Below are 72,089 nucleotides of genomic sequence, written 5' to 3' on the forward strand. Positions count from 1 at the left end.
AGATCGTATTGTGCAATATTTTTCCATCAAGAAACTCTAGTTGCTAAATAATTTAAGTATTTAAAAATTCAATTTTCAACTAGTTGTACAGCACGATCCCAACTGTAATGTATTATATTTGAAATATTACTTAAATTAATCTCCATGATTAGTCAATAAAATAAAGATTTAATAAATATGGCTAATAATATTATATGATGTGGCTGGCAGAGATGTAATTCGATCATCTCGGATATCATACCAAATGAAACTATAATTTTCAAACTAATAGTATTGAATAATGTCAACATCATATTGGATGATTGATAGAGATAATTTTCATTCATCCTAAAGACCAACTCTTATGAATAATAGATAATTGAACTAATGATATCAAATGGTCATCCAGTCTTATTGTGCAATCATAACACAAAAATTGAACTAGGGGTGTCAATTCGTGTCAACGGGTCGTGTTCGGGTAAAACCCAATTTTTGACCCAGCTGTTTCTGACCTGACCCAAACTTGAACCGATTTAGGTTTCAGGGCAGTTTTCCTAATCCAAACCTGACCCAAATCGAGTTTAAGTTAACTGACCTAGATCAGGTTCGACTCAACATGACCCGACCTGTAAACTATTAAATGCATAAAAAAATATGAAATTTGGAAAACTAATTTGCAATTAAATACATGGAATTTTACAAGGTAATGCATACAAAAAACTATTATTTAAAATGTTTTCAATTGTTTAGAAATTACAATGTTACATATTACATTGATTACAAAGTACATAATTTACAGATAAACTCAAATTACACTTCTTATATGGCTACACTTCAACTTGAAGAATGAAGATATCTTTAAACCTCTTACTGTCCTATACGTCAACTTAAATTAACTGCAAAAAAAAAAGATGGTTAAACACTTAAAGCTTAAAATTCATAAACAAATAAAAATCATAAAATTTTAAATAATGAGATTGTATAACTAGTAAACTTTATCGAATAGCTTAGGTAAACCCTCCAAGTCTCCAACACATTTAGCAACTATTGAGAAGTAACTCATGTAGTAAATAATATATATTTGATTTTTCTAATTCTCTATTACCATCCAAGGCTCTAGTTTGCATTAAACTTAATGACTAAATATTGTATCTATGAATTAATGAATTATCTGCTCTTGATTTAAGCCAACACAAATGCCACTCAGTTGCAATAGCATTTAAGCTAACATAAAAGCCACATGATCATGCATGTAGCACCTAGGGATTTAGTTTTAGAAGCTCAAAAATGAAAAAACCTAATGAAAACTCATAATAAAGATAAAAAATCTTGACATGCAATCATCCTATCACCACATTATCTCCAAATGCAAAAAAGGCTACTAGCTGTTGATATATGCCATCAAAATCTAAAGCTTGTAAGGAAATATCTAACTACGGGGGTAGAAGGAGACTTAAATTCATCACATGTGATTATTGAGAAACCAAACCTACAATAACCATTCAATTATGAAGAATGCAAATAGAAATTAGGGCAAGGGCAAGGAAAAGAGAAACAGAGAAGAGGAAAGGAGAAATAAAAAACTGAAAGACACAAGTCAAAACACATGAACTAATCAAGTAACCTAACCCCTGGCCCCAGACTTAAGTCAAACCTGCATAATATTAATGAATATAATGGGTTAAATTTGGGTCAAAATGGGTGTTTGGGTTAAACCAAACATGACCTGAAACTCAAGTCAGGTCAAATATTCAAACTTGAGCCCGACCTGTTTGCTAAGCAAGTCGACCCAAATTAGGATTTGTTTAGGGCGGGTCTGGGTCGGATTTTATGTCATGTCAAAAATTGACACCCCTAAATTATATAATTTGTCTGAACAACTATTTCATTATACTAGATGAATCCCTATTTTGAACTAATCGTACTATATATAATCCTAGATCATACTATACAAAAAGTTATGGCTTAATTTAAGAATTAGGGTTTTTTGAAACCTTATACTTAAGCAATTCTAATTGGTCTATAAGTAGATTTTTTGTTGTTGAAAAAACTCTTAGGAAGAATTCTTGAGAGAGTTCTTTGGCTTTAGAGAAGGAGAAGATGAGGTTGTGCATGAGGGAGAAGGAGTATAAGAAGATTCCACATAGTTTCTCCAAGCAAGCTTGCACCTTATTTTTCCTAGTGGCCTTGGTGAGTTCTTGGAGTTCCCTGTCTTAGAAGATAAGCTTCGAGGTCAAGAGTCATGGGTTCTCTGCCTTCACCAAGAGGGTAAAAAAATATTGAAATCTCTCTTCCATCACTAGGATGGTGAGAAATATTTCAAATGTACAATGCCATCACCAGAAGGGTGATAAACGCTTTGAGGTTCCCTTCCTTCATTAGGAGGGTGGCATAGCTTTTGGTTCTCCAACACACCAAGTTTGGTGGAAGTAAATTATAAGGACTTCTCCACCTTATCTTGGGGGATAAAGGAGAGTCACTATAGTGTTAGTGCAATACATGGTGAGGAGGACTTCGGGGAGTGGATGTAGGTCAAGGTTGACCGAACCACTATAAAATTCAGGTGTGTTCTTACTGATTTTTTATGCACTTTTCTTTTTCATAATTTATTTTCTAGCATAGTTTTTATTTCATTTCAATTTGTTGTTAAATTATTAAATTTTCTTGCTTAGTTCTAATTCGTGCTAGAAAAAGAAAATCAAGATTTTTGTATTTTCTTCTGCTTGCATATTGTGACTTAGTAAGAATATTCATAAATTGTGGTATTGATTAAATCTAAAAGAAAAAGATATTTCAAAGTGTAACTTTTAAATAACCAATTCACCCCTCCTCCCCTCTTGGTGCACCTAGGGATAGTTCAACGAGGTCTTACAACCTCCGTTGAACTTTCATTCTTGTCATGAAGCAATTATATTTGCACCTTTGATAAACTCATTATTCCAAAAAAGAAATAGTAAGACATAAAAAATGATTAAAATGTCAAATAATACTCCACTATTTAGTTGTGAATTGTAATGATCAAAGGGTGGAAATTTTAACTTAAATATTAATGAATAAAGCATCCAAAGGAATTATCTTCATTAATATCAAAATTGAATTCCTCAACTATAAGTTTAAGTACAATTGTACTGATGATTTATGTTGAATGGTTTATCATTTAGGAATTAGTTGTACATTAGTTAATTTTGAAATTCATTTATAAACCTTTCTTATGTAATAACTTAGTTACACTCTCCTTTTTAAAATAAAGTATTAGAATCTTTTAAGAATTTAACATCCTCATATACCAGTTTTTAATGTTATAGTACTCATTTTTCTTAGCTTTATTCTTTTTGTTTTTTCTTTTGATCTTCTTGAATTGCATTTCTTTTCTTTTAATGCACATAAGTACTTAAATAATAAGTTTTATTATCTAATTAACTTTATTCCTTTAAGTGACCCTAAGTAAGAATTATGTAAGGATTGTACAAGTTTACTAATTCTATACTTGAGTTCCTAATGAAGTTGATAAAGTTATCTAAGTACTTTGTTTTTTGAAAATTTTCTATTTATCCTTATAATTTATAGTTAGTTCTTAGCTACTATAGGGTTGAAGTTAAAAAAATAAAGTACTAACTTATACAATATTCCTTAGTTGATTGTGGTTATTTCTAAATTAAAAAATTTTGTTCTTTGTTCATTCAATTTAGCACCCATAATTTTGTATTATTCTTAATTTTAAATAATTTTTAATTGAAAATATTTCCATTAGTCAAATGAGTTATCAATGTGTAATTAAGAGAGGACATTTCAATAGTTGAGCAAATAAAAAATTTAGTTAATGAAAATTTACATAAATAATATAAATAATCAAATAAATAAATAAACTAAAGAGTACATGCAGCAAAATAAAAAAGGCAAATACTAAACTATAACCATACTGACTTGTGCACTAATACACAACTCAACCACAATAACAATTTGACAACATCATCATCAAAAACTTTCTAAGAAAAATAAAATACAAAATAAAAAAAGAAAAAAAAAATAACATCATCATCATCATCAATCTTTGTCTCCCTCTCTCATGCATAGAAAAATAAAACAATTAGGATCAATCCAAACCCTCCTCTTCCTCATCATCATCATCATCATTTTTGTCGGTGGGTGCCACACATAAGGGTCATACGTGGGAGCTAGAATAAACTAAAGATTAACCAATTTTTCCATGAATAGACTCCTCCTAAGTATGCAAAAAAGAAATGCTTCATTAAATTACGAAGCATATGTCTCTTATGACTTCATGTGCATCCTACATAATAGAACTTTATCAAACATTAGAGCTCTAAATAATAACATATTTCAATTAAATAAGAATATATATATATCATTGCATTTTCATAATTAAAATATAAATAAACAAAATTTTGTAATTCTTTTTTTTTTTTTTTTGAAAGATCAATAAATGCATTAAAAGATAAAATCATGAACTACAAAGTTGATTCCTCCTTCAACAAACTAACAAAAGAAGGAGGAATCTTATTACAATCCAAATCTTCCCAAACAAAACTACTAACCATAGCAAGGTTAGCACACATATCTGCTAACTTGTTCCTGCCTCTCTCTATACAATTAAAGATGACAAAATTAAAATCTTTAAAAAATTCAGTCTTCCATCCCCTTGAAGTCATGAAGCCGAGCCTTATGAAGAATCTTCATCACGTTTGAATTGTCTCCTTCAATGATTACTCCCTTATATTTAAACATCCAATCTTTGTTAACTCCTTTCAAAGACTTGATAGCTAACATCTCCAATTGAGAAATGTCCCAATGCATGCATGAATCACCAAAAGCCAAAAAAAAACCTCCCTTTGTAGTCACGGATAACTCCTCCCAAACCGCCTCTATGAGAAAATCCAACTGAAGCATCTACATTGATTTTTAACCAATCGGGTGGAAGGGGATACCAAGTATTCGATAGCCTAAAAGACTGATTAGCATCCCTTAATTCTGATTTTGAGTTAACAATCAATTTAGAATTTGAAGAAAAGCTGACAACATTTGCAGCAATAGAGTTTGCACCTTCTACCACTTTATCATGTAAAAGTTTGTTCCTAGCTTTCCAAGAGAGGTATATAACATTACAAAACAAATTGAGAAGCATACCATTTTGTTTTGCCATTGAATCCATCCAAGTACAACATTCTTCAAAGTTATGAAATATTGGAATCCAAAATCCCCATTTGTTTAGCTGTGGAATAACCTCTTTCAGCTTGCTGCATTTGAGTAAAACATGTTCCACATCCTCAATACCGTCCAAACACCTTGGACAAGCTTCATTCTCTTGCAATCGTCTATGTGTTAGATACTGATAGGTTGGAATTGCATTTTTAAAAAGCCTCTAGCAAAAGACTTCCACCCGAGGAACAATTTCTTCCTTAACCATTTTGAATATCTGCATTCATGTAGATTTTGTTGCTTAGATTCAACAATCAATCCAGAAATTGTCTTTCCAGAATTCTGGTAAATCAACTCCTGTTCATCCTCCCGAAGAGATGATTTTATATTGGTTTGTAGAATCAGTTGCACCATTTCGGTCCCAAACAGTTTCAGCAATTCTGCAGCATTCCAATCCTTGTCTTCAATAAATCTGTCCAGCATTATATTCTCCTCACCTTGGGGAATAACAAATGCTGGCCATTTGTTGATACTTCTATCCAGTAGCCATTTATCTTCAAAGACAATAATAGAAGAGCCATTGGCAATATTCCATCTTAAGATAGGATTTAGAGCTTTTCCACCATCAGTAATTATCTTCCATGATGATGAAATTCTTCTTTAACAAAATTTTGTAATTCACATAATGCATAGAGCTCCATAGAATCACCAATTTTAGTAAAGATGGACAATAAATTCAACTATTGAACAACAGTTAATAATTAAAGAATTTCATCATATTACTAGCGATTGTTTAGAACACTATTTTAAAGCTTTATTTATACTAGAATTATTTTTTATGGAATCAAAATTTTTTTCAAATTGAATAAATAACACACTTTTTTAATTTAACTGGTGAATTTTTTTTTTAATAAATACTTAAATGTGTAGAATAGTTGTAGCTACAATATACAAAATGATACATGTTGAATGTTTAGTAAGTACAAAGTTATCCTAAATTTTAGGCTACACTAATTTAAATAAAAGAAATGTAATGTTTTGCTTACTTCTTTAATCTATTTTTAGCTATTACAATTTACTAATTTTGGTAATGGTTCTCTGAATATGGCTCGTGTTATGAATAGTTGCTATTATTAGATAAGCTTTATAGTGTTTTGCTCCCTGTGCACTATTGGTTATAGTACTATTATGAGTATTGATTGCAAGTTTTGTAATGTAATAATACAGTTTGCAAGAAATAGAATATCTTTCATTGTGGCTATTTGGAGTTACTTCACCTTTATTTTATATAATTATAACTGTGGTCAATTCCAACCATTTTACAAAATTTTTTGTTATTTCTATGTTATGCATTGTTGTTTTCTTTTTTGCAATCCTTATTTTTTGCAGGTTTTCTGGACTAAATTTTTTGGGGACAAGTTGAATACTTTTTGTAGGAAGAACGTGCTGAATGTCCATTTTTTTTATCTTCATTTTTTTGGTTATTGTTTACTTGTAGCCCTAGCATGCCCATAGGCTTTTATGTATTTTTTAGTATTGGGAACCATCAACTCTTAGTTTTTATTTTGAATTTTCTTGTAGCTCTATTGAGCATTAGCAAGCTAAAGGTCTCCATTAAGGATCTTGTAACCTTTATTTCATATTAACATGTAGGCAAACTTTATTTTTTAAAATTGAGATAGTAGGAATGTAATTTACCTTAATTCAAATAACTTTTAGAGTTCATATGACATCAAAAAAAGGATCGAAGTGCACAAAACCAAGTTTTCTCATTTTAAATTCCTTTCATCTCTCTCTATCTCTCTAGTGAGATGCCTTAGGAAGATAAATGACTTTTAATAAAATAAAATTGAAGTGAATTTTGATATTTTTATTAAAACAATGATTTGGAACCATGGCACTAGACCGTTCACCATTGTAGTGTCACCTAGTGCCATAACTTTAAATAATTTGACAATAATAAAGGGAGCTCAATGTCTTAGTGATGTTTAACCCAGCCCCACCTCACTCCCATGGGAAATTTTTTTATATTTTTTATTCATGTATGGAGACCCCTAGGACCTGCTTTAAAATTGATTTAGACATCCAAATGCATACAAAACACTCACATATACATGCAAAAGGTGTAAATGTAAAAAAATTCAGTAAGTTACTCTTACTAAGCCAATTCAGAAAAGGTATAACTACATACTACTTCACAAGGCATTATATTGATGTCTTGAATCAAGTGCTAACACATGATGCAACACTAAGACAAAAATCCAAAGATAAGATCATAAACCATGGTCCTACATAGAGATTTCAATCATTCATTATGCACAACTCTCCAAGAAAACAAATAAACTTTTCATCATACTCTTGAAATCATGGGCGAATAGTGTTAAAGCTAAATTTAAAGATTCTTAATAAGAAAAATATCTTCATAAATGAAGTGATTTCAAGACCACTATTTTTTTTTATTTGGCCAATATAGATGTTTATATTTAAATGTTTTTATATTATTTTATTTGTTAATTTACTTTCCCATTACCTTGGGACATATCATCAACTCATATAATAATGCTTTACTCTTAAGGATTTTTGAAGTTGTATAAACTTGGAAAAGGCTTACAAATAGGACCTTGCTATGTACTTTTGATTCCTTAAATATAATTTATTTTTTCTTGTACAATTTCATATGGAAAGGCTTGGTGTATGCTCTACTCATTGGTAAAGCTTGGTGGTTGATCCCCAAGACTTTAATCAATCCTTAGTTACGTCTTCTTATATTTAGTCCCCCTATTTTCAAAAATATTTTTCATCACCTCCACTTATCCTCAATCCTAGATTCCCTAAACCAAAAAAAAAAATCCAACCTCGCCAAAACTCTTCAACCAAAGTTCCAAAAAGTATAAAAACACCACCATTACTTTTTTAACATCAAAATCCTTTGATTTGGAGTTCCTTATTATTTTTCTTCATAGAAACTTCATCCTTTGATAGTTTAGTAGTTTCAGCTTCAAAATGTGTCCAAATATCTGAAGTTTCATTTTACCAAAATTTGTTTCTTTTATATTATCTTTATTATGATAAAATTATTTTTTAAAATTATTAGAATCTTTTTTTTTTGTTCTTTAAAATTCTTAAAACTTATGCAGTTATTATTTAAATTTTTAATGAAGCACCCCAGAACCCACCTCCCCCCCCCCCCCCTTTTGAATTGACTAAGGTTTGGAAGCTTGCATATAAATTATCACTAAAAGATTACATATTAGACATACACAATGTATTTCATGTGTCAGTGATAATGAAGTGTTTTTCTTACCTAAAGCATAGAATCCTTGAAGACGAAGTTGAAGTATGGCCCAATCATATATATAGGGAAGAACTTGAACATGGTCTATGATGTCAAATAGTTAAGAAATAAACAAATCTATATTATTAAGATCTAATGGAAGCATAGGTTAGAATTAGAAGAAACTTAGGAGAAAGAAGATAAATTGAGATGATTGTTCCCAAAAAAAAATTGAAGTGCTAGCCTATACGGAAATGTTGAGGATGAAATTTTTATAAGGAACGGAGAATGTGATTAGTGCTTCTATTTAAACAAGTCCATCCAAAATGAGTTGAACCAAACTAGTAAAAACTTCATGTTTGTCATATGCTTATGATTTGTTTATGAAAATTTAAATTCTTTTGTGTTCAAATAAGTAGAGGAGAGTCCAAAGTTGAATTAGAAAAGCAGGAAAAGTTAAGTGCAAAAAGCTTCTTTGGACCACTGCGGTGTTGTAGTGGAAATGCTACTCTCTTTATTTAGGAGAAATAGATTAAGGTAGTATTATAGCACTAATATCATTGTCTATAAGGAGGTGCTTGGGAGCACTATAATGTTGAGCTCCTAGTTGTGAGAATTTTGAATATTAAGTTGCAGCGCTATGATGCTATGAGGAGTGGCACCGTGATATTAGGCCAAATTTAATATTTTTATATAACTATCTAAAAACATTTCCACTTAAATAATTTTCATTCACCATTCACTAAAAATGTCAGAGAGAGGCTTAGAAGCTGAATAGAAGAGAGATAAAAGAAAAGCTAGATTTTAGAAGCCATGGAGTCGAATTCATCCATCAAGCTAGTTAAAGATATGTTTCAACTGGAGGTAGGCTTCCATTTCCTTACTTTAGTTTACAATTTGGACAATTTGGTCAAAAATTAAGAGATTTTATTTGATTTAAATAAGTTTAAGAAATAATTTAGTTATCTATTGAAGTCTTTTATCTCTTCAAGATATATTACCTTGATTAAATCTGTTATTTATTTGTCTCACGGAAGGCCTTTTTTTATTGGAGTATAAGCAGCTATCTATTCCTTGGTCTTTATGCACTTGGAAATTAGAAGATTTTCTTTGGAAGTGTGAGGCTGGTTGTGGGCTATTGTTGGCATCTTTTATTTTTATGGATTTTCTCTGTTGGTTGCCTATGTGATAGTTTTTTCTTTAATATGAGGGAAGATGTTTATTGAAACTATTCTAATGCTTATTTGTTGGTGTTTTGAACTTTGATATATGAGGATTTACCTTGAAGGAGCTAAGATGCCAGTGTTTTTTTCTGCTAAAGTTTTCTCTTATTTCTGGATCCATTCTTTTGTTGGAATTGTGATTTTTTTTTGTCTTATTTTTTGCATGGAATAAGATGAGTTGGATTAACTTGATCATTTCCCTTGGAATGTTAGGCTGACAACTAGTGTTATTCCTTTGGAAGGTCATTATTTAGCAACTAAGGGATTGTCACATTTAAATCAAGTTTGTTGTACATTGGATAGTGGGATTGGCTGCCTGAAGTTATTTTTGCTAGTAGTTTCTAACTCTTCAAAGGATCGAGCCCTCCTCTCAGTTTTATTTATAATGCTTCGAATAAGTTTATTACCATTTTGAGTCCCTTGTTTAGTGTTTTTATTTTTTTTCTGTATATTTTCTTGTCTGTTTTTAAGCTTGATGGTTATAGTCTATTTCAGGAATTATAAGTTTTTCTAATTTTTCTTACCCTTTTTAATGAAATCTTTCTATTATAACCATTTCATTATTTTAATGAAAATGGTTTTGATTTCCCTTTATTTTAACAAACAAAGAAATAAATCCACCCAAAATGACTTGAAACAAACCTAATAAAACTTTCGTATTTATTCTGGGTTTGTAAGAATTTAAGTTGTTTTGTATTCAAATAAGTCTAAGAGAGCCTAAAGTTAAATTAGAAGAGTGGGAAATATTAATTACAAAATTCTCCTTTAGAGCATTATAGCACTACAGTGTTTCCCTCTTTGTTTAAGAGAAAATAGGCTGAAAAAGCATTATAGTTTTATTGCTAGGAGTGTGACAGCACTAATCTCTTTGTCTACAAGGAGGCAACTGAGAGCATTGTGGCATTGGAAGTGGGTGATGTAGCATTGAGCTGTTGGTTAGGAGCATCTGAAATATTTGGGCAAAGCATTGTGGCATTATGAGGAATGGCATTATGACCTTAAGATAAATTTAAGTTTTTTATATAAATATCTAAAAGTACTTCCACTTAAATCATTTACATTCTTCATTCATAAGAAACATCGAATAGGGGTTGATGGAGAAGAAAGAGAGAAAAGAAAAGCTAGGCTTTGGAGGTTGTGGATTTGTATTTCTCCTGAGGGTTAGTTGAAGAAATCATTTATATTTAGGTAGGCTTTTGTTTCCATGCTTTAGTTTTTCAATTTGAAAATTTTGGGTAAGTATTATGGGGATTTATTTGATTTAAATGAGTTTAAGAAAATTTTTATCATGTAACTTTTACTATGTTGCAGCATGCATAATTCTGAGCATTTTGATAATTAAAACTCAAATTTTCACAATTTTTATTTAAATGTATAAATTTTCATGTGTTTTATAGTGCGTGTTGATTTTAAGAGAAAGTGTCATGGAATAATGAAAGCACTAAAATGATGCTTTAAATGTTCCGTATTATTTTTTAAATTATTGCTATTGAAAATGGGTACATGCTCTACCTCATATATATTACTAGAATTAGTATACAAGTGTCACTTCCATGAATTCATTCATTTTGTAAAATGTCATTTATATATGCTAAATATGTCAATGTTTTCATATTTATATGTTCCAATGCATATATGGCGAATGTTAAGAATGTGAGAGATGATCAAGTGTTATACTTATTAGAGCCCTAATATGTGTTTATGTTTTTTTTTTTTTTTTTTTATAAAAGGTATTTTCATTTTATCTAAAAACATGGTTACAAAGTCCTTAAAGGATCTAAAACTCACTCATGCTCAAAGAGCTACATCTTAAAATGAAAAGAAAACCTATTGAGTACATGATCCCAAACTAAATTATAATATGAAAAGAAGAAAAGAAAATAAAAGAGGCTAGCAAGAAGCCAAAACCCAAAAAATGAGGTACAACCTCTAGTACAAAATCTAATGTCCAAGACGTCCAACAACACCAAAATATTATCAACCTGCAACAAAAAATAAAAGAAAAAATAAATAAGAAAATTTAACATGAAAGCCTTGAAGCAGTGCCAACCAAAAACCCACAAGCAAGCATGAATAGCACAATTGAAGGTGCCTGTAATAAAATCTTACAAAGAAGAATTAAAATTCACCAAAAAATAGGCATTACGCCAATCATCCCTTCAACACAAAGGAGGCACCAAAACTAGGATTCAGGGAGACACGGGCTGCTCAACCAACATATGCAGGTAGATGAAATATGTCTATGTTCATGTATTCCTCCTTTTTTCTTGAGTAGGTGTGACATGATCAAGTAGATATATAAGTGAAAGTGGAGTTATAAGGGGAATTATGCATGTCTCTATCTATCTTGAATAGATGTGAGAGAAATTAAGTGGATGTACAAGTGAAAGTAGAGTTGTAAGCAGACATCGGGACATGTGCATAAATTACATACAAGTAATGTATTCAACCCTAAAGTAAAGTGAAGTTTGAAAGAAAGATCACGTTGTTGATATATACAAGTTCAAGAATTAATCAAGTTAACATAACTTACAAGTTCATGTATTGCTATTTACAAGTTAATGAAAATAAGATATCAATTTGTCATCTCTATCAAACATTAAGCATATGACTTCATATTTACTACCACATGTTATGAATAGAACTTCATATTTACTACCACATCACTCAATAAAATTGTAAAACTTATTGTTCACTATTATATTATTTATTTTAAATGAAATATATTTTTAATGCTATGATAAGGTTTCAGAATAACTACTGAGCAGTAGTTGATCACCATGTTTAATTTTGTATTTTTTTAAGGAAAAGGTAAACTTGAGGTCGAGTATATTAGAACTACAAATCAATCTAGATAAGTAGGCATCCTTAGTTATGAGTTTAACAGTTTGATACAAAGACCTAATCAAGAATAACTCTTAGGCTAGTTGATTAGATATGATTTTGAGTAACTTGAAGCCATAAAGTGTACTATAGGTTTACGCTATTAAAAAGAATGAACATGTGTGTATAAGATCATGACCAATACGTGATAAGAAAATCTTTCCCAAGTTAAAAAAATAAATAAAGATCCATTTAACAAAATTCTTAGAAGATTAACATCAATCTAGAAATTTTGTCATAAGTTTCTCTCCCACACAAGAGATAAGAGTTTATGAATCAAAATGAATTAGCTCAAATTATCACAAAATTAAATACCTCAAGAATAGACTTGATGGCTTGAATACTCACCAGCTACTATTATAATTTATGTTTAAAATATGTTTAATTTACATAAAAATTCAATCAAAATTATCCAAAATGAATTAAATGATTGAAATGAAAGGTTCCCACTCATAGAGGCTTAAATCCCAAGGAGGAGAGTTTTATAACATAAGAAGCATAACTTACAACCTTGGTAAGATTTTGAAATGGTGTGGCTCTTTTTTACTATGTTAGGGTTTCCTTCCCAACTAAGCCACCTTGACTCCCTCCCCCCTCCCTCTTCTTGGGAGGTTCCGCCAGCCCCCCTCCCCTCCCCTAATATGCCTTCACTTATGTATTTCCCTCCCCTTTCCTCTTCCACCCAACTCAAGAACTCCTCCCCTAAAATCTTTTGCACCTAGCTTTATCCCCTAAATTGAGCACTTGAATGCTTGCAAATCTTCCTTGCATGACTTTCCTGTCAACTTTGTTTCGTATCAAGACAATATCACCTACTATTTTATTGATGATGTCTCTGATTGCTCAAGAGATTGGGGATCCACTGTGGTCAGCTACTCCATTGGTACGAAGCCATATTATGAAGCTTTAAGGTCTGTCATGCTTAAATCTTGGAAACTTAAAGGTGTGCTTACCCTCATCTCTTTGAATGAGTTTTTTTCTTTCTTAGGTTTTCAATTGAGGACTTTGACATGGTTTATACATGGTCCGTGGTTTTTCTTTTGGAAACCATTTATCCTCCATAAATGGTCTCCACTTTTCTATCCGAAATGGGAAATTTTTTCTAGATTAAAATTGTGGATCTGTCTCTTGTATGCTAGAATCGAGAGGGTATATCAAAAATTATGAGTTTGGTTAGTTGTCCTATTGTAGTGGATGCTCTTACTATTCAAAACCTGTGGCTAAAATTTGATTATAGTCTCCTCTCATGGATAATATTTTAGTCTACAATGCTGGTGAAAAAATTGCCCTTAAAGTTCTTTATGACTGGAAACATGTTTCTTGTTCATGTTATGGATTGATTGTCCAGCCTCCCAATCTTTGTCCTACGTCTCCTATGCCCTAAACTGTCACTAATAACCCTCCTAGAGGCAAGTGTATGAGTAGAAAAATAAAATCAACTTGTTACCAAGTCTCTTTTCCTAAGCCAACCCCTCTTACACACACTTCCTCATCTACTGACCTGATTACTTCTAATGTTGTCGAAGCCCCTCCTACTTATGTTTTTTAGAACTTTGATGAGTTCTCGGCTATCAAAGATAATATCCCCAACCTTAATTTCCCTACTAAAACCTCTTCCTCTCCTAATAAATTAGACCAAGCACCCTCAAAACCCCAAAATATATCTTAATATCCACCCAAAAAAATTTCTATTCCTTTCAGAGTGTTAAGAATGTGCAAAATCTAGCAACCTGACAACCCTTCATAAACCTCTGGAACCTCAGACACCCCTCCCTAACCCTTAGCACCCCCAACACCCTCAGCATCTCCCCACCGAAGGACCTTCCCAAAAACTCTCCTTGTTGATCTCCCACTCTGGAAAATTAAGTAGGTCTAAAAGTGCCAAGAAGGCCTCCAACCTACCACCCAATTCCAAATGACTTCGCTAATATTGCTTCATGGAATATTGGAGGTTTCAAAAGCCCAGAAAAAGTCCTTTGTTGTAAAAACATGGTTTCCTCTTTAAATTTGGACATGATTTACATCCTTTAGGCAAAGATTCATACCTATTAGTTGAAAGACCATTTGTTCCATGCTGAGCATAGAATCTTCCAATCTAAAGATTGTTGTGACACTTTGCATTGTCTGACCCTGGGAGGATTTGGATAAAATGGAATACTTCTAATGTTTCTTGCACCCATATTTTCTCCTCGAGTCAAATGATTCATGGCTCCCTTACTATTGTCCCTTCCTCTTCCCACCTCATCTCAACGGTCTATGCTTCTAACTCTCATGGTGAAAGATTAAATTTATGGAAACATATTCTTTCCTTATCGGCTAGCATTTCCTCCTGTGGGTTTCATTCGAGGAATTCAATTGTTGTAGGTTTTTTTTATGAAATTATTGGGGTATTGATATTCCTAATAGTAAATTATTGGACATTAACAACCTGATTTATAGTATTAGGATTCAGGGCCTCTTCTCTATTGGTTACCTCTATACTTGGTACAATGAAATATGTGATTCTCCTATTCACATAAAACTAGATTGAGTTTTAGTGAATAGTCACTTGATGGAGGCTTTCCCATCTTCTTTTTATAGAGAGGAAAATCCTAGTTGTTCTAATCATTCCCCTCTTATACTTTGATACAAACCTCATACCCCTTATAAGCAAAGATTTCTCTTCAAAAAGTATTGGTGCCAAAAACAAGAATTCTCGAACATTTTCATCTCCATTATGGTTGAGACCCTACTAAAAGTACTATTTTTTATCTATATTTTAATTACATAAGTTAAAAAGATGCATCAAGTCAGAGTCATAGGTTTCTATAAATTATATTTCATTTACTTTAAATTCACTTCAAAATAAACATAATTTTCTTCATGAGTGAATTCGAGTGAATCCCCTTGATCCTCATCTTAATGAAACTTTGATGGAGGTTATCTCATGTTAATTATAACCTCTCATTGTGAACCTCCTGGATTAATTAACATTCTAAAGCTAAGCAATTATCCTATGGAGAGAATGACTTGGCATTTCTATATGCTATAATTTAGTCAAGACATAACAAGAACAAAATTAGTGCTTTAACTATAAGGATGGTGTTCTAGATGAACCCAATGGAATTGAATTTACTATCATCAATCATTTCAAGTTGTTGCTTAAATTCCGCAAGCCTCCCCATGCCAACTTCCTTCATATTCTAGCTGGAAGAACTATCCCAAACCATATGCTCTATTCTCTTGTTTCTCACATCTCTTGTGAGGAAAATAAGAAGGTTATTTTCACTACTCATGCTTCTTCTGCACCCGGGCCAAATGGATTCACTTTTGAATTCTTTAAGCAAACTTAGGATATCATGGGTCCTACTTTTGTAAGGCTATTTGTCACTTTTTCTCTACTGATCACTTGACTAAATATGTAAAAGTGTCTACTATCATGCTCATTCTCAAAGGCAACCATGCCTCTTGCATCTTTTATTATAGACCTTTTTTCTTTTTGTAATGTTTATTATAAAATTGAAGCCACAATTATTGCTAATAGGATATTAATTATTATTCATCTTATTATTCATCCAAGCGAGGTAGGATTTATTCATAAAAGAATAACGTTCTTCTGGCCTCCAAACTTCTTAGGGATTTCAATTCTACTATTAGAGAGAAATTCTTTTGTGCTAAGTTAGATATTCAAAAAACATTTGACACCATCTCTAAGGATTTTCTCCTCACAAAGCTTACTTAAAAAGGTTTTCCTAGTTTGTTAATTTCTTGGATCAAGGAGTGTATAAAGTATGTTTTCTTCCCCATTTGTCTTAATGGTGCTTTGGAAGACTTCTTTTGCTCCACCTCTGGTCTTCATTAGGGTTTCCCCTCATCTCCTTATCACTTTAATATTATCATGGATGCTTTTTCTAACTTGTTAGATGATGATTTTGGTGGTGCTCCTTTTGAAGGTTTTGCTATTGGAGATAAAAAGATCTCCAACCTCTTATATATTGATGATGCCATCCTCTTATATGTTGATGATGTCCTTGCTCTTTGTTCTGACCTATTTATCAAGCACAATATAAGCTAAGATGTATTCACTCACAAAACCTCTGTTGTTAAAATCTATTATGCTCTTCATATATCTCATGTCCCTTATCAAGTACTTTGGCTTGCTAATCTCTCCGAAAAGGCATTTCAGCTATGACTATCAACCCATTTTGAACAAAGTTCCTAATCTCCTTGTAGGTTGAAAGCTAAAATTTTATCTTCTGCAGGCCGATTGAAATACCTTAAATTTACCATCTATAACATCATCTCTTACTGGATTAGAGGGCTCCAATTCCCAAGTTTTGCTGCAAATTCATTAACAAAACCTATTCTAGATTTTTGTTTCATGGTCATGCTTCTGCGGTTAAACTCCACACCATTTCCTAGAAATTTGTGTCATCCTAAGATTTATGGTGGATTGGGGATTCCTAATATCGAAGAACTTTATTATGGCTTTTTTCTCCCTTATATGGCCTTTGTTGATTGGTCATAGTTTGTCTCTTATGGTTAAGCATAATCCATTTGGAAGCCCCTCCTCCATAGGCTAATAAATATTGGAAATTTGTGCATTACATTGCTGGAAGCATCAAAATAAAAGTCCCATTCAAAATTTCCTCATCAAACTCTCTTTCTCTTATCCGGGACCCGTGGTATAATGGAAAGACTTTATCTGAGTTACTTGATTACACTTCCTACTCGGCTTTTAAATCCCTATGTTGGGAATGTGATACAATTAGATTCATGGGCTTTTCTTGTGGGTTTTCCTTTGAATGTTGTCACGACTGTTTCTTCCATCTCCATTAATCCCTTTGTAAGTTCTTGTATTGGATGTGATGGGATCTCTTTCCCATCTTTTAGGTGTTATACTAGATTCTTTATGATGGCTTGCAAAAGGTGGACTAGTGTAATCGCATCTGGCATAAAAAATTTGCAATTCAGTTCTTTTGTTATGCTTGGATGGCCTTGCTTCGGAGGCCTAAAAAGTAGACTGGTGTAATCACATCTGGCATAAATTTGTTATTAGGCACTCTTTACTTTTTGTGGAGAGAAAGGAATAATAGAAGATTTAGTAGAAATATTAATTATCCTGTGACTGCTTGTCGTCTCATTAAGAATTCTATTCATGCCAAGGTTTTAAAGTGGAGTTCATATCATGATATCAAACATCTCATTTCTTAATTTTGCTTGGACTAGGGGGCTACGGACTTGGTTGTTTTTATGGTGGGCTCTTTTTTGCATCATGGTCTCCTTTGAGATTTCTATGGGGATTCAATTTTGTGGCCTCCTTTGCGAGTTGTATTCCCTGACAGCTCTAGTGCATTTCTCTTTACTGGCCAAACTTGGGCTGTCATGAGTGACAGACTTCTATCTAATGGACCCTTGGACGATCGTCTCGGCAGCCAGCTTATTTTTCTTGGAAGGTCATCTCAGCAACCAGCTCATTTTTCTTGAATGTCATCTCCAACAACGAAGGATCCAACCCTACTATGAGATTTTGATCTTGCTGATATTTTATGCCAGTTCTTAGTCATCCTTTTGAGCTTTATTTCCCCTTTTTTAGTCTTTTAATTTAAGTTTAGCTTTTGCTGAATCCATTTTTATTGGTTTGCAGTTTCTCTTTGGCTTAATAGAAATAGTTATAAGTATTTTTTATCAATGAAAATGAACTTTGCCTCAAATTATATATATATATACACGTGGCTCACTTTTTCCATAGCATTTTAACCTTAAAACTCCTCTCCACTCTCTACTTTAATGATATTTCAAGACTCATAGTACTATAACCTCCATTTTTTTTTTCAAATTTTTTTAGCCAAACAAATACAAACACACATGCAAATTTAAAAGCAACCATTTATTAATAATAAAAACTCTCAACTAACATATTAAAATGAACTAGATCAAAATGAGCTGCATTTATAAGCTCTAAGTTGAAATAGCTATTACAACAAGGAAAACAATGGCTAACAAGTTGGTTGCTATAAGGTGCTTATTGATCAACAAAATTAAAAGAACATTTTAATTTTTATTTTTATTTTTTTCTCTATTTTAACTTTATGTTTAGTTAAAAGAAAAAAGAAATATAAAAGAAATTTTCAAAGTTTTGAAATACCCAAAAAACTGTTTAATTACATGTGAAAATACCTAAATCAGATAATTTTTTAAAGCAACCATTTATTGATCAACTCGCACTTGCTCGCATCGCCCATTCATCCGCGTCTTGATCTAGCATCCAACTAAATAATTCTTATATTTTTAAAATAAATACATTCTAATTACTCAAATATATATATATATATATATATAAAATCAAACGAACGAGCTTCGATATCAAATGTGATACTAAGCTGGAAAAAAAAATTCTATTCTCAGGTAACAGTGAACAAAAGTGAAACATAAAAAATCTGTCAAGAAGCAGAAAAACAGAAGTTCAAGGCATGAAATTAAATACGTTGAGAAGCGAGCACCTGTCAATTTATTCAAGCCAAAAGAAGACGAAGGAAACAATTGCTTGTGCAAAAGATTCAGAACTTCATCATGAAATTGGGCACCATTATCTCTAGTAATCCCTTAGGGTTGTCCACATGAACCCAATGACCAGACTTGGGAAGAAGATGAACTGTCAGCTTTCCCTCGTCTGCTTTCCTTACCTTCGTTGATAAATAGAACAGCTTGTCAAGCACATGCTTGGGCCATCTATCACTATTCTCAGCTCGAACCATCACAATTTCCATTCCACTTGGGGGTTTCTCCAGTAAATGCCAATAGCTTGTTTCCCTAGAGAAGCCAATATTTAAGTTTCATTAACTAATGCGTGATGAATGTCCACACATGAACAATTCATTCCACAGAGAAATTTAAGAGAGAGGGAATAATAAAAGGATCTTCCACCTGTAGGAATCGAACATAGCAATCGCAGCCTGAAGATCAAAAGTCCAGGTTAATCCATCACCCGACTTCTTCAAGTTGCTCCCAATCCACTCAGAAAGGGACTTGGAAAATCCATGTTCAATCATGTGATCGACAAGCCAACTGTTTTTTTATTCAATTAAGAATGTTAGAAATGTATAGTGACGATTAACGCAACAAAACTGTTGGAGTAACTTTTGATTAAGCATCTGAAATGAGGAAAATCATTTAAGCTCTTTTATTCTTGTTTATTTCTTCTTGTTCTTTTTTTTATTTTTTAACCTTTTCTCTTTCTTCGCATAAGGCAATTAAAGTCCAGGCTAATATATTTTGATTAATAGAATCTCATAAAACAATTAAAGAGAAAACACATTTCTGTGAACAGGTTCGCAGTTTAATTTCCAATCAACATTAGGACAATCAATAGATGCTTCATGAGTCAGGTAACATGAACAGGTGCATTGGCTAAAAGAGTTCATAAGACCTTTTCGACTGTTGGGCAAACAAGTATTGGGCTTGAACCGAATTTTGCAAGATAGGTAATTGGTCAAAACCATAACAGTTTTGTAAAAACAAAATAACAAGTTTGAATTTTTAATCGATAAATTATTTGGATGAAGATTTTAATGTTAACTATTCAATGCCAGGAGGTGCATTATGTGCTGGGCGATCTACATTTAGTACAAGGCATGCCATTTTGCGGACACAAGCAATTGTCAAAATGTAGTATTAGTTATCATTCCTGATGCATGAAAACATTTTAGGCAGTACAATACCCAATTAAATTTTCAATAGCACACAAAGAAAATCAAAAACATAAAATAATGCAGCAACTGTTGTCATTCACCATGACAACTCATATAGAAAGGAGAAAAGGATGAGAGAGAGCATACTTTGGTGACGGAAGGGCTGAAGGAAGACTACTCAAAGTCTGTAAAACCTTTTCTACTTCACCATCACTTTCATCTGAACCGACCTTTCCTGGAACCGAGTCCAACACCCAAAGCTGTTCTGCATCAAGAGGAAAATCAAAAGTAATATCTACTAAAAAAAATAAAATACACAATATTATGATATGCATTGGTATAAAAAAAACAGCCAACAAACAAGAAAAATTCAGCACAAAATAAATTTTTTTATTGCTAGGAAATCAAATAATAAAAACAATATACAATAGTCCTCTTTTGAGAGGAGGACCTTCCATCCCAAATCCTAGACGCCGCTAAGACCCTGCACACAAAGAAAACTACAACACTCAAAACAAAATCTGAACCCTACTATGGACTTAAATAAACTCCTCCCAACAAAATTAGCCTCCTTCCTAATATGTTTCCCTCCTAATTTTAAAAATTATTCAATTAGGAAAGATTTCAGCGAGGAAAGAAAATCAATTAGGAAATTTTTTCCTAATTGATTTTCTCCTAATTTAATTTAAGAAACCTTCCTAAACAATTACACATGATTTAGGAAACATTCCTAAAAAATTATTGTCAAGGTGTATCCTTATGAAGCAATAGATATAAAAGATAGCAAGACTGCTCAAATTTTCTAAGTTAATGGTCAAAAGACCGAAACCATAAGGAGGGAAATAGATCGCCTTAGGAGTTCAATGGAATTAGCTCATCCAAAATAGAAGTTAGGCATAGTCTGACTAAAAATTGTAAAATTAACATTATTTGAGAGAACCTAATTGATTGTACTTGTTTATTGTTAGGGTAGATTGTGTGAATCATGTTTATGTATGTTTATGTTTGTAACTAGAAGTCCCTTTGGTTAGGTTTTTGTTTGTGTCTTATGGAAGGCGTGATATGTGTGGTGGACTTTACTTTGTGTGTAGAGCATTTTTAAAAATATCAACCTAAGCATCACAACGCTATTATAATTATGAAAAAAATTAAAATGTTAAAATAGCATCACAATGCCAAATCGAATAAATAATGTCGCATCACCAGCCAAGCTTATAGATTTTATAAACCATTCGAATGTCAAGCCACAGCGCCCGATAAATGTCATTATTAGGTAGTTGAAGCGCCATGGCGACAATCACTTCAAGGGTCGCAGCACTATCACGTGTCGAGCATCGCGGCGGTTTGACAGTCAAAAATCCTATGATAATAAGTTCCAAAGCTAGCGTTGCAGCGCTAAGTAGCTTCAGCATTGTAGCGGTTGTACTATCGTTGACCAGTTTGACCCAGCGTTATAATGTTACCAAGGGTAGCGCCAACCATTTTATAAATATCATTTAGGCTTATTCATTTCATTTTACTTGCGATTCTTTATCTCTAATGTTGATTTCGAGTTAAGTGCTCCCATTTCAATTATTTTAAATGGCCCCAAAACTCACCATCGGCCAGTAAAGATCACAATCATCTTTTCACAATGCTAGGAAATTCATGAATGCTATCACGAAAGAAAGATATAATAATTTGGTCAACAAAACTATGATCCCAAAGCACAATATTAAACTGGGGGGAGGTAGAAGCCCTGCTAGTGGAGAAAAATTGGGATTTTCCAGTATATCAACCTAAGCCTACTGTGGTTCCTATCATACGACAATTCTTCGTTAACATGAAGGAGCCTCATAATGAATCGGTGTGTGTCGGAGGGGAATGGGTCTTGTTTATCCCTGTAGCCATTAACCATGTCTTTCAAACTCCTAATTACTAGTTTGACGAGCATGAGCACCTGAATTTTTATATTTCTTCTATTAATTATGATGAAATTCTTAGGTTCTTAATCTATGGGAATACAAATGTTTAATGGAAAAAGAGAGATGATAAATTAATAAACTTTACCACATTTGTCCTAACTCATGAATCAAAAGCCTAACACTACTTTATTTTTGCACTATATTTTTGCAAAGCTCAAGCCTAGTAGAAATGTTGGTGAAGTTACTAAAGATAGGTTGGTTTTAAATTAATGCATTCAAAAGTAGTTTTGGTACACGTTTTAGATATCTTGTGTCTATTATTAGTAAAATTCAAATTGGATAGTTGAAGTGTAGGAATTTGTGGGCTCCGAAAATTCCATTTTATAGAGTGTGTGTGTGTGTGTGTGTGATCCCGGCCTCTCCGCACCATCCATTTATTTTTCTTTTAAGTGTTTGTGATACGATGACGGCAGAGAGTTTTAACGAGATTAGGTTTCGGGGGAATTTTCAGAAGGCAAATTGGCTTTTAGATAAGACACTACCCAGAGATTTCGCCCTCATTTTGTGAGAACTTTTTTGATCTGAGTTCTGGTTTCCTATAGGCGCAAGCCCCTATAGTTAATTACCCCTCCTGATAACAGGAGAGAACTTTCAATTAAGGCTAGTCATTAAAGGGGGTCGAATAGGTTATAAACCTATCGTATAATAGCAATAATTTTAGGGTTTAAATTTTGAATTTTGAAGTTTGAAATTTGGAATTTATAGTTTATCACCATAAACTTAAAACTGGTGGTGGGAGGAATGAAGACGAGCCCGATCAAGATCTCATGGTTCCGTCGTCCCGGGCTGTCATATTCCCTGGTCTACTTAGTCATAGGAGGTAGTCGACCCAACCTGACAGAAGGCACCTTGTTGGCAGTCATGGGTTGCTTCGTCCAAGAATACCTTATAGACCTTGGTTGATATTTGTCTAACGGGATATATATGAATCCACCTTAGCTAACAGAGGGCTTTTTACCTATCGAATATACCCTATGATCCATCGCTCTCAAGGGTTTGACGCCTATAGGGAACATACGAGCTTTGGCCGTGATCGTAATATAATGGTGCCATTTTGCAGCAAAACCACCCGATCAGAGGGCACATGCCACGTCCCTGTTGGCAAGAGACTGTTTGAGGATGAATCAAAGTGATACACCCGACATGCATTTGCTCTTTGTGAACTAAGGTTAATTTCAATTTTATCACCCCCGACAAACGATTGTGGGAGGTGGATGATTTTTTAGTTTTGATTTTTTTAGGTGGTTGACTTTATTTCAAGAATTTTGATTTTTGTTTGATTTGAGATTTGACCCCTCCGGTTGAGATTTTTGATCAACACGGTCATCATCGGGGTGACATTAAAGTCACTTGTATTTTTGTAAGACTTTAGGAGGCATTTTGTTATTCAAGTCGTGTCGACTCCAGTCTTTTTGAGGAGGAGGATGAAACTTAAATATTAGACCCGCACAGCATTCTCGAATCATTGGATTTGAGAATTAGATGTGACGATTGGAGCACATACGGGTTATATCATTTGACACTGCGCAGCATTCTTAGACATTTATATTTATAACTTTAAAACATTTGTCATAGCACATGCAGGATAAATTTTATTTTAAGGGATCACGTTTAATACATAAGGGCCATTTTAATATATTTAAATATGATCCATTTGGCGAGACTGATTTTGTTTTAAAAATGCCCAAAATTTCATTTAAGGGCCTACGAACGCCTTCTGTCCGCTTGTACACATGTTGCGGATCCTGTGGTGTTACTCTCGATGAATTTTTCTTCAAAAAATATGTATTTTGACGTTTCAAATAATTTTGTCTTCTTTATTGTCATTTGGCACAATTCCTAAAGGAGATTTACTCGATAGATGTTAGGAGAATGTGTTCGTATGAGACTATCGAACACATTGCTTTTCCCTCATATGGTATCGCCTGCTTGCTTTCCGGACATGAGGTTGCTACAGGGGTACTCTTTCTAAAAGAGAACGAGGCGCTAGAGAAGCTCTAGGACAGTACAGTACTTTCCTTTTTGACCAGCAGACAAGGCGCTAGAGTCGTGACAACCCCTAACAGCCCGTCCACAAGGTCAATCAGTATACAACAAACGTGCCCGGTCGCCCTACGCTACTGGCGTGAGATACTTCTCGAAGTTGGATCTACAGTCGGGTCACGCCGCGTTTGACTGGGAAGGATCGAACGACACATTTTTATTGAATGGAACACCTCGGCAAGCCCTAAATTGTTAGAAAACTATCGACCATATATCAAGGGTATCTTGTGGCCCATATGCGATTGCTTATGTGATAATGGATGATATTAATTTCTATCACTAAAGTTATAAGACCATTTTCTCTCTACCATCGCAACTTAAGTTACTTGCAACATATGATCTTGTAAGTTTGGTTTGAATACTTGATTCAATAGTAATCCTCATATTTTTTTCATCTTATGTAAACTTACTTATAAATGCCGAGTCAACTTCTCTTCAACATCAAACTTTTTAGATTAGCATTAAGAGTTTTAGGGAAGTATGGAATGGAACAAATGTACTAGCATTTGACTATTCAGTATTTAAAACGCTAAATGTGCGCCCCTTTAACGTTTAAATTAAAACAAATATCTTGATTGACATACACAGTTCATGAAGTAAGATGCTCATTATCACTCATCAACCTGAAGTTAAAATATTCCCAAGCTTTCTCAAGTTGTTTATGAAATTAACATCCTTCTTGATTTAATAGTGGCTCAAATAATTTTATTATTTCTGGGAGTATGAGATTCTGATTAAAAAAAAAACTCAGTTCGTGTATATTACATATCAATATCAATTCAATTTTAAATCGAGTTCATATTTGAGTCCAGTTCGAGTGTAGGTCAAACATTATTCAAATAAAAAAAAAATTAAAATTGATTTTAAATTTGAATTATGTTCAAATCAATTTCCAATTTTTAGTCCAAGTCCTTCGTTGTTCACTGAAAATTTTGATGGCCTCCCGGAGTCTCCTCCTCACCGAGGGAGAAATCGGGACGGCACTGCCGTAATTCTTCCTACCAGGACCTGAGGTCGACGGCGTAGGGCCTTCGATTTCAAATAATCTCACCAGAATCTAAGATCGACTGCATGAGGTCTTCAATTTGGAACCATCCCGGCCGAATATAAGATACGACGGCCCGGGGTCTTCAAATTTTAAAACCACTGCCCGGATTAAAAATCAACGGCGTAGGTCTTCAATTTCAAACCATCCCGATCGGACCTAAGATACGACGGCCGGGGTCTTCGACACCTGTTTGAAAATCACTTTTATTTTTCTTCATATTTATCTCTCTTTTTCTTCTCTTCTTTTTTTTTAATTATATTTTATTAAAATAATATATATTTATATATGTAATATATTATATTATACTATAATATATATATTATAATCTAATATAACATAATATAATATATACATTATTATATGTAAATAATATTATCTTATATACAATACATTATATAAATAATATATTATATATAATATAATAGAGGGGAAGAGAGGGAGATCGGGAGAGCCCGATCGGGCTTGGGCACACTGACAACTCACACACGCGGCGAGGTCGGCGGGTTCTTAGTCGGCGGCAGGCCGGCGAGTTCTGAAGGCTGGGGTTCGGCGTCGGCAGGCGGCTGCGGGTTCGACAGTGTTGACTCAGACGGGAGAACGGGATTGACGAGAGCAAAAGGTAAGTTTTCCTTTTCTTCTTACGGTCCTTTTTTTTTAGCGTGAGAGGATTTATTTTTGTCGTGAATGAGGCGGTGGGTAAGTCGGCAATGGAACGGTTGTGTCGTTTGGGTATGTCGGTGATTTTGCCGTTCTAGTCAACAAATGCCCTCCAACAAATATTATATACGCTCTATAGCAGATCATGTTTGTTGTAAACTGGTTGACCCTACAGATCTCTAAAACTAAATTTTAGATGTCATATAGAGGGTCTTTTAGATATCCCTAATTTATCTTTTTGATTTGTCAGGGATTAACATTTCTTCTGCCCTAGCTTTGTGCTTTCATGGGCTTGATGAAGAATCTATATTGATAACCTAAATCCTTTGAAATGATATTAGGTCAATGGAAAATAGTCATCTGTCCAAAGCTTTTTTGCATGACGGACTTTGATGATGACAATATTCCCTTTGTTCGGCCTATGGCTTTATAAGAACTGCGGGATAACTTCTTCGGTCCTAAGCTTCGTGCTTTGTCGGACATATTGAAGAAGTGAAGCTTCTTCGATCTTAGCTTTGTGTTTGATAGATTTATTGAAGGATTATACTTCTATATTTGAAAGGAGTTTTTATTGTGGCTTGGTGCCTTTGACTTGACTGAGACTTTTTTGAATTTTGCCTCAATCCATTTGTTAGTTGAGGAAATCTTCTGAATCCAAATTGCTTTGATTTGTTAAATTTGACAAATATCAAACTTGATAGTATTTGTCATCGGACTAACAAAATAGGAGCTTTCCTACTACGGCCTCTTATAATGGCTTGTTGAGTAGGTAAAGCTATCAGTGGCTCGGCCGCATATAGGCTTGTTGAGACTGATATCATATCTGTTTGAGCACTGGCTTTGTACTATAACAGTTCATTCTTGTCAAATTTGATTTGTTGAAGTTGTCAGATAAAAATTTCTTCTCAATCTGAACTTTGAGATCTTGACAAAATTTGAAAAAGAATCTTCAATTTTAACAATGATCTTATATTTGATTGCTTGAAGGCATTAGCTTCTGCTCTATATTTATGCAATGATAGCTTCATGAATGATTTTAAATATTTATTTGGGATTTAATGATAACCGAAATAAATATTTAAAAAGCCCCCTGCCTTAAAGGGAAATTTCAACCATCATCAGATTTTGGCATTTTTAAACTTAAAAATGCCCCGTCTTGTGGGAGAATTTCTAAGACATCTTAGAATTATTATCTCCCTTTACAAAGGAATGATCTTCAACTTGCTCTTTTAAGAATAATACTTATTCAAGTATCTCCCATTGATCGGGGGCATAGGTCGACGACCTTCCAGATCGATGAGTTGATAGGCTCCTCCCTGGTACACTTTCTCAATGACAAAAGGGCCTTCCCAATTTGGTTCGAATTTACCACCAATTCTTCGGTGTAGGATAATTGGTCTTCTCAGCACCAGAACTAATTCTCGTTCTTGAAATGCTCAAGGGCGTACCATACGGTCAAAAGATTTCACCATCCTTGCTTGATAAATTTCTAAATTTTGTTAAGCTTGGAGCCTGACTTCATCCAGTGCATCAAGCTCTTCCATTCGCAAGCTAGCATTTTGGTCTCCTGTAAGGTCATACTGAACAGCTACCCGAAGTGATGGTAGTTCAACTTCAAGTGGCAACACAGCTTCAGCTCCAAACACCAATGCATAAGAAGTTGCTTTCGTTGGTGTTTTGTATGTAGTACGATATACCCATAATGCTTCTGCCATCTTAGTATGCCATTCCCTTCTATTCTTAGTAAGAATTTTCCTTAGGAGCTTAACGAGCGTTTTGTTGAAGGGTTCCGCTAATCCATTTGCCCTTGGATTATAGATTGATAAATATCGTCAATCAATTTTATGCCGCTCAATAAATTTGTAAATTTTTGTAATTTTGAAAGCTGAACCGTTGTCTAAGATTATACGGCGTGGAACACCAAATCTGTAGACAACATTATTAGTAAAGAAGTTTATCACATGATGAGCAGAGACTTCTTTGAATGGAACTGCTTCAGCCCATTTAGAAAAATAGTATGTTGCTGCTAATATGAAGCGGTGCCCAGCAGATGATGGTGGATTAATGGGCCCTATCATATCTGTCCCCCAACATTCAAATGGCCAGGATGCTATAGTGGGATGTAAAGGATTTGGAGGTTGATGTATAATATTGCCATGAATTTGACATTCGTGACATATCTCTGCATGTTTGGTACAGTCATTTACCATTGATGGCCAGTAATAACCCATCCTTTTAACTTTAATGACCATTTTAGGACCTGATTGATGTGCACCGTATAGTCCTTCATGAACTTCAGAAATAACTTTATCAGCTTCATCTTTTCTTAAACATCATAGCCACATTTGTTCAAATGATCTTCGATATAGCATATTGTTGACAAACGCATATTGCAATGCTCTCTTTTTGATCTGTGTAGCAAATGATTTATCTGCGGGAAGTTTATTTTCTCTGAAGTAATCGATAAAAGACTGCCTCCAGTTATTTTGCTCTTCAACTTCTAAGCATTCAAGCCAAGATTCAGAGGCTCTACCAGATTTTCTTCCTGCAAACATCTGAGGTTTATCTTGTTGATTTTCAGGAGTAATATGTTGAGGAGATTGAGGAACAACCGAAGTTATATCCTACTGGCTTGACATTGATGACCCCTCTTCCTGCGGGGAACACATAATTGCTGGTTTTAGTACTCGACGAGTGTTGACACTGATTAGCACGGGCTCGTCTTTAAAGCTCGCCATTTCTTTAGCAAGTTTTAATAAAGAATCTCCTTTACTGTTATGAGCTCGAGATACTTGGATTAATGTAACATTTGTAATTTGCTTCATGAGCTCGAGGACTCGCCTATAATAGTAAATCAATCTGATTCTGCCAATTTTATAAATACCTAATACTTGATTTATAATGAGTTGAGAACCGCCAAAAACTTTGAGGTTTTGAATTTTCATCAAAATACATTTCCCACATTTGTGATTTCTCTTCTTCTAGAATAACTAGAATTTGTTCATTGGACAGATCGTCATTGAGCGGCGAGTCTGCGGATACGGGATGTGCGGCAAGAAAATCTGCTAAAATTTGCTATTTCACTGCTTTTTGGGGGACATACATGATATCAAACTTCAGAAGTATCACTGCCCACCTGGCTAGGTGACCTGTCAATGCTGGTCTTGTCATCAAGAACTTCAGCGGATCGATCTTTGATATCAGTGTTATTTTATGAGACAACATATAGTGGCGAAGCTTTTGGACGGCAAAAATCAATACTAGACAGTGCTTCTCAATGGGTGAGTAGCGTATTTCTGCTCCAATCAATCTTCGACTGATATAGTAGAGTATATTTTCTTTGCCTTCTTCATTGTGCTGAGCTAGCAACGCTCCAAGGGACTCTTCCAACGCTGCGGTGTATAGGATAAGAGGATTCTTTGGAATTGGTGCTGCAAGGATGGGCGGGCTTAACATATATCTCTTGACACTATTAAAAGCTTCTTGGCATTCATCATCTCATTTAAAATGTACATCTTTCTTCATCAGCTTTGCAAATGGTTGACATCTGCTTGATAGATTTGAGATAAACTGCCGTATAAATGCAAGTTGTCCTTGTAAAGAACAAAGTTGACGGAGACTTTTCGGAGGCGGCATTTCTATGATTGCCTTAACTTTGTTAGGATCAACCTCAATCCCTCTATGCCGTACAACAGACCCAAGAAACTTTTCTGAAGAAACTCCAAATGCACATTTGAGTTGATTCATTTTGAGATTGCATTTCCTGATCATTTCAAATACAATTCTCAAATCTTTGAGGTGATCTTTTCAATCTATGCTTTTGACAACAAGATCATCCACATAACATTCAACTTTCTGGTGGATAAGCTCATCAAATATGTGTCATAGCTCTTTGGTATGTAGCTCCCACATTCTTCAAGCCAAAGGGCATGACTGTGTAGCAAAATATTCCGATAAAAGTCCTAAAAGATGTATGCTTTTCATCTTCAGGTGCCATTTTGATTTTGTTATATCCCGACGACTCATCCATAAAGAAGAATATATCATAATTGGATATATTATCAACCAACAGTTCTGATATTGAAAGTGGAAAGTCATCTTTAGGACACACCTTGTTCAAGTCCCTAAAGTCGATGCATATACGAATCTGGCCATTCTTCTTTTTCACCGGGACGATGTTGGCTATCCAATCAGCATATTTTTCTTCTCGAATGAAACCTGCTTCGATGAGCTTCTTAGTTTCTGCTATCACTTGCCCTTCAATTTCTAGTCTCATTCATGTTGGAGCTTGCTTAACAGGTATTGCATCTGGTTTGATGGCTAATTTATGAACAGTTATATCAGGGGAAAAGCCTGGCATTTCATCGTATGCCCAAGCAAAGCAGTCCCTGAATTCACTGAGTAGTTCATTCATTTCTTCTACTTAGTCTTCTGATAGAATGCACTGATGAAGGTCATGCAAAGATTTTCCTCAGCCCGAGAAGATATAACAGAAAAGCAATGGGATTTCTTGAAGGATTCTTCAAGATGTCGATCATCGAGAACATTGTATATAGGGGCCATCTTTAGGACCCACTTTTGATAAATTTCTTTAATGATGGATCTCTAGAGGTACACACCAGATGTCACACCATTATTTGAATATATATATATATATATATATATATATATTTAAAGATGTGAGTCTCTATATTTATTTTCCATTATGTCGGGACCTTTCGGCAGTGGATTCTTAGATATGCATCCAAGTGTCACATCCCGATGCTCACCGTACATATCTTGACTCTTTCTTTGCATTATCATCATAATAGATGGTTGATTTTACTTCTATCGGGACCTTTCAATAATGACTTTTTGGATGGAGGGACCAAGTGTCACATCTTGATGTTCACCATATAGAGCTCAGTATTATCATTATTATTTTTTATTGCTACTATAACATTTAAATGACTAGCCAAAGATGGAAATAAAAACTAATCCCCAACAGAGTTGCCAGAAATCTGTGGGCTCCGAAAATTCCATCTTATAGAGTGTGTGTGTGATCCCGGCCTCTCCGCACCATCCATTTATTTTTTTTTAAGTGTTTGTGATACGATGACGGTAGAGAGTTTTAACGAGATTAGGTTCCGGGAGAATTTTCATAAGGCAGATTGGGTTTTAGATAAGACACTACCCAGAGATTTCGCCCTCATTTTGTGAGGACTTTTTTATCTGAGTTTTGGTTTCATATAGGCGCAAGCCCCTATAGTTAATTACCCCTCCTGATAACAGAAGAGAACTTTCGATTAAGGCTAGTCGTTAAAGGGATCAAATAGATTATAAACCTATCGTATAATAGCAATAATTTTAGGGTTTAAATTTTGAATTTGGAATTTATAGTTTATCACCATAAACTTAAAGCTGGTGGTGGGGGGAATGAAGACGAGCCCGATCAAGATCCCATGGTTCCATCGTCCCGGACTGTCATATTCCCTGGTCTACTTAGTCAGAGGAGGTAGTCGACCCAACCTGACAGAAGGCACCTTGTTGGCAGCCATGGGTTGCTTCGTCCAAGAATACCTTATAGACCTGGGTTGATATTTGTCTAAGGGAATATATATGAATCCACCTTAAGCTAACATAGGGCTTTATACCTATCGAATATACCCTATGATTCATCGCTCAAGGGTTTGACGCCTTTAGGGAACATATGGGCTTTGGCCGTGATCGTAATATAATGGTGTCATTTTATGGCAAAATCACCCGATCAGAGGGCACATGCCACGTCCCTGTTGGCAAGAGATTATTTGAGGATGAATCAAAGTGATACACCCGACATACATTTGCTCTTTGTGAGGTAAGGTTAATTTCAATTTTATCACCCCCGACAAACGATTGTGGGAGGTGGATGATTTTTTAGTTTTGATTTTTTAGGTGATTGACTTTATTTCAAGAATTTGGACTTTTGTTTGATTTGAGATTTGACCCCTCCGGTTGAGATTTTCGATCAACACGGCCATCATCGGGGTGATATTAAGGTCACTTGTATTTTTGTAGGATTTTAGAAGGTATTTTGTTATTCAAGTCGTGTCGACTACAGTCCTTTTGAGGAGGAGGATGAAACTTAAATATTAGACCCGCGCAGCTTTCTCGAATCATTGGATTTGAGACTTAGATGTGACAATTGGAGCACATACGGGTTATATCATTTAACCCAGCGCAGCATTCTCAGACAATTATATTTATAACTTTAAAACATTTGTCGGAGCACATGCAGGATAAATTTTATTTTAAGGGATCATATTTAATATATAAGGGGAATTTTAAAATATTTAAATATGATCCATTTGGCGAGAGTGATTTTGTTTTAAAAATGCCCAAAATTTCATTTAAGGGCCTACGAACACCTTCTGTCCGCTTGTACACATGTTGCGGATCCTGTGGTGTTACTCTCGATGAATTTTGCTTCAAAAAATATGTATTTTGACGTTTCAAATAATTTTGTCTTCTTTATTGTCATTTGGCACAATTCCTAAAGGAGATTTACTCGATAGATGTTAGGAGAATGTGTTCGTATGAGACTATCGAACACATTGCTTTTCCCTCATATGGTATCGCCTGCTTGCTTTCCGGACATGAGGCTGCTACAGGGGTACTCTTTCTAAAAGAGAACGAGGCGCTAGAGAAACTCAGTTCGTATATATTACATATCAATATCAATTCAATTTTAAATCGAGTTCATGTTTGAGTCCAGTTCGAGTGTAGGTCAAACATTATTCAGATCAAAAAAAAAATTTTAAATTGATTTTAAATTTGAATTATGCACAAATCAATTTTCAATTTTTAGTCCAAGTCCTTTGTTGTTCACTGAAAATTTTTACAGCCTCCCGACGTCTCCTCCTCACCGAGAGAGAAATCGGGACGGCACTGCCGTAATTCTTCCTACCCGGACCCAAGGTCGACGGCATAAGGTCTTCGATTTCAAACCATCTCACCAGAATCTAAGATCGACTGCGTAAGGTCTTCAATTTGGAACCATCCTGACCGAATCTAAGATACGACAGCATGGGGTCTTCAAATTTTAAAACCATCTGCCCGGATTAAAAATCAACGGCGCAGGTCTTCAATTTCAAACCATCACGATAGGACCTAAGATACGACGGCCGGGGTCTTCGACACCTGTTTGAAAATCACTTTTATTTTTTTTCATATTTATCTCTCTTTTTCTTGTTTCTTTTTTATTTAATTATATTTTTATTAAAATAATAAATATTTAAATATGTATTATATTATATTATAATATAATATATATATTATAATCTAATATAACATAATATAATATATATATTATTATATATAAATAATCTTATCTTATATATAACACATTATATAAATAATATATTATATATAATATAATAGAGGGGAAGACAGGGAAATCGGGAGAGCCCGATCGGGCTAGGGCACACTGGCAACTCACACGCGGCGAGGTCGGCGGGTCCTTGGTCGGCGGCAGGCTGGCGAGTTCGAACGGCTGGGGTTCGACGTCGGCAGGCAGCTACGGATACGGCGGTGTCGGCTTAGACGGGAGGACGGGATCGACGAGAGCAAAAGGTAAGTTTTCCTTTTCTTCTTACGGTTCCTTTTTTTTTTGAGCGTGAGGGGATTTATTTTTTTGTCGTGAATGAGGCGGTGGGTAAGTCGGCAATGGAGCGGTTGTGTCGTTTGGGTATGTCGGTGGTTTTGTCGTTACAGTCAACATAATGCATCAGACTGTTATGTGATAGAAAAGTCCCCATTAGACATAAGAGAAAATTATATAAGATTGTGGTTAGACTTGTAATGCTTTATGGTGCACGATGTTGGCCATTAAAAGATAAACATATTATTAAGTGTTGCAAAGATGAGGATGCTCAAGCGGATGAGTGGCACTACTCTTAGATAGGATACAAAATGAATATATACATGAAAAGGTTGGAGTAGCTCTAGTGGAACATAAGATTAGAGAGAGCCGTCTTAGATGGTTTTGTCACATAAACCGACGACCCTCTGATAACCCAGATACGAAAGTAGATGTATTAGATTTATCTTATGTTAAGAAAGTATGAGCTCCGAAAAATTCCATAAGTGTGATGTGATCCCGACCTCTCTGTGTCATCTGTCTATTTTTCTTTTGAGTGTTTGTATGACGATGACGACAAAGAGTTTTAACGAGATTAGGTTTCGGGGGAATTTTCAAAAGGCAGATTGGGTTTTAGATAAAACACTACCCAGAGATTTCGCCCTCATTTTGTGATGACTTTTTGATCTGAGTTATAGTTTCCTATAGGCGCAAGCCCCTATAGTTAATTACCCCTCATGATAACAGGAGAGAACTTTCGATTAAGGCTAATCATTAAAGGGGTCGAATAGGTTATAAACCTATTGTATAATAGCAATAATTTTAGGGTTTGAATTTGATCTTATGATTTAGATTTTGAAATTTTGATTTTAGAGTTTACCACCATAAACTTAAAACTGGTGGTAGGGGGAATAAAGACGAGCCCGATCAAGATCCCATGGTTTCGTCGTCACGGGCTGTCATGATCCCTGGTCTACTTAGTCAGAGGAGGTAGTCGACTCAACCTGATAGAAGGCACCTTGTCGGCAGCCATGGGTTGCTTCGTCCAATAATATCTTGTAGACCTGGGTTGATGTTTGTTTAAGGGGATATATACGAATCCACCTAGCTGACATAGGGCTTTATGCCTTATCGAATATACCCTATGATCCATCGCTCAAGGGTTTGACGCCTTTAGGGAACATACGGGCTTTGGCCGTGATCGTAATATAATTGTGCTATTTTGCAGCAAAACCACCCGATTAGAGGGCACGTGCCACGTCCTTGTTGGCAAGAGACTATTTGAGGATGAACCTTAGTGATACACCTGACACACATTCGCTCTTTGTGAGCTGAGGTTAGTTTCAAATTTATCACCCCCGACAAACGATTGCGGGAGGTGGATGATTTTTAGTTTTGAGTTTTTAGGTGATTGATTTCATTTCAGATATTTGATTGGATTTGAGATTTGACCCCTCCGGTTAAGATTTTCGATCAACACGGACATCATCAGGGTGACATTAAGGTCACTTATATTTTTGTAGGATTTTGGGAGGCATTTTGTTATTCAAGTTTTGCCGACTCCAGTCCTTTTGAGGAGGATGAAACTTGAATATTTAACCCGCGTAGCATTCTCAGATTGTTGGATTTGAGATTTATATGCGACGATCGGAGCACATGCGGGTTGTAGCATTTGACCCTGTGCAGCATTCTCAGACTTTGTTATTTATAAATTTATTATATTTGTCAGATCACATGCAGGAGTATATTTAGTTTTAGATATCATATTTAATACATAAGGGATGCATTTTAGAATATTTAAATATGATACATTTAATCAAGTGATTTCGCTTTGAAAACAGCCCGAGATTTTATTAAAAGGCCTACGAACGCCTTCTGTCCGCTTGTACATATATTGCGGATCCGATGGCGTTAATCTGAGATTTCTAGATCAACACGATCCTTTCCCTTTCTCATATATTCGTAATATGCCCCTTTATGACAGGGTAATGAGTAACCATCATAGGATAGTGTTAGAAAGAAGACGAGTGAGGCTTTTATTAAAATGCTAGTAACACATAAATGGTCTAGTGCATTTGAGTCAAAATAAGACATCTCCTGGTGTCATCATCACTTTTTGAATAGATCTCTTCAAGATTATTGATTGCAGAATATCATGCATATCTTATGGATAGTTTTCATGAATGAACAAGTTTGATATCCTAATCAAATTGTTATCTTCAACTTCTATTCATTGTAGTTAATATAAACATCTACAATGAGCCTCCAACAGATGTTGTGATTCCCTTGATTTTAAATTTGAAAGGTTAATCGTCTTTTGATAACTTTGGTTATATATGAAGGAATCTCAATGTCTTATACCAAATAAGATGCTAAAGAAGACTGATATAGGTCTATTAAAGTTTCATCACTTATCACTCGAGAGTATATCTTCCTTCAATAATTTGATTTCAAACATATTGCAATGTGATGACATTTTTAGAAATTAATGATTTAAGAGCTTTTGAATTAATGTTGATTAAACATTTTGAATATTTGATAAGATAATCCAACAACAACAGAGTCTATTTAAATTTCCATAGAAATCAATATCTTTTACGATTTGAAAATGGCTCAAAATATATTAACTATTTTTTGGAGTGAGAGATCCTGATTAAAAGCTTATTTTGTATATATTACATATCAATTCAATTTTAAATCGAGTTCATACTTGAGTCCAGTTCGAGTGTAGGTCAAACATTATTTGATCAAATTTTATTTAAAATTGATTTTAAATTTGAATTATGTTCAAATCAATTTTCAATTTTTAGTCCAAGTCCTTTGTTGTTCACTGAAAATTTCGGCAACCTCCCGCTATCTCCTCCCCACCGAGGGAGAAATCGGGACGGCATCTGCCGAAACTTCTTCCTACCCGGACCTAAGATCGATGGCGTAGGGTCTTCAATTTCAAACCATCTCACCAAAATCTAAGATCGATTGCATGAGTACTTCAATTTGGAACCATCCCGGCCGGATCTAAGATACGACGACCCGGGTCTTCAAATTTTAAAACTATCTGCCCGGATTAAAAATCAACGGCTCAGGTCTTCAATTTCAAACCATCCCGGTCGGACCTAAGGTACGACGGCTGGGGTCTTCGACACCTGTTTGAAAATTCTCTCACCTCTCTCTTCTCTCTTTCATACTTTTTATTACATATAATATTATATAGCATTATAGGCGACGGGTCCTTGGTCGGCGAAGGTTTGATTAGGGCAAACGGATGCAAGAGTCGGACTCCACCCGACTAGGGCACGGGTCGGAGAGAGAGCAAGGAGCGACGCTGGAGTTGGATTGGCCGAAGGGGTCGACGCCGGAGCAGGAGGTCGACGGTGAGATTGGCCGGCGTGGTCGAGTGCAGATGAGTCTCAGGCTTGGCGTCGTGCGAAAGAGGAAAGGTCAGTCTCTAAAATCATTTCCTTTGCTTCTGTATGCGTGTGTGAGAGTGTGAGTGTGCGTGTGAACCGAATGAGAGCGAGCGTTGTTTTTCATGTCGTGAGTGGGGCGATTTCTGTCGAGAGAGTCGGTTGGAGCGGTTGTGTCGTGAGTATGTCGGTGGGCGAATCGTTGTGTCCGATTCGGAGCCGGTCGTATGCAGTAATTACAGTCAACATAAAGTAGAGGTAGAACTAAAAAAACTTGGTTATAAAATATTAGAATTGACCTTTCTTAATTAGATTTAAATGAGAATTTAACTTTTAATAGGGCACAATGGAGAAAAATATTCATGTAGCTAACCCCACAGTGCGATAAAGCCTTGATGTTTTTGTTGTTGTTATAAAAAGAGTTCACCATAAACTTTGGAAAGATTGTGTTTCAAATCATCTAGTAAATGCTCAAGTGGTCTACATCAAAGGTTTAGGTCATCTCTGCCTAATTTGTGAATTGTGTGAAGTTGTCGGAGTTATGAGAAATCCGAGAAAGGAGCACATCTTTGCTGCTTCTACTCTTACTAGATCTGAGATCTAGTCCTTCAAAATCTTCTCTTCGGAATAAGGAGAGAGATCTAATCAACCGACCCAACCCAACCAATTGTGTGTTAGAGATCCTCGGATGCTAGTTAATTGATAGAGCTCCACGATAGAGTGAATCGGACCCAAATTTTTTTTGATGGGTTTCAAGAACAGTTTACAAGCTTTGAGAAGGGGATGTATCAACGCTACAATCAAATGATGCTCCAAAAACAACGGCAATACCAGTATCAAGCAGATTTCAATGTTGCCATGGTGGGTATGTTTAAGAGCTGGGATATGAACTCCTATGGTCAATGCAACGTGTTCCCAAGGCACCCAAGCTTTGATTTTAATTTAGGTGCATCGTCTTTAACAACAACAGTAAAGCCAACAATAGAGGAGGAGGATGATGAGTAGGGAGAGATTCCTAATAGATTTTATTTTCAATTTATTTTTTCTTTTTAGTTATTTTATTTTATTTTTATTTTATGTTTTTTTAACATGTCCTTGGATGTATTTGGGAGGAATGAATGAAATCAAACTTTCATATTCTAAGAAAATTTTTATTTCTCTATTGCACTTTTTCAATTATATATAGTATTATTACTTAGAATATGAAATTTAAAAATTTTAAATTAAGATAACTAAGTATTTAATAATACATAATTTAAAATTTTTATCAAATAAATTAATTAAAAATAATAACTAATCATTTCATTTAAATTTAGTAATTTCTAATAGGTTAAATACCTAATCAATTAAGCACTTCACTACTTATGAAAAATTATGTGATGTAAAGATTAATGAAAATAAACAAGCCATCTATTAAATAGGAAATTATGAAACCTTTAAGGATTTTTAGATAGAATAAAAATGGAGGCAAAAAATAAACATACAAAATATTTATAAAATATTTAGCAAATAAAAAGTTAAAAAAAAAAATTGAAAAACTAAGTACTGAACTGATAAAATTTGAGCATATATTGTCCAGTCCCACAAACAAATTGTGCAAGAAATAAACAGGCATTCAAAATCATTATATGGTACATAACCAATTAAAAAATGATAAAAATAAAAAAAAAATTAAAGTTAAATATACACTATTAAAAATTAGTATGTGCAATGTCTAGCCCCACTTACACACTTCTACGAGTAATTATTGGAATCATAATACTTAAGAAAAACTTATAGCACGATTATTGAATTAACTTAATATGTGAATTCCATTAATTTAAAAAATAATTAATCCTAAGTTAGTCAAAATTATCACATACACTTAAGGAGTTTAATTTAGAATGAATATTAATTAAAATGAAAGAATAGATTATTATAAATTATTTTATTAAAAAATTTTACAACCTATGTACTATATAAATACTTAGATTATTACCTATATAATTTACAAAAATCATATTACAACAAAAAAATAGAATTGATACAAGTGCAATATGAATTGCTATGAATTGCTTGAGAACAAATAATATCTTAAAGTTTAGGGAAATTTGGTGAGAGAAAAATTTATCATTCAAATTACATATATTTTTATAAAAATGCTATTTAATATCATCTTTTAATATAAGAAATAATCAAAATATTCAAAATTGAGGGAGCGCCTTATCACCACAGAAAGAGTGTCACAATGCCACATTTCCCCCAGAGCCAGAGCGTTACCAGCTTGGCATCGCAACAGTAGAGGACTAAATTGCAACTAAGAGCAAAGTGCCAAGACGCTACATAGGAAGCACCACAAAGCTATACTGCCACAACGTGATAGCATAAGGCAGTTACAAACAGACTTGTGAACCGATGTGATAAATAATGAACCAACACATTGATTCAGTAGCACCGCAACCTCGAAATAGAAAAATAAAAAACTCATGAACTTACAAATAATTCATAAAATCGACAAAAATAAAATAAAACATAAATATATTTATTTGAATCATCATCATAAAGATATAAATTACAGATTTCAATATTACATGTTAATACAAAATGAAAGTTTGAACAAAGATTCAAATTAAATACTCATTTAAAATTTAAATAAACTAGAAGGATTAGTATCCATGACGGCCTTATCTTTACTTTCATATTCTTCATAATAACCTTCGTATGTAATAATTATATTATCCTCGAATTTTGTATCATAATCATCGTCAAAACCTTCTTCAATTACAAAGTTTTTTTAACTCCCTATATTTATTAACATTGGATTGAATGTAATATTAAATAAGAAATAAAATAATTACTCAACAAAGTAATCCACTATATTTAAATCACAATTTGATTTTTTTTAACTCAAACTCCACTTTGCCACTTTCTTTAACATGACTATGAAATAAAAATTATTTTATAATAAGTAGTCATTTTAATATTTGAATTGATATCTTCAATCTACTCATCACCAAAGATATTCCACTATCTTCAACTTGAAATCATTCACTATTTTTTGCTATTATCCATTCATTATTGAATAATAGATCATTAACAATCAAAGAATTTATTTCATTATCACTAAATATTCGTCATTATAATTTGAGATATTTATCTTTCAATTTTTAATTTGACATAACACAATCATTCAACCTTGTTCATTCGTTCAAAAATAAATTGGTTCCTTCTCTTTGTATAATAGAATAAAATAAATAAATTATCAATAATAATATATAATAAAAATTATAAATTTAACCAAAATAAGATGATGCCTCAAATCAAGGTGGACTTTGAGACGTAATTCTTGAACGATTTTTTAAACCATGCCTTACAGTGAAAATGTTATTGCGAGGATTTCACCAGTATGTCATTAAAGGTCTGAGCTATAGAATACTCATGTCCCGCTTATTAGTTGGAAGCATGTTGAGTGACGTATGGCTAGCCGAGTAAATTAACAGTTTGGTGGAGTACATCTTCGATGAGAAAACACTATCGTTACTAGGTCCAAGTCCTGGATGAGAAAAAAATGGAGGGTTGAGTTAGCTAGTCGATAGCCAACGTAAAACTTGTTGAATAATCATGATATAAATCCTTTTAAGACACTATTTTAATGATATGGAGTTTCCTGGAAGAGACACTGTATAGGCTGAATACATTGAGAAGTGTACAAGGGGGGTTGTTGCACTGGCACCAAAGTGCAGTGTTTAATAGGCAAGAATTCCCACATCATGGATGAATGTGGGCAAAAAAGCTATTCCATGAAACTAAAATTATGATAAAAACTTTAAATATAGTTACCATATGATCAAATTAATGAATTAATAAATATTATGATTCATAAGAAGATAAGTATTGTATGAATTCGGGAAACTAAATGGATTAGAGATAATGCTAAGGAGATTGACAGTTTATGATTTAAATTATGGTATTTTAGTAAAAATCGTACTAGAAATAGTGTAAGTGTGATTATAGATAAGAGTTAGAAGGATAATGTTATAAAAAATTAATAGAATTAGAGATAGAATTATAACTTTAAAGATTGTTATTAATGCTAAGATTATTAATATTATAAGTACTCCTTAAATAGGTTTGGACATGTTCAAAATTAAAATTTTGAAATGTCTTGGATGAATTAATATAAAAGATACCTCTTAAATAAAGAGTTTTTATTGGAGAAGATTTAAATATATATATATATTGATAGAGAGGTAGATGATTTTAAAAGCATTCATGATTGCTATGGATTTGGAGAGACTAATAAAGATGATAATACCCTGTTAGATTTTTTTATAACTTATGAATTTATAATTATTAAATAACTTATTTAAGAAAAGAGATGAGCATCTTATCACTTATAAGCATGGATATAGTAAAACTCATATTGATTATTTTCTTATAAGAAAAATAGATCATTTAGATTGCAAAAATTGTAATATGTATCCAACATCGCTTATTGGTTTTGATTTTTAAGATAAAGGGATAGAATATTAAAAATAAAGTAAAAGATTATTTTAAAATTAGATGGGGCATTTAAAAGCAATACAACAACAACAACAACAATAACATCAAGCCTTTATCCCACTACGTGGGGTCGGCTACATGAATCCATTTTTCTTCAATGTGTCCTAATAAAGGTCAAATTCTCATTTAAATCTAATAAAAAAAGGGTATTTAAAAGCAATAAAAAAATATTTTTGAGAGTAAAATTCTAAATCTTAAGATTTTATTTTATGCATGAGGAAGCTAATGTTATGTTGAAAAAAGTAACTACTGATATTAAAAATATTGCAAAAGATGCGCTTAAAGTATAAAAAAAATAGCTCTTAATAGTAAAAAATAATCGATGATGAAATCAAAACGTGTAATAAAAGATAAAAAAATAAGAAGATTTACCATAAAATTAGATTAAATGTAAAAATTATGATAATTTAGAAACATATAAAAAGACTCATAAGGAGTCTAAGAAAGCGATATGTGATTGAACACTGTCATTGCCAGGTCCCAAGTCATGCATGAAAAAAATAGAGTTGTGTTAGATAGTCGACAACAACCATAAAACTTGTCGAATAATCATGACATAAATCCTCTATTACATTATGTTAAAGCTAGGGCGTTCGCTATAAGCGACGTGCTATATGGCCTGAATACAGTGACAAGTGTACAAGAGCAGCTACACCGCTGCCTGTGTGCAATGTTAAATAGGCAAGGGTTCTCACATCAAGGACATATGTGGGTAAAGAAGCTAGTCCAATAATCTAAAATTAGGATAGGAACATGGAATATAGCTTCTCTTACAAAAAAATTAATAGAATTAATAGAAATTATGATTCATAGGAAGATAAAAATTTTGTGTATTCAAGAAATTAAATGGTTTGGAAAGAAGACTAATGAGATTGATAGTTTAGGATTTAAATTATGGTATTTTGGTAGGAGGCATAGTAGAAATGGTGTAGGTGTAATTATAGATAAGAGTTTGAAGGATAATGTTATAAAAATTAATATAATTAGAGATAGAATTATACATTAAAGATAGTTGTTGATGTTAAAATTATTAATATTATAAGTACTTATGCTCCTCAAGTAGGTTTGAATTTATATTTCAAATTAAAATTTTAATATGACTTAGAAGAATTAATATAAAATATAGTTCTTGAAAAAAGAGTTTTTATTGGAAGAGATTTAAATAGATATGTTGGTAGAGAGGTGGATGATTTTAAAAACATTCATGATGGTCATGAGTTTGGACGACTAATGAAAGTGGTAAGACTATATTAGATTTTTATTTAAATTATGATTTTTTGATTGCTAATACCTTATTTAAAAAAAGATATGAGTATCTCATCATGTAGAAAAATGAATATAATAAATCTAAGATTGATTATTTTCTTAAAAAAATTTATATTATTTAGATTGCAAAATTATTCCGAGTGAAAGTTTATATACCCAACATCGCTTATTAGTTTTGTACTTTAAGAAGATGAGGCAAAAAAATAAAAAATAAACTAAAGCGATTCTAGTATTAGATGGGGGCATTTAAAGAATATTAATAAAAATATTTTTGAGAGTAAAATTTATATCTTAATATTTTGTCTATTAATGAGGATATTAATGTTATGTGCGAAAAAGTGGTTAGCAAGGTTTAAAATTGCGTAATTAAGCCTCGAGGCGGTTTTCGTCCGTGAGGCGAGGCGTAAGCCTCGAGGCGGTCTGAGGCGTAAGCCTCACTGACACAGAATTGCGTAAATGAAAAATCAAGGGTTTTAGCAGGAAAATAATAGCAATATTGTACCTTACAATAAAAACATCTAAATGATATATGAAAATAGTGGAAAATAAGAAAGTAGATGCAATAAAATCATGTCCCAAAGTACAAAATCACAAAATATTAGTTTAACAAAACTCTCAGAATACAAAAAATATATAAAATGAAATCATATCCCATCACTAAATGGGTCTTCAAGTGAATCTTCTTCTCCAATTGTATCTATGAATGCCATGTCATCATCATCTTCAACATGACTCACTTTTCTCTTCCCTGTTCATTAAGAGAAAAGATCATTATCATGTATTCATGTTCATTGCTCACTTGACATAAATGTAATGTAATAGCATATAAGAATTGCGTAAGCCTCGAGGCGTTTTTTGGTCAAATTGCGCAAAGGTGCGCCTCTAATTGCGCAATTTTAAACAGAGGTGGTTAGTGATATTAAGAATATTAGAAAAGATGTGTTTAGAGTAAAAGAAAAAAGCTCCTAATAATAAAAATAGTTGATGGTGCAAATGTACAGGAATGGATAAAAAATAAGAACATTTGTTATAAAAATAAGTTTAGATGTAAAAATTTTGATAATTAGGAAAGATATAAAGATGCACATAAGGAATCTAAAAAAGCAATATGCGATGAAAAGATCTTAACTTTTTTATGATTTATATAATATATTAAATACTAATAAAAGAGAAAGAAATATATATATATAAATTAGTCAAACAAAGAGATAGGAGTAGTAAAGATTTAGTTCAAGTGAAATGTATTAAGGATGAAAATCAAAAAGTTCTTTTCTTAGAAGATGATATTCAGCAAAGGAGGATAAGATATTTTGCTAAACTTTTTAATGAAAACTGTGAGAATACAATTGAGTTTAGTGACCTTAGCACCCTAAATAAAAATAAAAAATTTTGTTTTTATCAACGCATCAGTAAAACGGAAGTTAGATAGGCTTTAAAAAAAATGAAGTATGTAAAATTTGTTGGACCCGATGTTATTCCAATAGAGTTGTGAAAATGCCTAGAAGATGAAGGAATTTCATGATTTACTAAATTTTTTAATACTATTTTGAAGACAAAAGATGTCAGATGAGTGGAGAATGAGTGTGTTCATTCCTATTTTTAAGAATAAAGGTGGTGCACAAGATTATGCAAATTATAAAGGAATTAAGTTAATGTGACAAAATTTAAAATTATGAGAGCAAATTATGGAGCGTAGGTTGTTAATGTTTCTCAAAATCAATTTCAATTAAATATAGTTAATTATAATTAATTCATTATTAATTATAAATTAAAATAGTTAATTTATGATTGATTTTAAATTAAATATAATTAATTATAGATTAAAATAAAATTAATTATGATTAGTTTATAATTAATCATAAACTAAATATATTTAATTAATAATTAATTTTAAATTAATTATAATTAATCATGGATTACATATAATTAATTATAGTTAATTAATAATTAATTATAAATTAAGTACATTTGATTTATAATTAGTTATGAATTAAATGTAATTAATTATAGTTAATTTATAATTAATTATATATTGGATATTTTGTCTCGATTTGTGTGCCCGACATCATCGTCGTCATTCGTAGGTATTGTTGAATCTTGATTAGGTTGTTAAGCCTAAGCTATTGTCCCAAGACTAACCAAGAGGGAAGGTGAATTAGTAATTTTAAAACTTTCTCTTGGATTTAAAATTTAAAAACTTTCGATTCAGTTAGCAAGTTAATTAAAATTTTAAAAACAAAATTTTTCAACCACAGAATATAACTTGCAATAAATAAAATGCTAAAATTTAAAAGACACAAAGATTTATAGTGGTTCGGTCAAACACGGCATACATCCACTCCCTGAAGCCTCTTTAAGTATTGCATTATTACCAAAGTGTATCTCCTTTTGCACCGACAGTAAGGCGGAGAAGCCTTTACAAAACCTCTCTTCCACCAATCCCCGGTGCGGCAAAGAACCGTCATCCTTTCATACTCTCCAAGTGTTGGCAGAGAATTGTCTGTTCACACCCTCCAAGCGTCGGCAGAGAACCGTCATCCTTTCACACTCTCCAAGTGTCGGTAGAGAACCGTCGTCTGTTCACAACCTCCAAACGTCGGCAGAGAACCGGATCTTCTTCAAAGATCTTTTTCACGAGCAATTTAGAAAGACAAGAGGAAGAGTGATAACCAAAATTACAAAGAGATCCTTACCTTTGAGTAACCTTGTGAATCTTTCACTCCACTTGCAATAAATCTCTCTCAAACACTCTCTCACACTCTCTTTCAATTGCCCTTGAAAAATCATGAAGGCTAGACTTTTTCACGTCAATTTAAGTGAACCTTTTATACTAAAGACACGAAAAACCGTCCAGAAAATTAAAAATTTCAATTTGAGCGTACACGGTCGTACAGTACAATCGAATTTCGTACGTACAAATAGTTCAAAAACTGTTGCGTACAAACATGTTGTGAATTGGTACAAAACAATTTTGTACACGATCATCAACTAGTATTGAACTTTTTGCCAATAGGTATCGGCTAACAAAAAGTTCTTCCAACTTATCATGCAAGTTCAATATGAACTCGTTGTGGCTGCTCCAATCTCGATATCTTATGATTTTAGAATTAATATCGTTGACATCATGATATTGCAGTTTATTATTGGGGCATGTTAGCTCATGATATCTTCGTTGTAGAAAATTCAGCCAATAGCATGAAAACTAGCCTCTATAAATCTTTCTTGTAGTCATTCCCAATTATAGTCGATTAAACATTCTCCTGGAGAGTCACAATGCGTTTTCATTATACTCGCATGTAGTGTCAGAAGTAGCTGATCACGTTCTAATGTCCAAAGATGTGTATAACAATGGAATGCATCATTAAAACGCACAATGATGCATTGTATTAAATACAAGAAATATAACATTATGCTGAGTGTGTAACTCCCATATATGTTTTCAAAAAAAATTAAACTAGAATTTCTGCATTGTATCAAACATAAGTTTATCATAAATTTATCATGTGCAGGAATATCATTATGATAGGTCGGTTCCTCTGACCTGGGCCCAAGCCGAACCGACCCAAGTGGGTCGGATATACTAGAGGTGGTGGAAACCGCCTCTCTTTGCCGCCTAAGATGGTCCACGGCCTCTTGCTTGCCATATTGGGGACAAATAGGAATTTATTTTCTAAATTAAATGCAAATATGAAAGGTAGGGAATATTTAAATTATTATTTGTATTTAGAAAGGTAGAGGGGGTGGTGGGGGAGGCCTTTAAATAGAGATGAGGGGGGAAGGGAAAGAGCATGCTTAGATTGGTGTTCTCTTTGAGTCTCTTGGAGTTTGGGGGCTCTAGAAATCGCGTCTAGAGATTTTGAGTGAATGATCCTCCTCTCGAATAAAGGAACGCTTGTATCTTTGCTTACGTTTCTTTGCTTTGAGTTTTTAATAAAGTTCTCTTTGGTTTTCTTGTTCGTTTCTTCACGATCTTTGTTATTTTCTGGTTTTCAAAATCAGATTTCTACCAACAACGAAAAGATGGAAGGAAAGTTCACAATCATAGAGAAGATGTTAAAGAAATTACTTGAGGTAAAGACCTCGCCGGCAACATCAGAAGCAAGGACTAACGACGACCATGGAAGAAAGGGAAACCCTAACCAGTTTTTTGAGATCTTGGGGGGAGAAGAAGGCATGTCTCCTCTAGAATCACTTTCGAGGGAGGAGATAAGCACCGAATTCAACAGAAGGGCGGCTGAATTTCCGGGAAGGAGAGAAGAATTCTACTACCACGATGCTGAATTTGAACGAGGAAGAAGGGAATCCGATGCAGAAGGCAGGTATGATCGCTGGAGGGAAGATCGGGACAACTGGGGAGCACGTCTTACTCATAGCTTTGGAGGTTATGGTGGATGCCGAGGCGATCCAAAGGTAAGGAAACTAAAGATGCCCGTCTTTGAGTGAGAGGACGGCCATGGTTGGATTTACAAGGTCGAACGATACTTCACCATCAATGGGCTAACAGAAGAAGAAAAGGTAATAGCAGCAGGACTATGTTTGGAAGAAAAGGCGTTAGCATGGTACCAATGGAGAGACAGAAGGGAACCCATCCGGACTTGGAGGGAGTTTAAAGAATGCTTACTTGAACGTTTCCAAACTGATAGAGAATGAGACTTCTATGAGCAATTCTTTGCCTTAACACAAGACGGAATTGTGATAGACTATCGAGATAGATTCGAGTACTTAGCAAGCAGATTGGACCGCCTCTCAGAGACAGTATTGGAAGGAAACTGGATGAAGGGACTGAAACCAGAAATCCGGGCAGCAAGGAGAGTCTTGAAACCAAGAACCCTGGGAAAAGCCATGGAATTAGCACAACAAATAGAAGATCAAAAGAAGATGGAGAGAGTAGCTAAGGGAAACAACTCAGGGGGATCATATAGGATGACGACAACCGTCTTACCACCCAACAGACCAGCTCCAAGGAGTCTGAAGGAAGCATCCAAGGAAAAAGCTAGTGGAGGAGAAATTGCGGGAAATTTCAAAAGGTTAACTGAAAAAGAAATAGAAGATAAAAGAGCCAAGGGGTTATGTTTCAGGCGCGACGAGAAGTACATGCCAGGGCATAGGTGCAAGGACCGAACTCTTCAGGTTCTCATCGTCTGTGATGACAAGGAAACTGAAGGGGGAGGTGGAAGCGGGCTAGAAATGGAGGAAGAAGAGGAGATGCATTTAGATGTGGCAGAAGTTTTCCTAAATTAAGTAGTGGGATTTACACCAAATCACACCATGAAGGTGAAAAGAGAAATAGCAGAAAAATATGTGGTAGTATTGATAGATAGTGGGGCCACCCACAATTTCATATCCACCCAGATTGTGGATCTGCTCGGAATGAGGTTAGTAGACACAGGCAGCTATAGGGTAATGTTGGGTACGAGAAAGGTGGAGATGAGAAGAGGAGTTTGTAAGGGTGTAGTGCTAACTAAACAAGGACTACAGGTAAAGGAGGATTTTCTCCCTTTAGAACTGGGAAGCACCGACGTCATATTAGGAATGAAGTGGCTACAGACCTTAGGGGAAACTAAGGTCAATTGGGGAGCTCTAAGAATGGAAGTAGTGGTAGAAGGACGAAGGAGGGTAATCTAGGGCGAAGCAGGGCTATCACGATTTGGAGTATCTCTCAAATCCATGCTAAGAAGCATACAGGAGGCAGGAGGAGGATATTGGGTAAAGCTAGAATGCTTGGAAGGGATCATTGTGGGGGAAGAAGGAGAAATCCCTCTCGCTATATAGCCCATCATACAACAGTTCAAGGAAATTTTCCAACCACGTCAAGGCCTCCCACCCACCAGAGATCAAGACCATGCAATTGTTCTAAAGGAAGGGGTATCACCAATCAGCGTCCTACCCTACCGGTACCCCCACGTTTAGAAAGACGAAATTGAGAAGCTTATCAAAGAAATGTTAGAAGCAGGCATCATAAGGCCTAGTGTAAGTCCTTTTTCTAATCATGTTTTGTTAGTTAAGAAAAAAGATGGGAGATGGAGGTTCTGTGTAGATTATCGGACGTTAAACAAGGAGAATGTACCAGATAAATTCATCATCCCAGTGATCGACGAATTACTAGATGAGCTACATGGAGCCAAGGTGTTTTCCAAAATGGATTTGAAATCAGGCTACCATCAAATCCGAATGAAGGAGGAAGATATTAAGAAGATAGCTTTTTGAACACACGAAGGGCATTAAGAATTCTTAGTAATGCCATTTGGGCTTACGAATGCCCCAGCAACCTTCCAGTCCTTAATGAATCGGATATTCAGGCCATACCTCAAAAAATTTGTCCTAGTTTTCTTTGACGACATACTTGTGAACAGCCAAACCACTGAGGAGCATTCGGAGCACTAAAAGGTAGTATTTGGAATACCTCAAGAACATCAGCTCAAGGCAAACCTTAAGAAATACAGCTTCGCGCAACCAAAGGTAAAGTACCTGGGGCACGTGGTCTCTCAAGAGGGGGTGAAAGCTGAGCCCACCAAAATTGAAGCTATGTAAACGTGGCCTATACCAAGGAATAGGCTACTACCGGAGGTTCGTCAAAGGATACAGTACCATAGCCAAACCTCTAACCGAGCAACTAAAGAATGACAACTTCTTGTGGGGAAAAGAGGCAACAAAGGCCTTTGAGAAACTAAAAGAAGCCATGACAACAGTCCCAGTATTGGTTCTTCCAGATTTCAATAAGATTTTTATAGTGGAGACCGATGCATCCTGATATGGTTTGGGAGCGGTCCTCATGCAAAACCACAGGCCAATAGCATATTTCAACTAAATGTCAACCAGAGCATGGCTAAAGTCAGTATATGAAAGAGAGCTAATGGTCATTATCCTGGCCATCCAAAAATGGCGGCCCTACCTCTTAGGTAGGCACTTCATCGTGAGAACAGATCAAAGGAGTTTAAAATACTTACTCGAGCAAAGGATGTTGACTGCAGAACATCAAAGATGGCTATCCAAACTCCTTGGCTATGATTTTGGGATCCAATATAGGCCGGGTTTGGAAAATAAAGCCGTCGACGCTCTATCAAGATGTGTGAGGGAATTACAGGGGACAACAATCTCAATGCTTAATGTTGGATTGGGAGGCACTCAAGGAAGAAAGTTTACAGGATGAAGGGTTAAGGAAGATCCAGGTAGAGTTGGCACACGTCCCAAGCAGCCACTCCTAATACTCACTCGAGGGAGGTAGACTCTTATATCAAGGAAGATTAGCAATGCCAAAGTCTTCTATCCACATTCCAAATATGTTACAAGAATTCCATGGAAATGCGGTGGGAGGACACTCAGAAGTACATAAGACATATCGAAGATTAGCCGCTGAATTATATTGGAAGGGGATGCACAAAGATGTGGAAGACATGGTAGCCAAATGTGAGATATGTCAGCGAAACAAGTATCTAGCAATGGCTCCAGGAGGACTACTATAACTCTTGGCACTTCCAAACAAGGTATGGGAGGAAGTGTCCATGGATTTTATAGATGGTCTACCCCGATCCGAAGGATTCACAGTCATCATGGTAGTGGTGGACAAACTCAGCAAGCACACTTCATTCCTCTTTCATCAGGGAAATAGTCAGATTACATGGAATACCATAGGCCATAGTCTCAGATAGAGATAAAGTATTCCTTAGCCATTTTTGGAGGGAATTGTTCAGATTACAAAGAACAGTTCTAAAAAGGAATACTGCCTACCACCCACAAACAGATGGTCAGACATAAGTAGTAAACATAAGCTTTGAGACCTATCTAAGGTGCTTTGTATCAGAAAACCTAAGTTATGGGCTAAATGACTGTCATGGGCGGCATATTGGTACAACACCTCTTATCATTCGGCTTCTCAGATAACCCCTTTAAAAATGTTGTACGGAAGGGAACCTCCCCACTTGGTACCCTGTGGGAGTAACAGCACACCAGTTTTGTCAGTAGAAGAATACTTGGAGGAAAGAGACAGGGTGTTAGAGAAACTTAAGGGACACCTTCTAAGAGCTCAACAGATTATGAAGCAACAAGCTGATTGACATAAGAAGGATGTCCAGTTCGAAGTAGGGGAGAAGGTCTTCCTAAAGCTTCGACCATATCGACAGAAGACGATGGCTAACAGGAGGAATGAGAAGCTCTCCCCAAGGTATTTTGGGCCGTATGAAGTCCGAGAGAAAATAGGTGCAGTGGCCTATCGACTAAAGCTACCATCAACGGCTACTATACACCCAGTATTTCATGTATCTCAATTAAAAAGAGCTATCAGAGATTGTTCCATTGGCTCTGAATTACCCATCACTTTAACAAAAGATCTAGAAGTAAGTATGGAACCATATGAGTTACAAGGGGTACGCCGGGTGAGGGAGGAGTAAAAGAGGTATTAATCAAGTGGAATGAGCTTCCAGATTACGAGGCAACATGGGAACCTTATGAACAAATAAAACAACAATTTTCTTCCTTCCACCTTGAGGACAAGGTGGTTCTTTGGGAAGGCAGTATTGATAGATTGGTTCCTTCGACCTGGGCCCAACCCGAATCGACCCAAGTGGGTCGGGTATACCAAAGGTGGTGCAAACCGCCTCTCCTTGCCTCCTAAGAGGGTCCACCGCCTCTTGCTTGCCATATTGGAGAACAATAGGAATTTATTTTCTAAATTAAATATAAATATGGAAGATAGGGAATATTTAAATTATTATTTGTATTTAGAAAGGTAGAGGGGGCGGTGGGGGAGGCCTTTAAATAGAGATGAGGGGGGAAGGGAAAGAGCATGTTTAGATTGGTGTTCTCTTGGAGTCTCTTGGAGTTTGGGGGGCTCTAGACATCGCGTCTAGAGATTTGTAGAGAACGATCCTCCTCTCGAATAGAGGATCGCTTGTATCTTTGCTTATTTTTCTTTGTTTTGAGTTTTCAATAAAGTTCTCTTTGGTTTTCTTGTTCGTTTCTTCACGATCTTAGTTATTATCGCTGTTTTGATCAAATTTGTATTAGGGTTGCTTGTGAACTCAAGTAGATCCAATAGGATTACTTGCGAACTCAAGTATTTCCTATCACATTACAACAAGAAATCAGAGATTACATAATTGAAGTTGAAATAAGATATATATAACAATAGAAGGAAACACACAATTGAAAAGAAATAAGAAACTTACAAAAGAAAAGCAAGAAATAAAAGATAAAACTATAACACATGGCCAACAATAATAATTCACATACACAATACAGAGAAATATTAAATAATATCAATATAATCAGAACTAGCATATTGTCTATTGTCTCCTCGCTTCCTTACTTCTTCTCAGTAGTAAATTGTGCATGCAGGTTTACAATTGTGTCTGAATTGAGCAACAACGAATATATTAGTAAAACTAGTGTTGAATTTCTTGTCAATCAATACCGGTTAAATTTTTTTTTTTTTCCAACTTATCATACAAGTTCAATATAAAAGTGTCGTCATGGTTGCTTTACTCTTCATATGTTATGATATTAAAATTAATGTTGTTGACTTCACAATATTGCAGTTTACTGTTGGGGCATGTTAGCTGATGATATCTTGTTTGAAAAAAATTCAGCCCAATAGCATGCAAATTAGCCTCTATAAATCTTTCTTGTACTTTTTTTCAACCAGAGCTGGTTAGAAATGCTCCTACATAGTCACAATGTGTTTTAATTGTCTTCGCATGCAGTGTCATAAGTAGTTGATCACGTTCTGATGTCCAAAGATGCGTACAACAATGGAATGAATCATTGGAATGCACAATAATGCATTGTATCAAACATAAGAAATGTAACATTATTCTAAGTGCACAACTCCGATGTATGTTTCAAATAAAATATAATTGGAATTTCTGTATTGTATTAAACACAAGTTTATTAGAAATTTATCATGCACCGAAAAATCGTTGCTATAAGAAATCAAAGATTACATAATTAAAGTTGAAATAAGATATATATTACAGTAGAATGAAACAAACAACTGAAAAGAAATAAAAAACCTATTTAAGAGAAGCAAGAATAAAAAATACATCACAACTATAACAGATGACCAACAATAATAATTCACATACACACTACAGAGAAATATTAAATAACATTAATATAATTAGAACTAGCACATTGTCTACTGCCTTTTCACTTCCTCACTTATTCTCTATAGTAACCTATGCATGCAGATTTGCAATTGTGACTGAGTTGGGCAGCAACAAATATATCATTCAAACTAGTGTAGAATTTCTTGTCAATCAATACTGATTAAAAAAAATCTTCCAACTTATCATGCAAGTTCAATATGAACTAGCATCGTGGCTGTTCCACTTTTAATATCTTATGATGTTAGAATTAATGTCATTAACTTCACGACATTGCAGTTACTATTGAGGGCATGTTAGCTCATGATATCTTCCTTACAGAAAATTCATCCCAAAAGCATGAAAATCAGCCCCTATAAATCTTTCTTGTACTATTTTCCAACCATAACCGATTAAAAATGCTCCTGCATAGTCACAATGTGTATTCATTATCTTCCTGTGTAGTGTCATTAGTAGTTGATCACGTTCAGATGTTCAAAATACATACAACAATGGAATGCATCATTGGAATGCACCAGTATTTTTATTCTAGGGTTCGATGATCTGTCACCTTTTACCCATTGGCAAGTTGTTGTATCTGTCAACAATGGGTTATACGATAATTCACTAGTTTTCTTAAAAATATAACTCGTGGTTGTTAGATAGGATAAACTCAAGAACAAATAAGACAAATTTTAGTAAAATAGAAAGAACATAAATGAAAGCTAACTGTGATGCCTGAACATAAATGAAAGCTAACTGTGATGCCTTCATGCTTCATAGCAATTGCACTTGAATAAACTTAATGTTAGATTAAATTTATGCATAATCATGACATACTCTTCAATAAGATCCTAATGTGTCAATATTAAAATAGTAAAAGAGGATTTAAATAGTAATGTTAGAGCAAAAAATAATAATTTCAGCAATAAACAGGGTATATTGTCCTAAGAAATTTGGCTAACCATAACCAGCTGCATTGGATTCCACTTTTAAGGTTACAATATCTATCAAACACTACCATTAATAAAGCTTGCCTAGATATAAAAAAGTAGACTTCCATCACAAATGACTTATCACATCAATCAAAATCACTTTGTTTGGTTTTAAGTAAAAATAGATTAAATTTAACAAATTATAGATTAATCAATTAAGTGTATTTTTCAATAATTTATTAAATTTTAAATAATTTTTAATTTAAACATAACAATATTTAAATTATTCATTTACAACAACAACGACAACATCAAGCCTTCGTCCCACTACATTAAATTTTTTTTTAATAAATTTAAATCAATTAATTATTTAACTTTATGTATATATATCTAATTATATTTTTTCAAAGTCTTTCATTTATTAAAACTTATAATAAATATTTTTAGATATTTAAGCATACATACATTTCTTTAAATTTAATTAAATATTAATTAATTTTTAATTTAAAAATAATAATATTTAACTATATGTATATATGTATGTATGTATGTACATACATATGTATGTATGTACATACATACATACATATATTTATTTATATATAATAGTATATATGAATTAATCTACCGTATTAAAGAATATAAAATTTTATTTTTCATATTCATGAATATGGTAAATTAACCTATCTTTCATGAATATCGAAAAATCTTCTACGCATTTGCCATTCTCCTAAATAAATTTTAGTTACACTCCTAAAAAATATTGCCTACCCAGATAACATACACCACCACACTTCAAATACAAAGAGCCTACTATTATAATATAATTCTATGCTAGCACTAGGCCCTCATGTTGGAGCAAAGTAAACTTTGGCTAGTTGCATAAACAAGAGAAAGTTAGAGGACCTAATGATGGTGGGTGATGGGAGGATCTTTAAATGGAGATTGATGTATATAACTTGTGATGTTTTAGGGAGAGCTCTATGTGAGGTTTACTTGACTAGGTTTAAGGTTTTCTGGATTTCAAGTATTAGCCAATGTGTGGATAACTTGTTGGAACTCTTTTGTAGGTTGTGGGATGTTGTGGGCTCAGGTTCTAGGGCTTTTAATATTGGCAAAAGGTTTATTTAGGATTTGGGAAGATAGAGTGGGAGGGTGTGGGGCTAAAGATCAGTCGAAGATCAACAAAAAATAATAATAATAATGCACAGCATTGAGATCGTAAAGTCATTGCACACAATTTTCCTTTTTGATTTCAAATCTAATGCAGGTCATATGCATGAAGTTTACACAAATCACAGATATGATTACTGAAAAAAGATTAACATCAAACGAGCAGATACAACCAATAGCAAGTGGTGCGAAGTACCTGTTTCGGCAAAACAGCATTTTCCCCGTAGTTCCCAAGAGCACAACTAGCTGCAAAGTCTAGGGCAACTTTTCCACCCATGGAGTGTCCGATGACAACATCTGGCCACTCCCATTCGTGAGACTTCACCAGATTAGCTAGATCCCTTGCTGCATTTGCCATATCATGGGGAGGATCAAGCCCTCTAATTCCAGACGATCTTCCATGATTTCTTAAATCAGCAAGAACCATCCTCCATTCTGCAGCATAAAAAACACGAATGTTATTAAAAGGATATCAAAATTCTTGACCATGTGGGAAAGCATTTGACCATGTGGGAAAGCATAAAATATTTCAATTTAAATTCCTTGGATGAAAAAAATCACATGGTGAAATCTACAGCACGGAGGTGGTAACCAAACAATAAATCAAGAACAACCAAACCTATTTCCTCGAAGAGAAGAAAATAATGCAACGAACTAGAGACGAAGAAAACAATCATAATTAAAAAAATAGCAAACAAACGACGTTTCGTAAATTTGATCGACAAATAAACTTATAAACATGCCCTGAGTAAATTAAAAAAAGAAAAACATCAAGGCACAACCACTTAAAGCAGAAGCCAAAAGGTTTATGCAAAAGTATGGATAAAAAATCCAAAACTTTTTAAAATAACAGAATAAAGGCTACACCTCTCAAAAGTTTATAATAAATCTCAAAACTTCTTAAAAAATGGAAGGCTTACCATTAGAAGGAGAAGTTTTCTGAAGTTCAGAGGCAAGACTTCTTGAGAAGGTCCTCCAGTTTCTAGTCGATCCGAGAAGCCCATGAAGAACGAAAGCTGTGGAATTAACGGGCCGCTCGGAGACCCGGATCTCCTCATAAGCTAGTGTTTCCAGCGATCGCAATACTCCGTGGAGCTGCGGCGTTGGAAATAGCCTTAGAATATTAAATGGAGCAGATAGGAGACAGCGTCGGCGAGCGGCACTTGAGAGAAATCTTCCCATCCCACGATCTACACCGATTTAACTGGTTTACACGAATGAGAAGAACTGATATATATATATGATGTCTATCCAAAATTTTGATTTTTATTTGGCACAAAAAAAAAATTAGGTTGGGATTGATCTGTTTTACAAATGGTTGGATTCGGCTTGAATTTGGACTCCTTTGGGTTAACTCACAAATCCGCAAATAATTAGTAGGTTAGGTCCGAGCCTAGATTTCTAACCTCTTTGTCTAAATTGGAAAGATTCATGTCAGATCAATTGAACGCATGTAAATTTTGAATTGGACTTGAACCTGACCCGAAAACCCATTCTAATATATATATATATATATAAAACAAACATTGATTTTCTAACCAAATTTATATTTATATTTATATTTTTTTGAATGACACCTTTTTTTAGAAATTGAAGGTTTGGCCGAGGATTCATTCATTAATCAATAATGTACAAAATGGTTACAATCTTTGAAATCATAAGAATAAAGTAATTATAGAAAATACAAAATGATAGAGCTAAAAAACCAAAAACAAAAAGAGCATCATCATAGTGGACAAATTTAGGGGCTGTTTTATTAGTTTTAAAGTGATTGCATTGTAAAATAAATGCAATATAAAATTATTATTTTGTTGTTGTTTGGTTGTTTGTCAAGTAAATGCAGATGAATTTTTTTTTTCTATTTGATTAGGTGTATGCCGAGTAAAGTAAAATCAGTGCATTCTGAAAACTTAGAGGTTGTTTGGTTTAGTGTCTACAAAGTAAAGTGAAAATTTTCTAATTTGATCAAATATTTGAGTCCACATCAATAATTATAATTTTATGTTATTTTAAAAATGTTTTAATACATTAATAAAATACTTTGTTATGCAAACAATCACGATTATGTACTTTTTTGCAGAGTAGGAACATGCCAATTCTAAAAACAATTCTAGATGAAATCTATAACATATCCCTTTTATGTTCAATGAAGCTCAAAAGAGTTGAGTTGAAAGCTACAACATGATATCCCAAAATATTAGCAATATCAAACCAAAATCTCAACACTCAACAAACTTTACAAAAACTATAATAGTATTATTGTCATTCAACATAGTCTTCGTATTGTCATGCCAAGTCTATGTCTTCAATGCATTTACAAAAGTATATATGAATATAATAGCAAAAATATGTCTTTAGTGCATTTACAAAACTGCATATATACAATGAAGTGTCATGTAACCATAAATATAAGTTTTTAATATTTCAAATGCCAACATTCTCCATACAACTCCACATACGAAAACAATGAGATCTCTTTTATATGACCACTCTCGAGAGTAATCTGGCATAGTTGTAATTGCACCTCTTGCACGATGTCGTACTCTCCACTCATCTTCTAACAAAACTTAAGTTACCCCCACCCTCAATAATTATCTAGTTATACAAAGTACATCAGATAAGTATGATCTCAACTTAGCTCTCCAATGGAAAGTAGGGGTCAATTTTTTAAAATTGCAAAACAATTCTTTAATGACCTGACCACATGCTCCACAGTTGTACAAAGTGATGAATGTCAAAGATTGAATAACTCTTTATAATTTATGGGTAGTATACTATTGAACACCATCAAGTGGTATCTAGTGACACGATATGGAGATAAGGTAGTTGTACCTCAAAGGAATAATAGCTTCTTGACAAAGGACTTAAGCATAAGGCATATATTGATTAGGAGTTATATTCATTGTTTGATATGCCCACACAGCTTCAACAAACTTTTTATGCCATTGATGCTTATTATTGTCTAAGGATTTCCTTAGGATTTGAACCAAAGTTTTATTGTAGGACACAACCAATCCATTTACATGAGGGTAATTGATTATTAAGTATCTCCAATCAATATTATGATGTCTAGTGGAATTATTAAATTTTATGACCCTAAATAAATAACCATTATCTAATATAATCTGATGAGGAACACAAAATAGATACATGACATGGTCTTTGAAAAAGTTCAGAATCTAATATGATTTAATCTCTCTCAACAAAATTTCTTTTGTACACTTTTATAAGTAATCTTTAGCTACTAATATAAATCTATGACCTCTAGAAGATGGTAGATCAATTAAATTGATCATATATGTATCCCAACTTTTTAAAGGTCAGGATGAAATTTTTGGATGTAGGACAATGGGTGGTTGATGAAGGACTACACTATTTATCTAGAGTGACAAACACTATGCAAATACAAGCTTTCCTTGGGGAAGTGTCATGAGATGCTCCTTGTTGATCGGAGGTAGCACTATCAAAATAAAAAGTCCCAATAAGATTTTTTATTTAGTTCTAATTTCATAATGTGTTCCTTTAACATATCATCATTTATTAAATAATCGTCTACACTTAATGAGCTGCTAAGAAATGTGTAGCATCTTGTCCTTTCATAGTAAGAAAGGAATTTAATATGATTTCAAATAGAGATTGAATCATCAACCATTGGGCAAATCTCCCTGACAACATTGGATGCGTCATCAAATATTACATCGAATTTACTCTAGAGATTAAATATACTTTATGAGATAACATATAATGACTTAACTTTTGAGAGATGAGATTATAACCAAATAGTGTTTCTCGATTAAAGGATGATTTTAAGTTGGAATTAAAGGTCTACTTAGATTGTAAAGTGCGCTCTCTTTCCCTTTCTCATTAACCATAGCTAATAAGGTGACAAGAGATTCACTAAAAGTTTGTGTATACAAAATTATTGGCTTCTTTGGATTGGATGAATCTACGTCATTCAAATTTTTTAGTTATTACTTTATGCTCTCAAATAGTTTTTTGGCAATTTTTATCCCACTAAAACTAAACATCTTTCTTGTACAGAGATATGAATGGTTTACATCTTCCTAAAACATTTGAAATGAATCTTTTAAGATATTCCAATGGACCTTGGAAATATCTAAATTTTGTGATACATTTAGGAGGTAGTATTTGTAATATTTCTTTTAGTTTATTAGGATTGATTTCACTTTCACGTTGATGGACTATGAAACCTAAAAAGTTTATAGAAGTGGTGCCAAAAGCACACTTTAGAGGATTAATTTTTAAATTATATTGATGTAATATTTAAAAAACAATTCTTAGTTCATTTAAATGATCACCTCTTTTGAGACTTTTAATAGCTAGAACATCGACATAACACTCCACGTAATTGTGGATAAGTTCACAAAAATTCATTATCATTACTCGCTAGTAGGTTTCCCTAGTGTTCTTTAATCCAAACATTTTCACTTTCTTAGCAGTAGACTCCTATTGGTGTTTTGAATGTTATAGACTTTTCATCTTCAGATTCTATTTTAATTGATTGTATCTAGATGAGTCATTTATAAAAGGAATAGATTGCACGAGAGGGACCAATATTAACCATCAGTTTTCATATGAGAAGAAAAAAAATCATCTTTTATTACATGATTTATTTAAGTCTATATAGTCTATACAAACATGAATTTGATTATTCTTCTTCTTTTTTGGGATGATGCTAACTAACCAAGTAAGATATTTATCTTCCCTGATGAAGATAGCATCGATTAATTTTTTGACTTCAAGTATAGCTTATTATTTGACCTTTAGTCATATCCATTAAGGTGCTTATTTTATTGGAATCATTTAGGTTGAATTTTAAATTTGGGATTTACTATGTCTGAAGATAATCTGGGCATTTCCTCATAACTCCAATTAAAATAACCTTTGAATTCTTTAAGTAACTTGATCATTTTATTTGACTCATCCTCATTCAATAAAACTTATAAAAATTGAATGAGGGTCTTGTTCAATGCCTAGATTTATTTCTTTTAGATCTAATATGGGCTTCAAGTTCTGAAGGTGCATCCCTAACTTGAGAGACATCCTGATCTCTAAAGTCTGTAAACAGAGTTCATTAAAGGTTTTAACATTCACTAAAAAGAGACCATCAAACTCTAGATTATTTGATATGACAAAGTAATATTCATCATTATCAAGTAAATGTAGAGTAGTAAAGCCAACACTACTTTTGATCATATTTATACTATTTCATGTTCCACAGGTCTTCAAATTATTATCCTTTATCTCTAGTCCAAATTGATGGAGTTAAACCTTATTTAGCAAATTTAATTACACAATTCAAGTATTAGTCAAAAGGGAGTTATATTCTTTCATCCATAATAGATCATGAAGGATTTCATCAATTTTTATGGTTTTATTGGTAGAGCATACAAAAGTATTGGCTTTGGAAACTAGATTTAAGGGAAGAGAGGCTTTCACCTTTAACCTTTTTGCATCACTCTAGGATATCAGAGTTAAAGTTATATTTTTCAAGTACTTCTTTAATCTTTACATGGTAGATATATCTAATGAAAGTTCGAATAGATTGTTAGACCTAGTTGAATTGTCATAATGCTAACCAAGAGGGGGGTGAATTGGTAATTTAAAAAATCTCTTGGGAATTTAAAAAACCAATTTAAGATTTTACGATAGATTTTTTTTCAAAACAATTTTTCAACTATTAAAAATTAAACGTGCAGAAAATAAAAAACAGTAAAAATTAATGACAAAAGAACATATAATTTTATAGTGGTTTGGTACAACTAGATCTTCATCCACTCCCTGAAGACTCCTTCGGGTATTGCACTATACCAAAGTGACTCTAATTTTGCTCCCATATTAAGGCTGAGAAGCCCTTACAAAATTTCTCTTTTACCAATCCTGGTGCGGCAGAGTACTGACTTCCTTTCTCACCCTCCTGGTGACAGCAGGGTACCGACCTCCTTTCTCACCCTTCTGTTGACGACAGGGAATTGACCTCTCTTTTACCAATCCCGGTGCAACAGACTACCAACCTCCTTTCTCACCCTCCTAGTGACGGTAGGGAATTACCCTCCTTTCTCACCCTCCTAGTGATGGCATGAAACCGACCTCCTTTCTCACCCTCCAGGTGAGGGCAAGGAATCAACCTCCTTTCTCACCCTTTTGGTGATGGTAGGGTACCGAATCTCCTTTGAAAATCTTCTTGCAAGAGCCTTCAAGGAAGTAGGGAGAAAACTTAAAGAACAAATAAGAGATCCTTACCTTTGGGCAACCTTATGAATCCCCTCACAAATCCCTCTCAAAAGATCTCTTAATCTTCACTCCTAAACACTCTCTCAAACACTCTCCTTTTCCACTAATGAAAGAAATTCACAGAAGGATATTGTTAGTTAGTTTTTAAGACTCCTATATATGTTAGACAAGAAAAATCATCAAAAAATTGAAAATTTCAAGTTGAGCGAACTTGGATCATACAGAATGATCATACTTTGTACGTATAAATAGTTTAAAATTTCATGTACGAACTTGATTTCATACTCCATCAGTCATATGTATGAATTAATAATGTATTGTATTAACAATTAAAAATTAAACAAGTTCATCTAGTACGATTTCACATGAACTCATTTCCTACACTATGAATTGTTTGTATAAAATTAATTTTATACAGTATGAACAGTATAGCCACATCATGCTTCATCTGGGATGAACTGGTACGCATTCATTTATTACTCTGTGGATCGTATGTATGAACATAAATTGTATAGTACAAACAGTACAAAAGAAATTTCTTGGGCAAGATTTGATTAACTTCATTTCGGAGGAACAATTAGTTTTAAAAATTAAAGTTTTGTCTCACTCCCCTAGTTTGTTTGTGTGCACGGTTACCTAATTATAATCACACTCTCTCAAGATCAAGAAAAATAGAAAAAGTATATACTTCAATTACAAGAAAACCTAATTTAATCTATCTTGAAGTCTTTGGTAGTCTAGAGTATGATTTCCCTGAAATATTAGTACACAAACAATGCAAATAATATATATATATATATATATATATATATATATAATATGTTAGGAGAAATAATAATTAACATAATAATATTTTGGTATCATCAAAAACTCACGTGATATAAAAATATAGACTTGAAAAATTAAGTTGCAATAATCTTCCCCTTTTTTATGATGACAAAATAATTATTGTTTGAGTTATTACTTAAGCCAATTTTTCTCCTAACATCCCCCTCAATGAGTGATCAATTTAAAACAAGTGATTCTAATGATGATCAAAACCATAAAAATAAACTAAACTGAAACAAAAATAACACATCAGACACAACCAAATAGACACAAGCCACAATTAAAGCACACATAAATCACACCAAAACTAATTACTCTCCCAAACACACATAACTCATAACTCATGACTCCCCATTACAAAAACAAACACAAGCATCAAACAACAAAAAATAAAATATCAAATAATAACTAATGACTCCCCCTTTTGACAACAACAAAAAAGGAAGGATGCATTGAAAAGATAAGTTTCTCTTAATAAATCAAAATAGTTTTTTTAAAGGAGAAACCTATAGAGGGGCTTATGTGTTTATATAAAAAATGATTACACGGTCCTTAAGGGATCTCAAGCTCACTACTTCTCTGAAGAGCTACAAAAATAAAAGTAAAAAAAAAACCTATGAGCTCATGTTCTCCACTAAGCAAAAGTACAAAAAGACCTAGTTACATTCTATGGTGCATAAGAGCGAGCACCCAAAAAAATCATAGAGGTACAAGAAATAATATTCAGCTCTAGAGTCCTCATGAACAGCTCAATAGCACAAATACCTGTAGTGAAAGCAATCTACAAAAGAGGGTAATAGACAAAAAAGCAAAAATAATAATAGAAATAGTATTGAATCAGGTTATAACACCAATGAAATTCAAAATTACCATCAAAAGTAAGACAACCAGACCCAAGAAGAAAATGTCTCATAATCCACTAATTGATAAATAGATAATACAGCAGAAGGTTCATATCAGTAATCCTATGCCAAGTAGCAAGAAATAATTCATTTAAACATATCACACCCAACCAATAAGCCAAAACTAGATGATCCTTGATAATAATAGCCAACCACAACCACATTAGTAAACCTCCAAGAGCAAAGGGAGAACCCCTAATGAAAGAATTAATAGAGCCCGTAATCTTATATGCAATAGGCATCAAGAAATCAAACACATGAACCTAAGACATAGCAACAATGGATATAACACCCTGACTAAGAGTTCAGCAAGCCGATCAACCCAAAGAAAATGAAGATAACCCAAACACCCATGGAAGGCTTTCATTCCAGCCAGTCAATAAAACCAAAAAACCTGCACTTAGGCTCACCAATCTCACGGTTCACAGCAGCACACTCCGATAAAATCATATAAGAGAAATCATATAAACCATAAGGCAACAACCAGCCATTCTAAAATAGCCAAAACCACAAGGCCATAACATAACAGCAAAAGGAAATATACCCAGAAACAGAATTCTCCAATAAAAATTGAGTAGGCACAAATCAACCTAGATGATATGCACAAGGCCCAGCCAACCAAGAAAGCTCGCATCAAAACTGTAGGAAATCCACAAAGAACTAACAAGGAACCCATCCACCTTAAGAAATAACATAAGGAAAATTAATCTTATCCAAATTTAAAAGACCCCTAACATGAAGAGGTAAATTAGAACCAAAGAAATATCAAAATAGTTAATGAAGAAGAAGATGTTAAGTAATTACAAATACAATATTAATTTTTAATATGAAAAAAAAAACTCAAATTTTAAATTAAAAAATAACTAAGATAAGAAAAGTCAATCAGGTCAATGTTCATTTTAGACATAAAAAAATAATGATTACAAAAGTGATGAAATAAAATTTAATTACTTTCTAATTCAACAATAAAGATTATTATTGATTATATGGATTTGCATATGAAATAGAATGATAAAGGAAAGAACAGTATGAATTTTTTAATTGGCGGCATTGTGTATCTTTTCAAATTTTTTTGTTGCGCACTTTGTGCATCTTTTTAACTTTGGTGAATATTGCGCATCTTTTTTAAACTAGTGACACATTCTGTGCATCTTTTCAGGTTTGGAACACTTTGTGCATCTTCTGTCATTTTCAGTCTTTCCAATATTAATAAATTTTTAACATAAATATCAATAAATAATAAAAATAAACACATTGAAAAAAATAAAATAAAAATAAGACATCTAATTTGCAATAATTATAGCTATTTAATACTCGTCTATAAGAACATGAAATTGATCTTCTAATCTACATCCAATCATAATGTAATTTAAAAGTTTGAGAGATTACATTTTGCAAAGAAATTAATTTGTAGAGCATAGTAATTTAAAATGCCATTATACTTATCAACTACAAATGATTTATCTCCAAAAACATAAATATTTCAAGAAGAGTAAATTCAATTTATTGCAAAACATCAATTCATCATTTCATTAATCATTTATAGATTAACAACATCATACTGGAAATGGAAGACAACCACCTGAAGAAATCAATACATGAAAGCACAAAATAACAAGTATAAAAATGTTTAACATCAAGTATAAAAGAGAAGAAAGAACAAAAAATCTGAGGGACTATGGTTGTGAGGTGGAAGAGGATTGAACATTGTAAAGTAATTACTGGTAGTAGTTACACTAGTGTTGACCGAGTTGAGTTGCTCTTAGATCCACCCCATATCCTCATTGTATCGTGCATCCTGTGTATTTAGATGATTCTCAATTTGATTAAAATATTGATTAAAATGAATTTTTAGTCTATCAAAATGCTAGATCATTTCTTGATTGAAATTCTACTCAGGTCCAAGAGCAAGTGCAGGTGTTGGAGCAGGAGCTCCTTCTCCCTATGATCCTTGATCTTGATTAAAAAGTGCAAAAAAAGAGGCATCAGTAAAGTAAATAGAAAGTTAAGTGGGAGGATCATGATGGATCAAATTGTACTTCTTCTCAAGAATATAAGCTATCAGGTGTCATAATGCCACATTTTTCTTCCTCATATTATAAGGAAGTCCAATATCAGAAAGTTTATAGAGGTAGTTCATGATTAGTTGGGCTTCATCAATAGGAGTATTTGTCATAATCAAGTATGTGACAGTAGACAAAAGAGGAGTAAGATTGATATGATCACCAACTTTAGAAATAATCAAAGTTCTCAAAACATGCTGGATGATCTTAGTGTCCTGGTTCAGGGTGTACACATAGGGTAAGTGATTAACAGAATCAAAACCTCTATGAATTTGGTTTATTACTGATCAATCAAAATCTACTCTAGAGGTCATGGTGTGTGCTCTAACTCCTGGCCTTGAGTCCTGAGGCAAAGGAAGTTTCCTAAGTGTTCCTTAGTTATTTCAACACGCTATCTAAAAATATAAGAGGTAATCCTAGAGTGATCCTAGTTCATTTTCATATTTGTAAGAAAGACTTTGAAAGTTTCTTCATTATTAGTATAGATCAAGGTCAGGATAAAAGAAAACTGGGTTGAGTCAAAAAGGGGAATGACATAGAAATTGATGTCATTTTGAATGAGTCGCCAAGGGGTTATCTTGGATCCAACATAACAATTAAATGTATCCTCATTTTCCTTAGAATGAAAATCATCATATCTATCAACAAGAGAGGAAGATCCTCTGAAAAGATGGGCCCACTTACTACTGCTTACCATTTGGAAAGATTTTCATACAAGAAAATTCAAGGTTGGAATAGATTGGGGATGAAAAAAACTAAATAAAAGGCTTCCAATTTAAAGAAAAATGGCTTATCATATAGTACAAAAATTAGATCGTACGTACGATTTAAAAGTTATATGGGATGAAAACTATTTCATACATATGAATAGTAATTGCAAAAAATGAAACAATTTTTCATAAAAAGCCATTCTCGAGGAGTCAATTCATATAATCTTTTTGACCATATGATTGTATAGATGAACACCTATTCATCCGGGATGATCTGAATAATAATAATCATTTATGATGGTTAGGAAATTTGAGGTATTAAATTTGACTTATATTAAGAAAGGTAGAAGTAGACCTAAAAAGACTTGGTTAGAAAATATTAGAAATGATCTTTCTTTATTAGATTTAAATGAGAATTTGACTTTTAACTGGACACAATGGAGAAAAAGGATTCATGTAGCTGACCCTGTACAGAATGTTGCAACTTAGTTTTTTATTGTTGATATTCTTGCAACATGTTTATTTTTTATGATTCCAAATATTATTATTTTAGTTATTATTTCTCCTAGCATATTTTAGATGCATTACTTTGTTTTTATGTATATTAACATTTCAGGGAAATCATACTCTAGATTATTGAAGACTTCAAATTATATCAGTTTAGAGACTATTATAAATGAAGTCTGTAATTTTTCATTTTATTGAGTCAGATAGAGTGTGATTATAATTGAGTAACTGTGCACACACACATGGGGGGGAGATAGATTAAAATTTGTATTTTTTAAACTAATAGTACTGTACAAATACAGTTTATACGGGACAATTTGTTCAGTTATTTTCCCTAAAGAACAGTTAATAAATGATTTTTTTTTAAGTATTAATCTTATTGTACGAACACAGTTCATACATGCCTTCCAGAGTACGAAATAGATGGGTTCCTAATTGCGTAAAAAGAATTTTTCTAAGTATGGATCGTACTGTATGAACCTAGTTCATACATGCCTTCTATAGTATGAAATGGACGGGTGCTTGTTTACTCAAAAATAAAATTTTATAAGTATGGATCATATTGTACGAACCTAGTTCGAAAATGCCTTATAGAGTACAAAATTATGAGGTCCCATTTCATCCAGATGTTTCGTTTAGATGAATTTGAAAATTTTTATAACTGATCATACCGGACGATGACATCATTGTACGTACGCCATCCAGAGTATGAAATTTTGGGGTTCCTTTTCATACCGACGAACTCAAAAAATTTTCTAACTGTTTGTCCCGGACGAACATGGTTCATACTGGATGATGATCATGTATGAAATGATTTCGTACCGATTCATAACAATTTTGTACGTAATAATATTTAAACTATTTGTACGTACGAACTACGATCGTGTAAGTTCAAAATTGAAATTTTCAATTTTCTGGACGATTTTTTGTGTCTTTAGTATAAAAGGTCCATTAAAACTGACATGAAAAAGTCTAGTCTTCATTATTTTTCAAGAGCAATTAAAAGAGAGAGTGTGAGAGAGTGTTGGAGAGAGATTTCTTACAAGTGGAGTGTGAAGGGTTCACAAGATTACTCAAAGGTAAGGATCTCTTTGTAATTTTGGTTGTCACTCTTCCTCTTGTCTTTCTAGATAGCTCGTGAGAATATTTTTTTGGAGAAGATCTAGTTCTCTACTGATACTTGGAGGGTATAAAAGGGCGAAGGTTCTCTACCTACACTTGGAGGGTGTGAAAGGATGAAGGTTCTCTGCCAGCACTTGGAGGGTGTGAAAGGACGAAGGTTCCTGCCTACACTTAGAGGGTATGAAAGAACGAAAGTTCTCTGCCTACACTTGAAGGTTATGAAAGAATGATTGTTCTCTACCGACACCTAGAGAGTGTGAAAGGATGATGGTTCTCTACTGCACCAAGAATTGGTGGAAGAGAGGATTTGTAAAGGCTTCTCTTCCTTGCTTTGGGGCAAAAGGAGAGATACTTTTGGTAATAGTGCGATACCTAAAGAGGGAGTCTTTAGGGAGTGGATTTAGGTCTTGTTTGACCAAACCATTATAAATATTTGTGTCATTTAAATTTTTGCATTTTATTTACTGAAAGTTATTTTTCTGTGGTTGAAAAATTATTTTAAAACTTTAATTAACTTGCTACGAATTTTAAAGGTTTTTAAATTTAAAATCCAAGAGTAATTTTTTTTTTATTAATTAAAAATTCACCCCTCCCCCTCTTGGTTAGCCTTAAGATAATATCTTAGGTTTAACAACCTAATAAAGATTCAACAAGTGTTATAAGAGCTTTGTTTCAAAATCATAAGTTTAAACTACTTTTTGAAAAATGAGAATGGCTACTTTTTGAAATCAAAACATACTAGAACGTTACTCGATTACTAGACCTCATTTATTTGATAATATCCCTTTCAATTTTTGGAAAATACGTATGTCTGCATTTTGCAATCACTTGATTATCATATATAGATCTTAGTTCAAGAAGGGTATATAAAACCAACTAGATTAGTTGATGGCATTAGAGCTGAAACATCCTTTGCAGATTGGACTATAAAAGAACATGAATTAGCACAACTTAATGCAAAATGTTTTAATAATTTTTTTGTGCACTTAAGTCAGAAGACTATATGCGAATTTCCACTTGCAAAATTGGAAAAGACATATGGATTAGACTTTGTATTACTTATGAAGGGACTAACAAAGTAAAGCATTCTAGATTAAACATCTTATTATATGATTATAAATTATTTCGCATGAAACTAAATGAATTCATTTCTGAAATGTATACAATATTTACTCAAATTATCACTTCTTTACATGCATTGGGTAACAAATGCTGAAATGATTAATAAGATTCTTTGTTATTTGCCTATTGAGTATGATGCTAAAATAATTGTTGTTATAGAGTCAAAAGATTTAAATATTTACTCTATTGATAATCTTCTTAGTTCACTAATTTCCTATGAGTAAGGAGTGAGCCAAATGAAGATTAATGCAGGTGAACAACAAAAGGAGTAGAATATTGCACTGAAAGTGGAGGAATCAGAGAGTGATCTATCACAACCTAAGGATGAGGATGACATTGTATTAATGACTAGGAAAATTAGAAGTTTTCTAAAGATGAAGCAGAAGAGACGCCAATAGTGGAATAGAGATAAGTTCTAAAAATGTTAAGATTTATAATGATGTGATTTGCTATGAATATAAGAAATTTGGACATATAAAATCAGATTATCCAAACCTATAAGCCACTCCTAGTAAGGAGAAGGTAGAGAAGAAATCAATTGTGAAGAAGGGAAAGAAGAGATTATAAAGAGCTTTTTGGGCTGACTTAGCTTTGAATTCATCATAAACAAAAAAGGAGGAGGAAGTCACCAACTTGTGCTTAATGACCAATAATCTTGATCAGTCAGATCAAGTAGTGGTATGTGACTTGACCTATAATTAACTATTAGAAGTTTCTGAAAGAATTTATGATGCATATAGAAAACAAAAGAAAATGCATACTAGTCTAAACGTAGAATTACAAGAATTGTAAAGAGAACACGAAATCCTTAGAAAAGATCATGCATTGATATATAACAACCACATGAGCTTACTTGATCAATTTGACGATTTAAATAAAAATAATGATATTTTAAAATCATCCTATGCTAAATTGGAAAAAGAATTAAAAAATTTTAAGGATGAATCTGAGAATAGAGAGTACTATTTGAATTTTAATAAGAAAATGTTAGAAGATTTAAAGACATTTTTGAAATTGAAAGTGCAAGCTCTTGAGAAAAATAGGAAACCACCAACACTTGAAGATTTTACTAATCCTATTTTGTGGTCAAAATTTTTTAAATCCAGGAAGAATCAAAGTTATTATAGAAAATTGAGAAATCCTTTTCCTGAAGTTAAATGTTATTCTTATGGGATGATTGGACATATTACACACTCATGTACTTTACATAGAAAAACTCAATTAGTGTGGAGACCAAAGATGTATAAACCTAGTTATATCATATATGCATCTAGTTTTATTTTGCCAAAAGGAGAACCCAAATTTGTTTGGGTTCCCAAGTCTAAAATTTGATTATTTTATATGCACGCTCTTATACACAGCCTCGTAAGAGCATTTGGTACCTGATTAGTAGTTGATTAAAGTATATAACTGGAGACACTACATAATTTATAATGCTGGAAGCCAGGAATGGAGACAAGGTTTCATTGGGAGATAGTACCACTAAAAAAGTGGTTGGCACAGGTATGATCAAAACTTGCAAAAATTTTTCATTGAAATTATATTACTTGTAAAAAGCTTAAAGCAAAAGCTGTTACGTATTAGCCAGCTATGTGATAAAGGATATAGTGTAAATTTTTTTCCTACTAGATGCATATTAAGCCTAAATGGAAATGATGTTTTGCATGGATTAAGGATAAATAATATTTATATGCTAGATTTAAATTCTATTAAATCTCCTAATTCTTTTTATTTGAAAATTATTTTTGATGATCATGGTTATGGCATAGGAGACTCTATCACTCTAGCATGAAAAACCTTAGGAAAATTACCCGAAAGAATTTGGTTAGAGGTTATACCAAAATTAGACTTTATTAAGGATCACCTTTACGATGCATGTCAATTAGGGAAATAGGTAAAGTCCTCATTTCATTCCAATAAGGATCTTAGAACTAGTAAACCTTTGGAAATTTTATATATGGATCTTTTTGGACCGGTTAGCAATGTTAGTCTATGAAGAAATGTATACAGATTTTTTATTGTTGTTGATTTTTTTAGATTCACATGAGTTAAATTCTTATATCATAAGAGTGAGTCATTTGAAGAGTATAGAGATTTTTTGACCTTGATTTAGAGGAAATTAGAAAGTCAGATTTTAACAATTCAAAGTGATCACGAGGGAGTATTTAAAAATAAAAAATTTGAGGAATTTTATAAAGAAAAAATAATTGATCACAATTTTTCTGCACCTAGGACCCCTCAGCAGAATGGGGTAGTCAAAAGAAAGAATAGAACATTGATTGAAGCTGTTCGAGCTATATAGGCAGAATATTCAATTCCTAAATATTTTTAGGCTAAACAAGTTAGTAATACATGTTATGTTCTGAATATGGTGAATATTAGATCAAAATTAAATAAAACACCATATGAGCTTCTTAAGTGGAAAACACCTAATTTATCACATTTGCATGTTTTGGATGTAAAGTGTTCATACATAATAATGGAAAATCTACCTTAAAAAAATTTGATCCAAAATCAGATGAAGAAATTTTTCTTGGATACTCTAGTATTGAAAAATCTTATAGAGTTTTTAACAAAAGAACTTTGGTAGTTGAGGATACCACACATGTTGTATTTGATGAATCTGGATTTTTGAAAGAGCCAAATTTAGAAGAGGATGAAATAGAAAATAACTCTTAAAAGATTGAGAAGATTGAGTTAGAAGATAATGTGAAGAAAGAAAATCAATTGCCTAGAAATTTAAAATTTTCTAAAAACCATCCTAAGGAATTGATTTTAGGTGAACCTAGTGAGGGTGTTAGGACTAGGCATGGACTAAGAAAAGAAATCAATCATTCAGGCTTTATTTCAATAATAGAACCCACAAATATAAATAAACCACTTTCGGATGAATTTTGGATTTTAGTAATGCAAGAAGAATTAAATCAATTTGTAAGAAATAAAGTTTAGGAATTAATTACATGGCCAAAGAATCAAAGTGTAGTTGGAACTTAGTGGATATTTTAAAAAAATGAATGACTTAAGAGTTGTTGTTAGAAATAAGGCTTGATTGGTGCTAAGGAGAATAATCAAATTGAATGAATTGATTTTGAGGAGACTTTTTCCCCTATAAAAAAACTTGAAATAATTAGGGTTTAATTAGCCTTTGTATGTTTTAAAGGATTTAAATTATTTTAAATGAATGTAAAAAGTACCTTTTTGAATGGGGTGATTTAAGAGGGTGTTTATGTTGAACAACCTCCAAATTTTAAAAATTCGAAGTACCAAAATCATGTTTTTAAATTAAAAAATGCATTATAAGGATTAAAACAGGAATCTAGGGCGTGGTATGAGAGGTTGAACACTTTTCTACTTGAGAGATTTTTTTGAAAAAAGAAGTGTGAATACCACTCTCTTTTTGAAGAAATTGGGAGATGACATTCTCATTGTATAAATTTATGTTGACGATATCATTTTTGGATCTATAAATAAAAATATTTGTGATAATTTTTCTAAAATATTAAGTAGTGAATTTGAAATGAGCCTAATAGAAGATTTAAGTTACTTTCTAGATTTTAGCATTAAGTAAATTAAGGAAGGTATATTTCTTAGTTAGTCGGAGTATATTAAGGACATTCTCAAGAAGTATGAAATGAACAATGCTAAACTCGTTAGTATACCTATGAGTTCCTCAGTTCAATTGGATA

General features: G+C 33.4%; 1 protein-coding gene across 1 annotated transcript; it reads right to left on the reverse strand.

Moving 5' to 3' along the window:
• Nucleotides 1-18,854: 18,854 nt before the first annotated feature.
• On the reverse strand, nucleotides 18,855-56,089 carry LOC110101148 (protein ABHD11). The gene is made up of 5 exons (XM_020828939.2): nucleotides 55,815-56,089; nucleotides 55,091-55,329; nucleotides 20,334-20,446; nucleotides 19,423-19,563; nucleotides 18,855-19,308 (listed from the first exon to the last, which is right to left on the reverse strand). The coding sequence occupies exons 1-5, from the start codon at nucleotides 56,074-56,076 to the stop codon at nucleotides 19,056-19,058; spliced, it is 1,008 nt and encodes a 335-aa protein (XP_020684598.1). The 5' UTR covers nucleotides 56,077-56,089; the 3' UTR covers nucleotides 18,855-19,055.
• Nucleotides 56,090-72,089: the final 16,000 nt, after the last annotated feature.

This window comes from Dendrobium catenatum, unplaced genomic scaffold (genome assembly GCF_001605985.2).
Source record: "Dendrobium catenatum unplaced genomic scaffold, ASM160598v2 fragScaff_scaffold_1617, whole genome shotgun sequence".
Taxonomy (NCBI): Eukaryota; Viridiplantae; Streptophyta; class Magnoliopsida; order Asparagales; family Orchidaceae; genus Dendrobium; species Dendrobium catenatum.

Excerpts from the sequence above, each read along its gene's own strand:
- LOC110101148 (XM_020828939.2), bottom strand. The coding sequence starts at position 56,076 with ATGGGAAGATTTCTCTCAAGTGCCGCTCGCCGACGCTGTCTCCTATCT. Across the intron at positions 55,330-55,814 it reads GAAAACTTCTCCTTCTAATG|AATGGAGGATGGTTCTTGCT; the intron begins GTAAGCCTTCCA and ends TTTATGCTGCAG. Across the intron at positions 19,564-20,333 it reads TCAGCCCTTCCGTCACCAAA|TTGGCTTGTCGATCACATGA; the intron begins GTATGCTCTCTC and ends ATAAAAAAACAG.